Source organism: Tursiops truncatus, chromosome 3 (assembly GCF_011762595.2).
Source record: "Tursiops truncatus isolate mTurTru1 chromosome 3, mTurTru1.mat.Y, whole genome shotgun sequence".
NCBI classification, from domain to species: domain Eukaryota; kingdom Metazoa; phylum Chordata; class Mammalia; order Artiodactyla; family Delphinidae; genus Tursiops; species Tursiops truncatus.
The window spans coordinates 108,096,345-108,168,433 of NC_047036.1; positions in this window are offsets into that span (position 1 = coordinate 108,096,345).

Genomic DNA, 72,089 nt, shown 5'->3' on the forward strand with positions numbered 1-72,089 from the left:
TGCTACTCCAGCTTTCTTTTGATTTCCATTTGCATGGAATATCTTTTTCCTTCCCCTTACTTTCACTCTGTATGTGTCCCTAGGTCTGAAGTGGGTCTCTTGTAGACAGCACACATACAGGTCTTGTTTTTGTATCCATCCAGCCAGTCTGTCTTTTGGTTGGAGCATTTAAGCCATTTACTTTTAAGGTAATTATCAATATGTATGTTCCTATTACCATTTTCTTAATTGTTTTGGGTTTGTTATTGTAGGTCTTTTTCTTCTCTTGTCTTTCCTGCTAGAGAAGTTCCTTTAGCATTTGTTGTAAAGCTGGTTTGGTGGTGCTGAATTCTCTTAGCTTTTGCTTGTCTGTTAAGGTTTTAATTTCTCCATCGAATCTGAATGAGACCCTTTCTGGGTAGAGTAATCTTAGTTGTAGGTCTTTCCCTTTCATCACTTTAAATATGTCCTGCCACTCCCTTCTGGCTTGCAGAGTTTCTGCTGAAAAATCAGTTGTTAACCTTATGGAGATTCCCTTGTATGTTATTTGTTGCTTTTCCCTTTCTGCTTTTAATATTTCTTTTGTATTTAATTTTTGATAGTTTGATTAATATGTGTCTTGTCATGTTTCTCCTTGGATTTATCCTGTATGTGACTCTCTGCACTTCCTGGACTTGATTACCTATTTCCTTTCCCATATTAGGGAAGTTTTCAACTATAATCTCTTCAAATGTTTTCTCAGTCCCTTTCTTTTTCTCTTCTTCTTCTGCGACACCTATAATTCGAATGTTGGTGAATTTAATGTTTTCCCAGCGAGGTCTGAGACTGTCCTCAATTCTTTTCATTCTTTTTTCTTTATTCTGCTCTGCAGTAGTTATTTCCACTATTTTATCTTCCAGGTCACTTATCCATTCTTCTTCCTTAGTTATTCTGCTATTGCTTCCTTCTAGAGAATTTTTAATTTCATTTATTGTGTTGTTCAGCATTCTTTGTTTGCTCTTTAGTTCTAGGTCCTTGTGAAATGTTTCTTGTGTTTTCTCCATTCTATTTCCAAGATTTTGGATCATCTTTACTATCATTATTCTGAATTCTTTTTCTGGTAGACTGCCTATTTCCTCTTCATTTGTTTGGTCTGGTGGGTTTTTACCTTGCTCCTTCATCTGCAGTGTGTTTCTCTGTCTTCTCATCTTGCTTAACTTGCTGTGTTTGGGGTCTCCTTTTCACAGGCTGCAGGTTCGTAGTTCCCGTTGTTTTTTGTGTCTGCCCCCAGTGACTAAGGTTGGTTCAGTGGGTTGCGTAGACTTCCTGGTGGAGGGGACTAATGCCTGTGTTCTGGTGGATGAGGCTGGATTTTGTCTTTCTTATGGGGAGGTCCACATCTGGTGGTGTGTTTCAGTGTGTCTGTGACCTTATTATGATTTTAGGCAGCCTCTCTGCTAATGGGTGGGGTTGTGTTCCTGTCTTGCCAGTTGTTTGGCATAGGGTGTCCAGCACTGTAGCTTGCTGGTCGTTGAGTGGAGCTAGGTTTTGGCGTTGAGATGGAGATCTCTGGGAGATTTTTGCCGTTTGATATTATGTGGAGCCGGGAGGTCTCTGGTGGACCAATGTCCTGAACTCGGCTCTCCCACCTCAGAGGCACAGGCCTGACACCCGGCCGGAGCACAAAGACCCTGTTATCCACACAGCTCAGAATAAGAGGGAGAAAAAATGAAAGAAAAAATAAAGTAAAATAAAATAAAGTTATTAAAATAAAAAATAACAGATAATTATGAAAAATAGAGAAAAATTTAAAGTAATAAAAAAAGGAATGAAAGAAAGAAAGAGAGAAGAGAGCAACCAAACCAAAAAACAACTCCACCAACAATAACAAGCGCTAAAAACTACTAAAAAACAAAAATAATAATAACGGACAGATGGAACCCTAGCACAAATGGTAAAAGCAAAGCTATACAGACAAAAATCACACACATAAGCATACACCTGCACACTCACAAAAAGAGAAAAAGGAAAAAAATATATATATATCATTGCTCCCAAAGTTCACCACCTCAGTTTGGGATGATTCATTGTCTGTTCAGGTATTCCACAGATGCTGGGCACATCAAGGTGATTGTGGAGATTTAATCCGCTCCTCCTGAGGCTGCTGGGAGAAATTTCCCTTTCTCTTCTTTGTTCACACAGCTCCTGTGTGAAAAGCTTTCAATTTGGCCCCGCCTCTTCCTGTAGGTTGCCTGAGGGCGTCTGTTCCCACAGACAGGGCGGAGTTAAAGTAGCAGCTGATTAGGGGACTCTGGCTCACTCAGGTGGTGGGCAGGGGGAGGGAGGGGTATGGAATGCAGGGTAAGCCTGCAGTGGCAGAGGCTGGCGTGACATTGCACCAGCCTGAGGCACTCCGTGTGTTCTCCCGGGGAAGTTGTCCCTGGATCACAGCACCCTGGCCATGGTGGGCTGCACAGGCTTCTGGGAGGGGAGTTGTGGACAGTGACCTGTGCTTGCACACAGGCTTCTTGGTGGCTGCTGCAGCAGCCTTAGCATCTCATTCCCGTCTCTGTGGTCCACGCTGATAGCTGCAGCTCACTCCCATCTCTGGAGCTCATTTAGGTGGTGCTCTGAATCCCTTCTCCTCGCGCACCATGAAACAAAGAGGCAAGAAAAAGTTTCTTCCTCTTCGGCAGTTCCGGACTTTTTCCCAGACTCCCTTCTGGCTAGCTGTGGTGCACTAGCCCCCTTCAGGCTGTGTTCATGCAGCCAACACAAGTCCTCTCCCTGGGATCTGACCTCCAAAGCCAGAGCCTCAGCTCCCAGCCTCTGCCTGCCCCAGCGGGTAAGCAGATAAGCCTCTCGGGCTGGTGAGAGCTGGCTGGCACCGATTTTCTGTGCGGGAATCTCTCTGCTTTACTCTCTGCACCCCCATTGCTGCTCTCTCCTCCGTGGCTCCGAAGTTTCCCCCTCCGCCACCCGCAGTCTCCACCCGCGAAGGGGCTTCCAAGTGTGTGGAAACCTTTCCTCCTTCACAGCTCCCTCCCACTGGTGCAGGTCCCATCCCTCTTCTTTTGTTTCTGTTTTCTCTTTTTTCCTTTGCCCTACCCAGGTACGTGGGGAGTTTCTTGCCTTTTGGGAGGTCTGAGCTCTTCTTCCAGCGTTCAGTACGTGTTCTGTAGGGGTTGTTCCACATGTAGGTGTATTTCTGGGGAGGAAGCTGATCTCCACTTCTTACTCTTCTGCCATCTTGAAGCTCCTCCCATTTGTATTTTTTTAAAGAAATGCATTTTACTTTATTCTTAGATGGAATATAAATTCTTCTTTTATTCTTGGATGAGATATAAATGCATAATATATAAATTCAAAAGGTAAACAAAACGGTAAAGAGTGAAAATATTACTAGTTCTTCTTTTGATAAGCAACCAGTGTTACTAGCTCCTTAAATACAGAGATAATGTATGCAAATGCAAACATGTATGTATATTAGGAATTAGGAAATTCCTCTTATTTTGAAATATTTATATCTTCTTCTGCATTGTGTTTATGAGAGCCCAAAGGGTTTCGCTAAGACACTGGTTGAGAGAGAAGTACTCAGACTCTTATGTTACCATTCATGTTAGGAGCACAGTTCTGTATTGTTTCATCATTCAGTGTCTGATGTACATCATAATTATTGAAGATCCTAAAGATCTTCAAGATCGAAAAGATCAAAAGATCAAAAAGACACATGCACCCCAATGTTCACTTAAGCACTATTTAAAATAGCCAGATCATGAAAGCAACCTAAATGCACATCAACAGACGAATAGATAAAGAAGATGTGGTGCATATATACAATGGAATATTACTCAGCCATAAAAAGGAACAAAATTGGGTCATTTGCAGAGATGTGGATGGTTCTAGAGCCTGTCATACAGAGTGAAGTAAGTCAGAAAGAGGAAAACAAATATCGTATATTAATGCATATATGTGGAATCTAGAAAAATGGTACAGATGAATTGGTTTGCAAGGCGGGAATAGAGACACAGATGTAGAGAACAAACATATGGACACCAAAGGGGGAAAGTTGCGGGGGGGATTGGGGGATTGCAGTTGACATATATACACTAATATGTATAAAATAGATAACTAATAAGAGCCTGCTGTATAAAAAAATTCAATTCAATTCAAAAATAATAATAATAAAAGTTGTGTTTCTATTGATTTTCACTATATCTGTCTCTTCACTCTGGAGGAAAGGATGGCCATGGATATAGGGAGTTACACTGCTCTTGTCCACAAGTTTTTAAAACATTATCCAATCTAGACTGTTCTCTATGACAGAGACTGTATAATATCACAACATCTTCTTTTCCTTTCTTCAATAATAAGAGAATTCAAACTGGACACATGATTGCATAACTAGGAACTATACTTCGTTAGCTCTCTTCTGGTAGATGTGATCATGTGACTAGAAATAACATGTGAAATAACATGTGACATGTTATTTCTTATGGTCTAAGAGTGGAAGTGAGGTGTGTAAACTACAACTTTAATTGTTTACTCTGGATTTATACTCATCCTTTCTCCACAAGCTAGCACATAGATAAGTCCTCAAGCTTTGAATATGCAGAATAGTCCAACAATCTGGATGAGCAACAAAACAGAAGAAACTAGGTTCTCTGTATGATTGTGTGAAGCACAGATGTCCCATCAACCTTCATTGCTCAACTTGGGGTGTTACATGGGAGAGAAATAAATTACTGCCTTTTTAAAGCCACTGTCTTTTAGAGACCAGTTTATTACAGAGCTCATCCTGTACCTTAAATAATACAGATCCATGCTTGGATCTCAGAAGACAACCTAAGATTCCTTTGTCCTCTGCTGTGTCTCTCTTAATCTACTTCCTCATTTTGGTGGAGCACAAAATGACTTCATTGTTTTTATTTGTACATGTTTGAAAATATCTTTATTTGACCCTTCAAATAGGTGGATAGGTTGATTAAACCTGGAATTCTAGCTGGGAAATAATTTCCCTTCAGAGTTTTGAAGTTATTACTATTTTCTTTGTTATTCTAGAAAAAGTTCATTTGGTTTATTAATTTTTTTCTCGCTTTACCAAGGGTTTTAAGATCTTTATTACAGTAAGATTCTGAAATTTTTCAGTGTTGTATTTTAGTGTGGCTTTATTTTTATCCAGTGTGTTCAGTGTTCAATGGATCCTTTCAGTATGCCCTTTAATCCTAGGAAATTGCCTTGAATTACTTGATGGATAATTTTCTCCTGTTTTCTCAGTTCTTTCCTTCTGAACTGCTATTTTTTGGATGTTGAAACTCTTAGATTGCTCCTATTTTCTTAACCTTCCCTCCTGCCTTTCATTTCTTTGTCTTTTTGCTCTATCTTCTATGAGACTTCCTCAAATTAACCTTCCATCCCATCCATTGATGTTTTTCATTTCTGCCATCAGTTTTTTAATTTCCAAGGTCTACTTTTCTGTTCTTTGAATACTATTTCCTGACATGATCATGGGTGCCTTTCTTCTGTTTGGGAGGATATCAGTAATAGTTATTTGTTTTGTTTTCCCTTGCAGTTTTTGTCCTCCAAGTGGCTTTTATCCTTATTGATTGTTTGTTTTGATTGCTAACTTCCTGTTAGCTTTCCTTAGATGTTTGTAGATCCTTTCTTGTCTGCTTATAGAATGTGGGCTTAAATTGAATGCTCTGAGTCTGGGAATGGGGCTTGCAGATTTATAGTTTCACAGTAGGGTGGTCTTGGCAGATAACTAGCTGCCAAGCTCCAGATGTCAATGTCTTTATAAATTTCCTCCTGGTTGACCAGGTGTCCCAGAGAAGGGTCTCCCAGCTGTCAGCCTAGATGTTAGAGATTTGGCTGCCAGAGTTCTGGGAGGTGAGGAGAGGATGGGGGTGGGGCTGGTGGTTCCAATATTCAACAGTCACTATTTATCCTCCCCTTAGTGCCCCTGTTTGCTTTTTCTTCTTGAGCCCCAAATTTTATTTCACTTAATATCTTTTCATTTTACCACAAACTCTCTAGAGTGAGAGCATTGCAAGTTAATAGGTTATATTGGGATTAAAAGCTTATTGCCTTGGAAGAGTTTAGGAAATTTTAGAACGTTTCTTAAAAACTCAGTTTCTAGTTGGAATGAAGACTGTAATAATAAACAAAAGCCTCAATTACATAGAGTCCAGAGATGGGGGGTGGGTGAGGGGGGGAGGATGGGGGTCTCATGCCCTGGGAACAGAACAGAGACCAACAAGAAGAACAAAGACTACTTTCCTGAGTGCCTCTGTTTTTATTAAGTTTCCCAGGTCCACGACTGTACTAAATACGCCCAGCCCAGAGATTCTCCATTTAAAACTTTTCTGAAGAATTATCTTTCATATTTCTGTTGGGGTAGGGGAGGTACATTCACTCTATGGAGTAGAGTCTGGAAGGAAATCTAGGGTTTTAAAAGATTCTCAAACAACTTTTACCATATTTTTATCTTATTCTTTCACTCACTCAGTTTTCCTTCACTCCCATTCCAGAAACAGCAGAGGTCCCTGGTATTGCCAGCTTCTGAGCCTTTTGAGTGTAAGTCAAGTATGTTTCTAGCTATTCTCCACTGAAGACTTAGGAGTTTGGCTGTATTAGATCTACTTAATCAGTGGCCATTCATTTATCTGATTTTTATAGTTTCAAAAATTAGTGGCTTTCTTCCTGATATCTTTGAGAGAGTATTTTTTGTTTGTTTCTATATGGGGATTTTGTTTTTTTTAAAGATCCCATTTGGTTCTACTTCAGGAAGGAGTGAATTTAGATGTGTGTTGTCCATCTACCATTTTAACCTGGAACCCTGGTGATTGCTTTTATTAGTCATTTATTTTTCTCTTAGACTAGCAGAGAAAGTTTAAAATGATTTACATTGCTTTACATACATTCTTCTATGAAAAAGAAAGTGAAATTTTATTATGAAGGCTGATGGAGAGTATTAAGTAGTTTTATTCTCTTAATCAGGGAATTAATTTTGGACAAAAAGAATGCTATGAATGGGGAGGATAAAATTTAATGAATTTTCAATAACTTTCAGAATCCACTATTTAGTACTCCATTTATTTAAAAGGACAGAACCTGTGCCAAACATGTACTTGGGATAAAAAAATGACACTAAAAGGCTGATGGTAAACTGGCCAAGTATAGAAACTCAGTCACATAAAAATGATATAAAAGAAGTTAATCAAATGGATCAAAACTCAGAAAATGGATTTGTTTGTAGGCAGTAGTACCTCTATAGCTGACAAATTTGTAATGAAGTCTAAAGATATTGAGAACTCTTTCTCTATTCATTACTAATTGGCATTCTAGAAAGAGTCTGCCTGTATGTACCCAAGTGAAAGAGAACCAGATCTATTTCTTCTACTACTTTTATCTAAATTTTGTGTCTTTGTTAGTATTAGTCCCAAAGTGCTTCTCTTTTTTAGTTCCATGTTGCGTTCACTGAATCACACTGACCAGTGGAAATAAACTTTCCATATCCCCTTGCCGCTTTCAAATGAGAAGTTTCCATGGCATTCAGAATTATCTGACTTTCTGAAACCCATTAAAAAGCCTGTGAGGTAGAGAGGTTGTAATTGTAATCACTCAGGTCCAATATAATCAGCTGTCCAACTGCTCGTCAGCTCTAACAGCAGCTTTACCGCCTTCTTGCTTCTGAGATGCCTCTCTGAGGATCACTCACATCGGCCAGGGCAGAGAGGGAGAATGAATGAACTTAGATTCTTGTTTGCAAGCCAACTATCCCACACAGAATGAGATCATTTCTAACAGAGGAGCTGGTGGGGCTTCTGACATTTGCAGGGTGTTAGCTGTTGGCGTGTTTGAAGTGGGCTCTGGGAGCGTGTCTCTGCACAGAGAAACCTAACATGGAATCCACTTATAGTTTCTTTCCAGGCAGTTGAAGCATCAGTGAAATGTGGTTCATCATGATGAAACTCTTTTTTAAATTATATGAATGATTCACGTGGTCATTCAGTAGGACCCACTAGAATCTATATTGTGTCCTACCAATCCCCCTTTCCTGTGAGTGTTGTTACAGAAAATCTGGCTACTTGGCCAATGAAGGGAGATAAAGGATACTTCAGAAGGACCATTTGCCTTCAGGAAACCAATATATTTTGGTAGGATATTTAGAATATTTAGAGCACAGAGACATAGACTATGCCACTAGGAGACATTTTTAACCCAGATCTACCATAGTATTTTGTGCTTTTAAGTGCTTTACAGTTATTCATGCCAGGTAGAGTCTATTTCCAACAGTCTTAGAACAGGCTGGCACCATCTGGAATGAAAAAGAAAAACAGACCTATACCTTCCACCATAGTAGTCTGCTCTTCTAGGTTGTCCAGGGTTGAAGAACCTCTCTTTGTCTCTTGTGTCGATTGGCTTTTCCCTCAGGCATCTCTTATTGTTTTTATGCACACTGAAAGGGCCTTGAGACAGCATAGCTATGAGTGACTGGTTTGTCTACGTTGCCTCTCATTATGTCCTATCTGGGCTTTTTCTCCCTTTTCTCATTTATACCAGCATCCCCAAATGCCCTCAGACTCTTTCTTCCTCTTCAACCCTGAGTTTCTTAAGAAATGACCTGTTAAATTAATGTTTCTGATGAGTAAACCGATGAGGAGTCATACTATATACCCTCATAATGTTAGCATTCTAACAAAGAGTAAAGAAAGAAAAACAGTGAAGCCAAGGGAATGCTTTTGTTGTTGTGGCATTTCAGATGTCAGTAAAAATTTGGTGGAGTAATCTGAGGGTGGCTGGGTGAGGTGGGCGGAAGGGTATTCTTTGTCTTCTTGAAGTTATCTGAAAGTTTCTACCCTATCCTTCCATAGAAACGTACAGAGGTATTGGTTGGATTTCCAGATAGAACACCATGAAAAGAAATGGTGACTTCATGAAAGTGCCTAAATGTGAACTATTTTTCCTCCAACGTTTTCTGCCTTGAAGAACAACTGTAAGTTTTACAAAATAAATTAAATTGATAGTAGAATAAGTAGGCCAGACAGGTGCACTTCAGATTAATAAAAATTACAAGCCAATATATTCTGCTTTCACTCTGACACTCAAAACTTCTCTCCCTTTATATTAATCACTCAGCAATTCTTAGAAGCCAGCATTATATGGACAAAATGCTGCTCGTTAACCAACTCTTTACAGAGGGAGAATGCGTGTGAACTGATTTGCTGCGATATAAAAGAATGTTATTGGAACTTGAAGATCCTGTATTACAGTAAGACTTGGTTTGTATAATTCTTAAGAATACAACTTAGAAAACTCCCCATTATACAGGTAGGGCCATAGTCTCAGAGATGAGAAGTAATCTGTCTAAACTCATAAAATTTATTCAGCAGAGCTTGGATTAGATTCTCTTTCCCAGTCAGTGTTCTTTCCATTACACTGTGCTGCTACTTCCATTTAACAACAATATCCCATATACACTTTCAGTTAGTTTATTATGAATCAAGTAGTAAATTTCACAAAAAAGGAGACAAGGAACCTTAGAATCATTAATTAGGCAGGTTATAAAGATTCAAAATATTAAAGCATTGGAAAATTCTTTGTCCTCCAACATTTTATCTTGAATAATTTCAAACCTACATACCCTTCACTTAGATTTGCTGATTGTTAAAATTTTATCATATTTACTTTCTCTTTCTCTATTTACATACATACATTTACTGAACTATTTGAAAATAAATTGCAGACATCATGACACTTAACTCTTAAATGTTTTCTAAGAATAAGGCATTTTCTTACATAATCAAAATATATTAATGAAATTGAACATTGATACAACAATATCTATTAACAACATATACTTTAGATTAAAATTAATCTAGGTAGTTCCACTACTTTTGTATTGTTTTCATAACACTGACTATTATAAAGAGACAAGATTAGTGCTTTTTTTTTTTTTAACTTCCAATAATTTGGATTGCCTGATTGTTTCCTTATGATTAGAGTCAGTTTAAAAATTTTTGGCAAGATATCAAATACAGGATATTATGTTCTTCACGGTGCATCAGCGTTTTAAGTGTCACTTTCCTAATTTATAAATTCTGTGTTGTACAGTGATAATTTTTAATGCAAAATTTGTCAATTTTAAAAATTTATTTCATTTTTAGTTTTCATACAATTTTGAAAAGTTACTTCCGTTTATAGTTATTAAAAAATATTGGCTATATTTCTATGCTGTACAGTATATCCTTGATCCTATTTTACACCGAATAGTATACCTCCCATTCTCCTGCCCCGATATTGGCCCTCCCCAATCACTGGTAACCACTAGTTTGTTCATTATATCTGTGAGTCTGCTTTTTTTGTTGTTGTTGTTATACTCACTAGTTTGTTGTATTTTTTAGATTCCATGTGATATCATATAGTATCTGTCTTTCTCTGTCTGACTTATTTCACTTGGCATAATACCCTCCAAGTCTATCCATGTTGCTGCAAATGGCAAAATTTTGTTCTTTTTTATGGCTGAGTAGTATTCCATTGTGTATATATACCACATCTTCTTTATCCATTCCTTATCTGTTGATGGACACTTAGGTTATTTCCATATCTTGACATGTTCATAACAGCATGTATCGTTTTGAATTAGTGTTTTGTTTTTTCCATATATATACCTAGGAGTGGAATTGCTGGATCATATGGCAGTTCTCGTTTTAGTTTTTTGAAAACTTCCATACTGTTTTCCACAGTGGCTGTACCAATTTACATTCCTACCAACAGTGTACAAAGGTTCCCTTTGTTCCATATCCTCCCCAACACTTGTTATTTGTCTTCTTTCTGTGGTGGCCATTCTGACAGGTGTGAGGTGATATCTCATTGTGGTTTTGTTTTTGTGTTTGTTTTAATATTTATTTATTTGGCTGTGCCAGGTCTTAGTTGCAGCACGTGGGATCTTCATTGCCACAAGCAGGATCTTTAGTTGCAGCATGCAGAATCTAGTTCCCTGACCAGGGATTGAACCTGGGCCCCTGGCATTGGGAGCGCAGAGTCTTAACTGCTGGACCACCAGGGAAGTCCCTCATTGTGGTTTTGATTTGCACTTCCCTGATCATTAGCAATGTTGAGCATCTTTTCATATGCCTGTTGGCCCTCTGCAGTTCCTCTTTGGAAATATCTATTCAGTTCTTCTGCTCATTTTTCAACCAGGTAGTTTGTTTTATTGAAGCTGAGTTATATGGGCTGTTTATATATATGTTGGATATTAATCCCTTATTGGTCATGTCATTTGCAAATATTTTCTTCCATTCATTTGGTTGTCTTTTCATTTTGTTGATGGCTTCCTTTGCTGTGCAAAATATTTTAAGTTTAATTAGGTCCCATTTGTTTATTTTTGCCTTTTTTTGCATTACTGTAGAAGACAGATCCAAAAAATATTGCTGTGATTTATGTCAAAGAGTGTTCTGCCCATGTGTTCTGCAAGTTTTATAATATCCAGTCATATATTTAAGTCTTTAATCCATTTTGACTTTATTTTTGTATATGATGTTAGAGAATGTTCCAATTTCATTCTTTTACATGTAGCTGTCCATTTTTCCCAGTGCCACTTACTGAAGAGACACTCTTTTCTCCATTGTATATTCTTTCCTCCTTTGCCTTTGATTAGTTGACAGTGAGTGTATGGGTTTATTTCTGGGCCCTCTATCCTGTTCCATTGATCTATATTTCTGTTTTCATGTCTGTACCATACTGTTTTGATTACTGTAACTTTGTAGTATACTCTGAAATCAGGGAATGTTATTCCTCCAGCTCCATTCTTCTTTCTCAAGATTGTTTTGGCTATTTGGAGTCTTTGTATTCCATTCAAATTTTTAAATTATTTGTTCCAGTTCTGTGAAAAAATACCACTAGTTTTTGATAGGGATTGCACTGAATCTGTAAATTGCCTTCAGTAGTATGGTCATTTTAACAATATTGATTCTTCCAATCCAAGAACACAGAATATCTTTCCATCTGTTTGTTTCATCTTCAATTTCTTTCATTAGTGTCTTATAGTTTTCAGAATACAGATCTTTTGCCTCCTTAGGTAGGTTTATTCCTAGGTATTTTATTTTTTTTTTGATGCATGGTAAATGGGATTGTTTCTTTAATTTCTCTTTCTGATAGTTTGTTCTTAGTGTATAGAAATGCAACAGATATCTGTATATTAATTTTGTATCCTGCAAATTTACCAAATTCATTGATGAGCTCTAGTAGTTTTCTGGTTGCATCTTTAGGATTTTTTCATGTCATCTGCACACAGGGACAGTTTTACTTCTTCCTTTCCAACTTGAATTCCTTTTCTTTCTTTTTCTTCTGTAATTGCTATGGCTAGCTCTTCTAAAACTCTGATGAATAAAATTGGCAAGAGTGGGCACCCTGTCTTGTTCCTGATCTTAGAAGGAATGTTTTCCACTTTTCACCATTGAGTATGATGTTAGCTGTGATTTTGTCATACATGGCCTTTATTATGTTGATGTATGTTCCTTCTATGCCTGCTTTCTGAAGAGTTTTTATCATAAATCGGTGCTGAATTTTATCAAAAGCTTTTTCTGCTTATATTGAGATGATCATATGGTTTTTATTCTTCAGTTTTTGGGGTTATTTTTACATCTTTATTGGAGTATAATTGCTTTACAATGTTGTGTTAGTTTCTGCTATATAACAAAGTGAATATTCTTCAATTTGTTAATATGGTGCATCACATTGATTGATTTGCAGATATTGAAAAATCCTTCATCCCTGGGATAAATCCCATTTGATCATGGTGTATGATCCTTTTAGTGTATTGTTGGATTTGGTTTGCTAGTATTTTGTTGGGGATTTTTGCATCTATATTCATCAGTGAGATTGGTCTCTAATTTTCTTTTTTTGTGATCTCTTTATCTGGTTTTGGTATCAGGGTGATGGTGGCCTAATAGAATGAGTTCAGAAGTGTTCCTTCCTCTACAATTTTTTGGAATAGTTTCAGAAGGATAGCTGTTAACTCTTTTCTAAATTTTCTAAATTTTTGGTAGACTTCACTTGTGAAGTTGTTGGTCCTGGATTTTTGTTTGTTGGGAGTTTTTTAAATTACAGATTCAATTTCAGTACTGATAATTGGTCTGTCCCTATTTTCTGTTTCTTCCTGGTTTAGTCCTGGGAGGTTGTATCTTTCTAAGAATTTGTCCATTTCTTCTAGGTTGCCAATTTTATTGGCATATAGTTGCTCATAGTAATCTCTTGTGAGCTTTGTATTTCAATGATGTTGGTTGTAACTTTCATTTTTCCTTTTTTATTTTATTGATTTGGGCCCTCTCCCTTTTTCTCGTGATGAGTCTGGTTAAAGGTTTATCAATTTTGTTTATCTTTCCGAAGAACCAGCTTTTAGCTTCACTGATCTTTTCTATTGTTTTTTTAGTCTCTATTTCACTTATTTCTGCTCTGATCTTTATGATTTCTTGCCTTCTGTTAACTTTGGGTTTTGTTTGTTCTTCTTTCTTTAGTTCCTGTAGATGTAAGGTTAACTTTTTTATTTGAGATTTTTCTTGTTTCCTGAGGTAAGCTTGTATCACTGTAAACTTCCCTCTTAGAACTGTTTTTGATGCATCCAGTAGGTTTTGGATCATCGTGTTTTCATTTTCATTTCTCTCTAGACATTTTTTTTTTCTTTCTGACTTCTTCAGTTACCCCATGGTTGTTTAGTAGCGTATTGTTTAGCCTCTTCATGTTTGTGGTTTTTGCAGGTTTTTTTCTTGTAGTTGATTTCTAGTCTCATAACATTGTATCCAGAAAAGATGCTAGATATGATTTCAGTTTTCTTAAATTTACCAAGGCTTGTTTTGTGGACTAACATGTGATCTATCCTGGAGAATGTTCCATGTGAACTTGAAGAGAATGTGTATTCTGCTTTTTTCAGATGGAATGCTCTCTCTTGTCTCTATGTATATATCAATTAAGTCCATTTTGTCTAATGTGTTATTTAAGGCCTGTGTTTCCTTGTTGATTCTCTGTCTGGATGATCTGTTAAAAGTCCCCTACTATTGTTGTGTTACTGTCAATTTCTCCTTTTATGTACCTTAATATTTGCTTTATATATTAAGGTGCTCCTATGTTGGGTGCATATATATTTATAATTGTTGTATCTTCTTCCTGGATTGATCCCTTGATCATTATGTAGTGTCCTTCTTAGTCTCTTGTAACAGTCTTTATTTTAAAGTCTATTTTGTCTGATATGAGTATTGCTACTCCAGCTTTCTTTTGATTTCTACTTGCATGGAATACCTTTCCCCAGCCCCTCACTTTCAGTCTGTATGTGTCTCTAGATCTAAATTGAGTCTCTTGTAGGCAGCATATATACAGGTCTTGCTTTTGTATCCATTTAGCCACTGTGTCTTTTGGTTGGAGCATTTAGTCTGTTTACATTTAAGGTAATTATCAATATATATGTTCTTATTGCCATTTTGTTCATTGTTTTAGATTTGCTTTTGTAGGTTTTTTTTTCCCTTTCTTCTTTTGTTCTCTTCTCTTGTGATTTGATGACTATCTTTAGTGTTGTGCTTGGATTCCTTTTTCCTTTTTGTGTGTATATCTATTACAGATTTTTGGTTTGCAGTTACCATGAGGTTTTTAGATAGTAGTCTAATATCTATCTGTCTATCTAGATAGATAGATATGATTTTAAGTTGCTGATCTTTTAACTTCAAATGCATTTAAAAACCCTGTATTTTACTCTCTTCCCCTCATGATTACTGTTTTTTATATCATACTTTACATCTAATTGTTTTGTGTATCCCTAAACTGCTTATTGTGGGTAGAAATGATTTTACTACTTTTATCTTTTAACCTCCCTACTAGCTTTTTGTGTGGATGATTTCCAACCTTTACTGTATGTTTGCCTTTACCAGTGAGTTGTTTTCATTTTGTAATTTTCTTATTTCTAGTTGTGGCTTTTTTTTTTTCACCTAGAGAAGTTCCCTTAACCTTTGTTATAAAGCTTTTTTGGTGGTGCTGAACTCTGTTAGCTTTTGCTTGTCTGTAAAGCTTTTGATTTCTCTATCAGATCTGAATGAGAGACTTGCTGGGTGGAGTATTCATGGTTGTAGGTTTTTCCTTTTCATCACTTTAAATATATTGTGCTACTCCCTTCTGGCCTGCAGAGTTTCTGCTGAAAAATCATCTGATAGCCTTATGAGAGTTCCCTTGTATGTTATATGTTGCTTTTCCCTTGCTGCTTTTAATATTCTCTCTTTATCTTTATTTTTTGTCAGTTTTAATTGCAGTGTGTCTTGATGTATTCCTCTTTGAGTTAATTCTGTATGGGACTCTCTGTGCTTCCTGGACTTGGTTGACTGTTTCCTTTCCCAGGTTAGGTAAGTTTTCACCTTTTATGTCTTCAAATATTTTCTCAGGTCCTTTCTCTCTCTTTTTTCTGAGACATCTATAACATGAATATTAGTGTGCTTGATGTTGTCCCAGAGGTCTCTTAAACTGTCCTCATTTCTTTTCATTCTTTTTTCTGTTCAGCAGCAGTGATTTCCACTACTCTGTTCTCCAGCTCACTGATACATTCCTCTGTATCATTTAGGCTACTTTTAATTCCTTCTAGTGTACTTTTCATTGTGTTTTTCATCTCTGTTTGGTTGTTCTTTATGTTTTCTAACTCTTTATTTAAAACTTCTAACTTCTTATTCTGTGCATCCATTCTTCTCCTGAGTTCTTTGATTTTCTTTATGATCATTACTCTGAACTGTTTCTTGGGTAGATTGCCTGTTTCCACGTCACTTAGTCCTTCTTCTGGGGTTTATTTTGTTCTTTCATCTGGAACCTATTCCTCTGCTGCCTCATTTTGCCTACGTTGCTATTTATATTTTTATGTATGTAGTAGGTTAGTTATGTTTCTCAACTTTGGAGAAGTGGACTTCTCTAGGAAAGGTGCCCTCCCAGAAGTGCCCTCCCCTTCTGTCACCCCAGGTATATGCTCTAGGGGTTCCCCTTATGAGGGCTGTGTGGGTCCCTCTATTGTGGTGGGCTGACTATGTGGGTTTTCCAGTAGGTTTGGTTGGCCCTTAGGCTGGTTGGTTGCCAGGCTCTGCCTTGTGTGGATGCTGCTGGCTGCTGTTTAGCAGGGCCTAGTCATGAGGTGGCTGGGTGCAGAACAGTCAGATCCAGTCCCTGAAGTCTGGCCACAGGGCCCAGGGATCCCAGAGTTCATTTTAAATTGTTGGGGGGGTGGTGTGGGGGGGGGTTCCTGACACAGTTGGGCGTGAGGTCTGGGATGTCCCAAAGCTTGTGTTGGCCTGCTAGTGGACAGGACCAGGTCCCGGGTGAGCTGTGTCCACAGGCTATAGGATCATAGTTTTCCTGTGTCTAGTGTATACCCCCTGGTGTATGAGGCTGGTCTAGAGGATTCTGCAGGCTTCCTGGCAGGAAGGGCCAGTGCCTGCCCATTGATAGTTGGAGCTGGGTCTTGGTCCTCTAGTGGGCAGGGCTGTGTCTAGGGTCGTGTCTAGAGGTGGCTCTGGGGTCAGGAGGTCTTTAGCCAGCCTGTCTACCAATGGGTGGGGCTGTATCCCTACCCAATTAGTTGTTCAGCTTGAGGTGTTCCAACAATTGTGCCTACAGGCTGTTGGGTGGGGCAGGTCTTGGTGCTAATGAACCAGTATGGCAGCCACCAGCAACAATGTTCACATGATAGAATGTTCCTAAGTATGGCTGCCACCAGTGTCTGTGTCCCCAGAGAGGGCCACAACTGCCCCTTGCCTCTCTGGGAGACTCTCCAAAGACTAGAAGGTAAGTCTAGCCAAGGCTTCTATCCAATTACTGCTTTTGCCCTGGGTCCCAGTGCACATGAGATTTTATGTGTTCCCTTTAAGAGTGAAGTCTTTAATTCCCCTAGTCCGGTGAGGCTCTCAAAATTAAGCCCTATTGGCCTTCAAAGCAAAATGTTCTGGGAGGCTCATCTTCCCAGTGCAAGACCCCTGAGATGGGGAGCCCAACGTAGGGTTCAGAACTCTCACTCCTTTGGAAGAACCTCTGTAATATAATTATTCACCAATTTGTGGTTCACCCACCTGGGGGTATGGGATTCGATTATATAGAGAGTCTACCCCTCCTACCTGTCTCGTTGTGGTTCCTTCTTTATGTCTTTAGTTGTAGAAAATCTTTTTTGGTAGATTCCAGTCTTTTTCATCAATGGTTTTTCTGCAGAAAGTTGTGATTTTGGTGTGCTTGTGACAGGAGGTGAGCTCAGGGTCTTTCTACTCTACCATCCTGGCCACTCTCTGTACAGTGTTAATTTGAGGCTGTGTGAATACCTGTTCCTCAACAAATTTCCATTCAATGGTTTGAGCAATCATTAATGATGGTTTCCTGAGTCAGTTATCATATTGGTAGTTGCAAAACTGTGATTTTATCATTTCTTATACATTTATTAGTTTATATTCTTCTGTAAAGAAGAATATTCCCATCTTACTAAGACTCATGAATTTCTTTTATTCAGCATATCATAATCTATTATTAATCTTTGGTTTTTTAAAATATTCAAATTGTCAAGCAAGAGCTCTTACAGAAGAGTTCCTTTGTCCTTTTGACATCTCTTCATCAGTTTTTTGGCACTTCCTTAGTTTCTTTACAACACATTATTTCAGGCTTACTTTGAATATTTCCTATCTCATATCTGGTATTAGTTCCAAGGGATCCTGATTCCTTTTAGTGAAGAATTGTATTTAGAATCCTTTATATATATTTTTTCACATCTTTCTTACAGAAGAGGTAGAATAAAAAATCTGATCTTTTTACCTAACATGCTTTGCTTAAAAATATATCCCAGCAATTGCTTTGTATCTGTTCTTAGAGATCATCCTTATTCTTCTGTACAGCTGAATAATATTCCATGTACCATAGTTTTTCTCCTATGTTTGGGCTTCTAGGTTGTTTCCAATATTTTTCTATTGCAAAGAACACTAAAATTAGTAAATGTGTACATAAGTATTTTTATATTATTGAAGTTACATATCATGGTAGGGTCATAATAGTGGAATTTCTGGGTGAACAAATAAATACTTATATAGTTGGTTAGATATTTCCAAGTTCACCTTCATAGGGATTGCACAATTTGCACTCCCCCTAGCAATATAAGCAAGTGCTGATTCTTCACAATCTAACCAGCAAAGTGTGTAGTCAGGCTTTTGAATTTTTGCTAATTTGATAAGTGAGAAATGGTTTCAGTGTGGTTTAAATGTGCTTTTCTTTTATTATGGGTGAAGTGCAGCATTTTTTCATATATTTAAGGTCTATTTTTCTGTATTTATAATTAACTGTTAATCTTTTTCCAGTTTTCATCAAGTTTTTTTCTTTCCCTCTCTATTTTTAAGAGTTCTGCATGTATGGATATTAGTCTTTTACAGATGGTATATTTTAAATATTTCTTCTGGTTTGGCAATTGTCTTTTGACTTCCTTATAATTTTTTTCATGCAATGTATTATTTTAAAGTTTCATTCATCAATCTTTTAAAACTACATCTGGATTTCTCACATACATGTTATAAAAATGAAATCACATGTATCTCCTTCCAAGACTTATGTTTTCAGTTTTTTACTGTTAGATCTCTGATCCATTTGAAGTTTTTTCTGGTGTTTGATGCAAAGTATGCGTCCAGTTTTATCTTTTTCCAAGTGGCTATCCAGTACTTCTCATATCATTTATTAAAAAGTCTATTTTTTCTTTAGTGCTTTAAAATAATGTCTTTTTCATATGTTAAATTTCTACATGTTTTGGAGTTCATTTCTGGATTTTTCATTTGTCAGTCTATCCATGTATGAGTATTATACTGTTTTAATTACATATAATTTCTAGTTTGTTTTAATATCTTATAGAGTTAGTCCTAGAGTTTACCTTCCTTTTCTCATGTTTATTTTTACACATGAAATCACAATAAATCTGTCCAGATCTAGAAAAAAATGGTATTTTTATTTAGATCACATTAAATTCATATATAAGCTTAGAGAGTATTGCTGTTTTTATGACACTGAATTTTTCTGTCCAAGAACAAGGAATGTATTTTTTGTGTCTTTTAGAAGTGTTTCTTTCTTGGCTCCCTCATTAAGTGTTACATATTTCTTGTTAAGTATATTCCTAAAGATTTTCTGTTGATATTGTAAATGGGATTTTTTCTTCTATTGTAACTTCTGATTATTATTGTATAAGTGAAGGCTTTTAATTTTTGTATATTAATATTACACACTTCTAACTTAGTGAATTTATTGAGTAATATTTACCATTGATTCTTTGAGTTCTCCTGTTATAATGTCATATCATCTTCAAAGAGATCAGTTTACTTCTTCATTTCCAATCCTTTTTCCTCTAATTATTTTTTTCTTATTTGATTTCACTGGTCAGTGCCCCAAGTACAATGTTAAATAGTGATGGAAACAGTGGGTATGCTTACTTTGTTCCTTACTTTAGTCAGAATAACTGTTGTTTCTCCATTAAATAAGGAGCTGACATTAAATATAAGGTCTCTAGACCTAGCTCCATGTCAATCTCCACTTCCACCTCCACCTCTATTCCTATACCTATCTCTGTCCCTGTCAATATTGTTGTCATCATCTTCTTTCTAAATGGATAGATAACATCCAGAGTAGGACTGTAAAATCATGCTCTATACAAAGTGTAGAACCTACACAGTACTAAAATTATTAATAACTAAAACAATGTAGACAATAGCAAAATACAGGTTATTTTTTTGGAATGGTCTGAGACCATCAACACAATTCTCCAAATGTCCTTTCTCTCCCTTATAAGGATATCTTCTGGACTGGATTTAGCATACAAAGTTTTGGGGTTTTTTTGTTTTTTCCGGTACGTGGGCCTCTCACTGTTGTGGCCTCTCCCGTTGCGGAGCACAGGCTCTGGACGTGCAGGCTTAGCAGCCATGGCTCACAGGACCAGCCGCTCCGCGGCATGTGGGATCCTCCCGGACCGGGGCACAAACCCGTGTCCCCTGCATCTGCAGGCGGACTCTCAACCACTACGCCATAAAACAGCATACAAAGTTTTAATGAATGTGTATGCAACATTACTTGAACAGAGAGCCATTTCAGCAGAACATACCCATTGTGTGCCCCTTTAGGTAGCTTGTGTGACTTTTTACAATAAATCATGCCTTACAAATCCATATCTGATTTGATATATCAATAAAATGAGCAATTATTCTACTAAAATGTCTATCTTACTAAAAGTATTTTAGAGATAAGGACTCTTCTTGGTCTTTCTGCTAGTAAATAGCACTAAAGTGTTTGTAGGAGGTCAGCTTGTTTGCAAGGAGATTGACTGGGTCATTTTTTCTCCTTCCTCAGAAGTCTCCAGTAAAAAAAGAAGAATATGATACAAGATTGTTACATATTTTTTTTCTTTTTTTTTTTTTACAGGATAAGGAAGTATCAATTCCCTGTTGTGGAATGTTTCCATAAGGAATAGATGTTGAATTTTTTCAAAGGTTTTTAAGCATCTTTTGAGATAATTATCTCATTTTTCTCCTTAGATCTCTTAATTTATTATATTAGTGGATTTCTACTATTGAGCCATTGTGTTCATTATGCATTATTGTTGTTTACTGTGATGTGTGTGAGTGTATGTGTGTGTGTGTGTGAGAGAGAGATCTTACACAAGTTTAGGTATTAGTGTTACACTTGCTTCATAAAAGAAATTTGGGAGTTCTTCATTTTCTATCCTCTGGAACAATGTTTAAATATGTTTTTTAAAAACTAGGTGATATCTCCCTGTGAAATCATTTCTGGGCCTTGTGCTTTTTTTGTAGGGTAGAAATTTGATAACTTTATTCTGTCTATGGAAAATGGTTTGCTCAAGCTGTCTATCTTGATTGGAGTCAATTTTAGTAAATTGTGTTTTCCTAAATAATCATTGATTATTTTATATAGACATTAAATTTTTTGCATAAATTGTGTAGTCTGTTCTGATTGTTTTAATTTCTTCTGCTTCTTAAATTCTGTTTATATTATTATGTTATGTTTATATTATTATTACTCTTTAAGAAACAGAGGAATTTCAGATTGTATTTCCCCCTTTACTCAAGAATTATTTCACACAGTGCTTCCTTTAATAGATATTGAGGAATTTTCTGATTTTGTTATTAATTTTTGGTTTTACTGCATTGTCATCAAAGAATGTTTTTTCTGTTATTTTTATTTTATGGAACTTACTGAGCTTATCTTTACGACTTTATATTTGGTAAATAGTTGTACATGTTCCATTTGTGTTGAAGAAGAAGAAATATTCTCTATTTGGGCTTACAGAGGACAGTATCTATTCTAATACTTACCTTATTGGTACTGTTGTATAGGTCTTGTATATCCTTACCTATTTACTGTCTACTTGATTTGTTTTGGACTGAGAGTTATGACAGTGTCTCCTCTTTTTAGTGGGTTTCTCTCTGTTTACCCTTTACTTCCTTTTAATTTTTGCTTTATGAATGTGATTTCTGTGTTTCTGGTACATAGATTTTCATGAATATTGTATCTTCTTTGTGAATTGTGGCTTTTAGTTTGTCAAGAGAAAATTCAGAGAGGTTTACTTGATGTGGATATTTTATTGAGCAAGAAACAAACTGCTCATGAATAGGGAGACTTCAAACCAGAAAGTGGTATGAACCTCAGAGGCTTGTTATTACAGGATGGCTTATAAAGTGAGAATGAACAAGTTGTTTAACCTCACAGTGATTGGTTGTTAGAATGGAGGTTTCCAGACAACAAGGGATTGGTTACAAGTGATTTTCTTCTATCATTTTAGGAAGATAACTTAAGTTTCCTTTGTGATTATCAGATGTCTTTACAAGAAATAATCTAAGTTTCACTTCCATTCACTTACAAGAACCTATGTAAGTTTCACATGCATAAACTAGATTGAGTTTTGCATATGTGGCTAAACTAGTTTTGTCTGCTTGGGAGACCTTCAAGCCTAATTTCCATTTTATTTTAACAAGTATTACATACTGTATGTTTTTTTTAACATCCAACGCCTTTTGGTCTGAATTCTAGTCTGTTTGATATCAGGAAATAGCTCCTGTTTTCTTATTGTTTTCATTTGTCTTTTATACCTTTGTTCATCCATTTATTTTTAGGCTTTCTGAATTACTTTATTAGAGGTAATATCTCTTGCGTACAACATAAAGTTGGCTTTTGCTTTGCAAAAATTCCATGTTTTATTAAATAGACATCTAAGCAATTGTTATTTTATCTTAAGGCAACGGGGTGTAAGGAATTACAGGAGTCGGGGGATTATCAGTTACATGCAGTAGGAAGAACACTTTATGTTACCACATTGCACTGTTTCTTTCCCTTGATATATGTTATGTAGTTGGTTTTAATTGAGTCACTTTAAGGGCAGAGTGAATTTTTTTAAGTTTGCATTTTGCAGGAAAATAAGCACCAAAAAAGAATGAAAAAAGGATTTGGAACATGTTGCTCTAAGGGCGAATCTCAAAGAATATAAAGTATTTAAAATTTGGGAGATCAGGTTCTACTTCTACAGTATATTTCCTATTTACTATCAGTAAATCTTTGGATTACCACGTTAAACTCTCTAAACCTCAGTTTCACTATAGAGAAACTAAGGATAAAATTAGCCCTGCTACCTTCCTTTCAAAAATTCTGTACCCATCAAAATGTCCATCTCCATTATCCATTTTTCATAAGGTCTCATTCCATTACCAAACTCAGGTCTGGCTGCTCGCCACTCAAAAATCAATACCTGAGAGGCAGTTATTGGTCAAAAGGAAAGTTGCTGTTAATCAGAATGCCGGCAATCTGGGGAGAAAGGCAGACTCATGTCCTCCCAAAACCCAACTCTGAAGATTCTGCTCAGCCATGAAAGTTCTTAAAGGGAAAAGGAGAAGTAATCTCAATTAATCATTGAGATAGAGGATCAAATTTGTAGCCATCTCCCACTGCGTGGAGGCTTGTCAACTCCTTGTGATCTTTCTTTAGATGCTATCTTGTTCACACAGTTTGTTCATGAGATTACTAAAGGGGAAGCTAGGGAAGAAATCTGATCATCTGATAATTACTTATTCTTCATTTCTTCTTCTTTGATCTAAGGAAAGAATCAGCAGGTTAGGCAAGGTATTGTGTGATCAAAAGATTTGAAAAGTGTGCTTGGGCCAGACATGAGTGGAGCATGGGGGTGCATGGTTTAAGGTTAGTTACAATATAGCTTTCCTAAAGTGACAAGGGAAAAGGGATTTTCTGCTGAGAGTGGTTTCCTGCAAAGAGCTGCTTACAGATTCCCCCAGTCAGATATCATTCCATTTCTATGGGATTGGGGACGAAGCTGTATCTTCTGTAATTGCTTTATGCTGAAAAATGGCATTGAAGTCTTAGAGTGAAAGATATCGATATGGGTTTGAGGCATCTCTTTGCCGACAGTTTTAGTTGCCCCCTTACATATACGGGCAGAACAAAGTACAATTATTTTGCTGCCCACAAAGGTATAGATTATTATGAGTGATAGTGTTAATCCCATTCTCTTCAGGCCAGTTTTTAGAATTGTGCTAGCCATAGATGCAGTACTGCTCAGGATGGAGCAGTTTATGTCACGGCTCCAATCTGACCATTATGAAGTTAGCTTTTTCCCTCTGGTGGCAGTTATAGTATCTGTAAAATAACTCAGGAATGCATATCAGACCCTGAGTCTGCGACTCTGTTGTCCTAATCATTAACTGCTTGAGCCTGCTCTTCTGTAATTCAGGGAGGCCTGGGAGATTTCAGCTTTTCTACAAAGAGGCAGGGGACATAGAGGGCCTTTGTACCAGTGTTGGGGGTGGGGTGACAGGGTGTGCTGCAGGGTTCTGCTTGGTTCCAACTCCCTAACAAAAATTTGGTCATGCTACTTATCTTATATATCTCCTATAATGACTTTCCTTTCTCTTTATGTATTTAAATAATTGAAATATTTTTATAAAATAATAACTCTAAACACCTTATACTTGGTAGTATTCTGCTCTACCCTTCTTCTGAGCTCTAGTCCTCTGGAGGTAAACACTCAGAATTTTCTGGGTTTTGTTTGTGTATGTGGCAGGGGGCAGGGGGTGGTACTTATTTACCTTCATTCCTCTAAGTAATATGAACACACTACTATTTCTTGGTTTATCAATTTGAGACAGTTGCTTCCTATTGCTTCTCCACTATGAAAAATGAGGATTAACTCAAATGGAACATCATCTTTTCTTCCCTTCCCAATATTTAATAGTTGTAACATTATTTTTGATTTTTCCTACTTCTAGCTTTAAATAATGTGCTTATATCTCTCCTTACTGCTCCATCAGTTTTAGGCAAAACCAAACTTATTCCTTGCACCCTACCATTCCCTCTCAGCACTCCTTCCTAATTGCATCTTGAACTCTTTCAGCTCCACCTGTCATATATATGGTTATGGTTGATACAGTTCACATTCTCCTCTGTTAACATAATTACCTGTTTATGGAAAAGTCATAGGAAGAGATTGATTTTAAAGGATGAGCTCAAATGAACAGTATTTATATTATTGTCTTATTTTTATATTGGTAATATATTCCAGTTACATCCCCTTTTCTGGGTTTTAATACTTGTGCTCCTCAAAGGAGTATGTTCCTAGGATCAAGGTTAAATAGATTACTTTCATTTAAAATCTACCTTTGTAGCTTGTTTCATTTTTGGACTGTAAGTTTCTTACATTTCTGTTTTCTTGTTGAGAGAGTTTATCATTTCCCAAATATCTTCCACCTGTTTTCAGGGGTTACCAACTGTTTGATTCCATTTCATTCTTCTTCTTGGAGATACTCTTTTAGGAGCTTCACTTTCTCTTCTAACGTGGACCCATTCAAGGCTGCTATTCAACTAGTGCCTACCAGTACAACTGTACCTGTTTGAAAACAATGAAATATTTGTATGTCAGAAGCAAAATATTTTAATAGTATCTATAACAAATAGTAAAATTAATTAGATACATAAGTTTACATACAAATGCATTAATTCAAGTATTGTCACAGGATGCTGTGATGACCACTGTAAATGGGCCTCCCTTCTATCACAGCAACTTCTGAGAAGCTACCTGCCACTTAGATCCAGGTAGGCAATATAGCATTCTTTACAAAGTACTCTGTGGTTTAGGCTAGTTGTTCATTTTTATACTCTAAATAATTTTATACTTTGTGTGTTAACACCCTAATCCTTGCACAAAGTTGTTAGTGAATTGTTTTAATATTCATAAAATCAAGAATTAATAATGAAATATTAAAACTATCTTTTCCATTAAAAAAAAAAACACTGCCTTTTCCCTTTTTTATTTTTTTTGCCTCCTGGGCAGTGCTGTCATTTCATTTAAATGTCTGATTTTCCTTTTATTTTCAGAGAGTACACCTGAGGTCTTTTCTTCATAAAAAAATGCAGAGATGATAAAATCTGAGTCCTTGCATTTCTGCAAATAAATTTATGAAACAGTCAAACTTAATTGATAGTTGGGCTGAGCACAGAATCATAAATAACATATCTATTTTTTCACACTCTGAAGATATCACTTCCTGTTTTCGCATCCATTGTTGCTGATCCTCTTAGCAGATCCAGTTTTTTTACCCACTGTATTTTAGGTGCTAATGCTAATCTGAGACTGATTGTTTTGTTGATGACATTGCTCAAAGGACCCTTTCAATATAAATATTATGACTCTGAGGTATTTTCTTATATTACTTGTTTGATAATTTCCTCCCTCTTTTTTCTCACTTCTTTCTTTTAGACTTCCTAATAGCTGAATGATGAAGTGATGTTCTCTCTCTCATGATGCTGTATTTCTCAACATTTTCGCTTTGTTTCCGTTCTTCCTTCACATGCTAAGAAATGTGTTCCATGTAATTATCCTGTTTTCTATTAAATTTTTCATTTTGGAAATCATTACTTCTAATTAATTGTTCACTTTGTCATTGTTCCCTTTCCACTGCACAATATACAGATAAGCAGTAGTCAGTCCACTTATATGATAACTGAATTTGAAACCAGGCGACAAGTATCCTAGTAAGAATGTTTCACAACTGCTTTTCTTATGCAGATTGTCTACTTTTCTCTTCCTTTTCATGCAATTCCTTCATTTACTTTCCTATTCCTTTTTAATTTTTTTTCAGTCTTCATCTAAGATCTTTAGTTTTCTTTCCGTTCTATATAGAATTCTCTTATCCATTTTTTTGTTTGTTTCTTTAATGTTTCCACATGGCAGAATATCATGAAATCTAGAGTAGTGGCTATCTTAAAATGATCATGTATTTCACATTTTATTTTCTAGCATAACTTGATGCACCCTCTTCCTTTTTCTTCTTCCTGCTTTCAGTTTGAGTGTGAGAGAATCTTTTTGTGGAATTTTAGGCTTCCAGTGTCTCCATGCTGGTTTGCAAAACAGTAAAACATGTATAAAAGATGACTAAGATAAGGACGGTTATATTTATTCTATACATAATTTAGGTAACCCAAGGAAACTTGGAAGCATTAAAAATGAGTACTGCTGGGCTTCCCTGGTGGCGCAGTGGTTGAGAGTCTGCCTGCCGATGCAGGGGACATGGGTTCGTGCCCCGGTCTGGGAAGATCCCACATGCTGCGGAGCGGCTGGGCCCGTGAGCCATGGCTGCTAAGCCTGCGCATCCGGAGCCTGTGCTCCGCAACGAGAGAGGTCAGAACAGTGAGAGGCCCGCATAATGCAAAAAAAAAAAAAAAAAAAAAAAAAAATGAGTACTGCTGACTGTAGGTTAATTGTAGATCAGGAAGGGCATTTTCTATTGAAACAACGCATTTAAGAAGTTTGAGACATTTTTAACTCTATTATCATAGATTTGAAAAATCTGAAGAAAGATGCAGGAAGTGACTTTAATAAATTAAATTTAATAATTCTACACATAACTTTTTCTTAAAGATTTATTACTTATTTATTTAATTTATTTATTTTTGGCTGCATCGGGACTTAGTTGGGGCAAACAGGATCTTCGTTGAGGCATGCAGGAATCTTTCATTGCATTTTGTGGGTTCTTCCTTGTGGTGCACGGCCTTCTCTCTAGTTTTGGCATGCAGGTTTTCTCTTTAGCTGTGGCATGCAGGCTCCAGAGCATGTGGGCTCTGTAGTTGCAGCAGGTGGGCTCTAGTTGAGGCGCTGGAGCTCAGTAGTTGTGGCACCCTGGGTTAGTTGCCCCGTGCATGTGGGATCTTAGTTCCCTGACCAGGGATCGAACCTGTGTTCCCTGCGTGTAAGACATGTCTTACACACAGTCATATAAGTGGACTGTCATATAAGTGGACTGACTACTGCTTATCTGTATATTGTGCAGTGGAAAGGGAACAATTGGACCATAAGGGAAGTTCCTATAACTTTTTTATTATTCTGGAAAAGTCATAATTGTCTACTGAATATTATGATCCTCAATTAAGAATAGTTTAACTTTAAGTTTTTTTCTAGTTCTGTTTACATTAATCAGCATCACTGTTTTGCAATAAAGTAAGATCAGAGAACCACTTGGGGAGAATAATCTTTTCTAATATATGTTAGTTGAAGTTGCTTTAATTAAGTCCAAATTGCATGCTAAATACAAAATGACAGGTCCCATAGCAGGCCTAGCTGAAGGCCAAATGCAGTCCACATCTTATTATTATTATTAAATTTTGGCATTCAAACGTCTCCCTCCTTTCTTTCCCCGCAAAAGTCATTGTTCCTTTGCAAAAGGTGAAATAAGTGCACCAAAAAAATCTATTAGATGAGAAACCAACTTCTTGACTCCTCTGATTTACAGAGTGTTAGCAAGAAAATTCACAAGAAAGCAATACAATTAATCGTGGCCTCAAATGCCTCAGGACCCACCGTAGCCTGTCAAAGGTCATTGTAAAGAACATACATCACAGTGCCATCTGATATCTCTTTATAGCCAGTTAAATAGAAGCGGTTACCTATTTCAGTTGAGCCACAAATTCAATTCCCTGCAGTAATTTGAGATAAATTTCTTTAGTGTGCTCTTGTATTTTCCCCAGTCTATATGTCATTTAGGACTGAGCAAAGAGGAATAGTTTGTGTAGCTGAATGCCTGGACAAATGTAAAACGAGGCAACGTATGTGATTATTCCTCCACCAGTTGTGATATTGTCTTGCCCACAAAGGTAATAATGCTGTGCTACTTGGAACCGTGAATTCTGCTGCCAGATGGAAGCTGCACTAACCATCTAATGGACCCATCATCCAAACCTTGGAAGAGACAGAAACACCTTTCACCCCCACGGTCCTTGAAGTGTAATAGAAATACTTGCTGGAGGCATAGGTTCCTTTGCATTGTTTCAGGAAGAAAGGTGTCTTTCTTGAGGACAAAGAGGAGGGGAGTTTGTGGAACTGTGATCTTTCACACAGCAACTGAAAAACTTATTCTGGGATACAGGGACGAGAGTAAGAGAAAACCTGACAAGAATCAGTGTCTGTGTTTCGTGACTCAAAAAACAAAATGCAGTATCTTTCATTAGATGATAAAGTGAGAGGTTAAACTGCCACTGCTCCTTTCTCTTCTTTTCATCTGGGTTCAAATTAATTACGGTTTTAGTTCAGATCTATGGTACAATGAACTAGAATTCTCTTATCTACAGAGTCACGCATTCAGGCCTATGCTCTAGTGAGGAATGCTTATCATGCTATATATTTCTTTTTAAAATCATCTGTATTGGACTTCCCTGGTGGCGCAGTGGTTAAGAATCTGCCTGCCAATGCGGGGGACACGGGCTCGAGCCCTGGTCCGGGAAGATCCCACATGCCTTGGAGCAACTAAGCCCATGCGCCGCAATTACTGAGCTTGCTCTCTAGAGCCCGCGTGCTACAACTACTGAAGCCCACGCGCCTAAAGCCCATGCTCAGCAACAAAAGAAGCCACCGCAATGAGGAGCCCGCGCACCACAACCAGAGAAAGCCCGGGTGCAGCAAAGAAGACCCAGTGAAGCGAAAATAAATTAATTAATTAAAAAAAGAAATCATCTGTATTCATTTCAAATTTACAGATTTCCCCACCTCCCAAGATTTTGCTGGTCAGGATTCTCAGGTAAAACTTCAGTCAACACCTATTTGAGCACCCAATAATGATATGAAAACCTGGACACAGGAATTTTCAAACTGATGATCTGGATACATTATCGGTACAGACACATTGACCACATTGAATATTTCTACCTCATCCACACTGACCAGTCTAGGTGCCCCAATAGGCCTGACCCAATAGTTCATACCAAGCATCTAGTGTGAGTATACCCTTCATTCCCTTTACCATCTCAGCTAGATCTGACGCATTGATGTTGGGGAAGAAGTTGAGTTTGAGATGCTTAAAATTTCCAGCAGGCCAACTTCTCTCTACTTGTATTTATAAAAAAATGTGGTCCTCAGTTAATTACTCTAGGCTCTGAATGCAAAAGCTTCCAGGAATCACATAAAAACAATGCCTGTTGTTCTTTCTTTTCTCTTATAAAGGTTGCTGCTTACTGGACGCTGGCAAGTAGTGTTTGGCTTGAGACAGGAGTACAATTCAGAGTATTTATTTACTCAATCTTTTAGAAATCAATCTTGGAAGTTCTACAAAGATGACTCCTATTTTAAACTTAACAATGCCTATGTATAAGAATTGGGCATTTTGATAGAGTCTCCTTCTGTAACTTGTTTTTAGTAATGGAAAAATATATGAGCCTATGTCAAAATTTTAATCATTGGACTCAAGTGTGATGTCTTAGAGGAATTACGTTGCCAATAGTGTTTTTAATGAAATATATTCATGTACTCATTTGATTAATAATTATAAAGATCTCTAGTATGGTATAATTTACATTTAGTACAGGTGGCTCAGGTGAACAAATTTGAGTAACAATTCCTTTCTGTTTGCTGCAGCATCTTTTCATTTCTTTGTTACAGAAGGAGTTATAGGATACCTGGCATACCTTCATCAGCCTCACCTATGGAACATTGACTGCTTTGCCTGTAACGTGTTTGGTATTACGTTTAACATGTTTGATCAGTTTTAGCTATGACAGTTATGGTTTTGTGCTCCTGTAAAACTGAAGATCATTTTAAAAAGAAAGATGATTTGCTTTATCTGAGGAAGAATAGACAGAATACTTTCACGAGGCCTTCTTTTTTTTTCTTCTTTTTCTCAGTGGGAATGAAAAAGAAGCTGCCTTAGTGGGCGCTATTCATATTACTCTGCCACCATTACTCGGCTTGCTCTCAAATTAGGTGTGGGCATGCATGTATTCTTGGAATAAAAGAGCCAGTATCACCTGAGTACTGCTTTTCACAAAATACAGAGATAAAATGACTTGTCTCCTTTGCTGATTTCCTAGGCAGAAGCATAAACACATGTCATAAATACTCATTCAGAATTGACCTTCACGAAAACTTCTGTGAATTAATGCCTCACACAGATGCTCTGAATTTAAAGATTAGGTGATTTAAAGTAACACAAAAATACTAGACTCTGGTTAAACTTTATAAAGTTATTCATCAATTCTGTTATTCTTTCCCATCCTAAGAACAAATAATTTAGTATCATGTTCTTATTCCAACTTCTTCTCTATAGCAGGATCTCTAGGGTATCTAGTTTTATTTCCACACATAACAAGACCTCTCTCACAAGGAATGAGACTTAAGCACGTCAAAAAGTATTTTCTATGAAGTTTTGTGACACTGTAATGGAAATTCTGTTACTATAATGAAGATAACAGATACCTTCTAGCTGACAACTCAAATATTAATGGGAAAATGAATTGTGATTTGGAGTTAAATCAGCTGTAGATTTAACTTCTGCTTGCTTTGTCACTGCATATTATTTTCAAACAGTGTAAATTACTAGGAACAACTAAAAATTTAAAAGGATTTAATATCATACAGTGACAGGAAAAATAGAGAACATGCTTAGTGGCACATTAATTAACGCTAAATTCAAATTGAATTCTATATAACAGTCTACAAATGTATTGGGGAGTTGGTTTTTAATCTTTGCAAACATAGTGAATAATATAAATTAATGATAGGGCACTGAGAATGCTGTTAGATGTGTTAGAATATCCAAAGGAAAGCAACTGCTTATTAAAAAATTTCTCTGCAGGCAAAGTAAAACTCATAATTGACAGCAAAAAGGTAGAAAGAAAGGCAGTGTCATAAGCCTTATGAAGCTTTTGCTCAGAACTCTAAATTAGGAAAGCTTTCCTTCCACACTTCCACCCCGTGGAACTTTTTGAAACCCTATTTTTGTGTCTGAAGTTCACTAATGGAAAGGTGCTGAAAAAAGACGGAAATTTAGACAGTAAGTCCTTTCTTTAGGAGAGAATATAAACATGCGTGCACAGGCAAAAAGAAAACCTCATGGAAGTACATATACCTTTAACTGCACACATGGCTTTATTTGAGGGCCATTGTGAGAGATTCTGGCTATCAGGACCCACTCTAAGGTCAGGCCCTTCCAAGGAGCAAACTCATCTCATTGACCCCAGAAGTCCTGACTTCTTTCATCCGATCCCATCAACTCTTAAAATTTGGTTAAAACTGGAAAGCCGTCTCTCCTTTCTCTGCTCAGATTCCTAGATTTTAATTTGTCATCCTGTTCTCTTTTCTCCCCTTTCTTTGTTTTCTCTTGAAAATCTTCCCTGCCCCTGACCTGACACAAGCTCATGCCCTCAGATTCTCCTTACCAAGGAACCTGTGCCTTTGGCCAGGTGTCTCTACGCAACTACATGTGTGGTTATATCCGTTGGGGGCTTCCTGTTCTCCTCTGGTGTCTCCACCTCTCTTGAACAAATTCTTCAGGCATAGTTTGATATTAACCCTAATTACACAAGGGTATGTCTGGGAATGAGAAGCAACTAATATGAAAATAAATGCTTGTGGAAAGATGTGCAAATTCACTTGGAAATGTTAAGCAAATGTCAGTTTATTATTCTAAGCTGAAATGCAAATATATCCCATCTTGATTTCACCTTGACCACTTACTAAAACTTAGTGAAATTATTGGCATGTTAATGGATTTTCTGTCAGGTATTTCTATGAAACAACCTAGGCTGTTAAACCTTTCAATAAATAATTTTGAGTCACACAGGTTTAAATATGAATAATTAAGCCTTTTTTATACTATACGAATTGCATGGAGATATAGATATAATTGTAAATATTCCCTGAATTGTTCCTTTATGAATTAGGATAGTGATAACATTTGAACTTTGAAATGGAAAGAAGCAAACCTCACATTCAGCCATTGTCTTTCACTAGTTTGAGTTTGTGGATTCATATGTGTTGTATTTTGTAAAAAATAAAAACAGTATGAGAAAAGAGCTTAACAGGGAGGAAAACTGAAGAAATATTTCCCTCAAGTTAGTTCTTTTCTGTAACAAATATATAAATATACATATATATATATTTTTTAGGAAGCTTTCTCAACTTAAACTCACCACATAAAAATTGGAGAATATCATGGAAACTGATTATTTCTGGAATATCCCAGGATATTACTTATTAAATTTTTCCTAGGAAAATCCATTTTGATTTAAGCCTGAACTCTAGATCAGATACTTCTATAGGCTATGAATATATGGATTATTTACCAGGGTAGGACTTTTTAGAAGTTGTTCGTACATAAAATGTCCCATCCTTGATACATAAACCTGAACTGGAACTAAACCTGCAGGGTATTCATGACAATTCATGCAAAGTCAGAATTATGCAAAGAAGTGCACCCTTGCCTACTAAAAATGGAAAACACTGTCCCTACCAATGTCCCTGCTCACTATTAAGACAGGCAGCCTTCAGCAATAAAAAGGTTTTCTTCAAGAAACTCAATATGCTTATTAAGCATCTGCGCTTCGTGTCCCTGAGGGAAAGTTTACCTTCCTAGCCTACTCCTCCCTCTTCCTTCAGATTCTTGACTCCCCTTGATTACTTTCCCTCATTTTCCTGGGAATGTGCTGATTTTTTCTGCCTCTACGTTTTTCTCAAACCGTATGAGTGTTTCGTCATTAAAAGACCTGCTTACATTTTTCCCTCTACCTTGAAGCTTTGGCAGATCGCCTCAGAGCTTGTTCCCTCAGCTGCACGTATGAGCTCTTGTGGTCTACACCGATCATTTATTGGGCCTTTATCATTAATGCCTAAGTATAAGTAGGTTTTTTTGGCATTAGTTTTTCTCTCCATTCAGGTGGCAAACTTCCTAAAGTGGGCAAGGATCCTGATTTTTAAAATCACCCCCACCTTCTACTATGTGCCTTATTTGTTGTGTATACAGAATAGAAACTAGTTTTTTGATTGATTGCAAGAAGGGATTAAAAATACCCTGAACATTTCACACAAATGTTCATGTTCTCTGAGTCCAGCTTGAACTCTGCTTAAACTGAAGTGTTAGGTGTTTATTCATACCCCATATGTACAGTGCTACTCAAAGAGTAGCCTGCAGACGCCTGGTGGGGCATGAACTGTTGGCTAGCAGTCCCTGCCCCGATAAGGAGTTGCATCACAATGTAAATAGACTATGTCACTAAGCACACTGTAGAGTTCAGCTGACTTTTTTTGTTTTTTATTTTTTGTTTTTAGATTTATAAGAATAATCTTTTATTTCATCATTGAGAAATATTTTCTATTTTGCAAGGTAATTTATAAAGAGGCCAAGTTTCTAGATCCGAAGAGGTTATTTTCCTAAGGATGTATTTCAGGAAATACCAGAGGATTGCTTGCTTTCATTTTACTGTAGTTGAAAACATATTTTTAATAAAATGGAGTAAAAAACAACCCACAAACTTTGTGTTGTAGAATTTCCTTTTGTATTACACTCTTTTTACAATCTGTTCCCAATAAATGTTTATTTCAGTTGGAAATTTTTAAGATCAAAAGGAAATAACAAATACTTGGTCCAGATTTACCTGTCTCTCAGAATGTTAGTTACTTTAACATCTCAGTGTGTAGAGTGTCGATCTTCTGTTTGAGTTTAGTTTGTATTTATATGACCTGTTTAGCTTATGGTGATCAAATATTTTGTTTTGTCATCACCTAGAATTAATATTATTATTTCTTCAGAATCATCTCCTATGACACTTGAAGGAGTTCAGGTCGACAGGGAGTTCATGAATTGTCTGCTTTTGAACAACTTGTTGTGGAATTGGTATGGCATGACGACAGCTGGCCTTTTTTGAAACTCATTTCTAAAATCCAGGTAATATTACTAGACTTTATGAAATGTGTTCATGTATATTATCTGATTTAGTCTGCATGGCAACTTTTTTTTTTTTTTTAAAGCAGGACTTTCTCAGTGAAGAAAGCAATGACAAACTGAGATAAAAATTCTGTTTTTATAATAAGGATAACAGACGCCCTCTAGTTGACAGTTCTGATATATTAATGGGAAAATGAATTGTGATTTATTTGATTAACATTCCAGAACAAGCTTATCTCATGTCAGACCGTAACAAATGGTTCACAACTGCAGCTTGGGCAGCCCTGGTCTTACTTGATGAGTTCGTTAGAGTGTAAGCACATCACATATCATTTGTATAATGCTATGCATAAATTGTACTTTCTTGAATGTATAATTTTCTTAAGCCTGTTTCTTCATCTACAAAATAAGGATAATCATATTGTCTTTATAGAATTTTCATAAGGATTAAAAATTTTTAATGTGTGAATAGCTTTTAGCCTAGGATCTGATATGTATTATCACTAACTGAATGGTGCCTATGATTATTAATTAAGCTATATCTTATGTGCTACGTGCCATTCTAGCAGAATATATGAGTTAATTATGAAATGTTAACATATTTATTATATTTAATTATTAGTATAATTAAAAGAAAACATTTAAGTCTACTAAATATACTTTTAAGAAAGCAGTGAACAGTTTCTCATGGCAAGACACAGACTGGAAGATATGAACAGGTTCTATCAAGACAAAATAGCTTTTATAAAAAGGAAATCCTGTCATATGCAACAATAAGAATGAACCTGGAGGACATTATGCTAAGTGAAATAAGCCAGCCACAGAAGGACAAATATTGCACGATTCCGCTTATATGAGGTGTCTTAAGGAGCCAAACTCATAGAAGTAGCAAGTAGAATTGTGGCTGCCATGGGCCAGGGGGAGGGAAAGTGGGAAGCTGCTATTCAACAAGTATAAAATGTCAGTTATACAAGATGATTTAGTTCTAGAGATCTTCTGTACAACATTGTACATATAGTTTAAAAGGCCGTATTGTACACTTAAAATTTTGTTAAGAGGGTATATTTCATGTTAAGTGTTCTTACCACAATTTTTTTAAAAGGTGCATACTGCATTGTAGGCACTTTTATGCAGTACCTCAGGTTCAAAATAGGGGAAACTATGTTATGCATTGTAGAAATTCTAAAGTTAATTTCTTTTTTATTTAACTTTTATTTTTAATGAGGTTTACTTGACATATATTAGTTTCAGGTATACAGCATAATAATTCCATATTTGTAGATATCATGAAATGATCACCACAGTAAGTCTAGTTAACATCCATTGCCGTACACAGTTATAGAATTTTTTTCTTGTGATGAGAACTTTCAAGTGATTATTAGCAACTTTCAAATATGCAGTACAGTATTGTTTTTTTAAAGAAACTCTTAATGCATGTATCCATTTATTTGAAAGGCTTTGTTGAGATACAATACACATACTGTACAATGGACCACTTTTTTTTTTTTTTTTTTTTGGCTGCGCTGGGTCTTAGTCGCAACACGCAGGACCTTCGTGTGGCATGTGGGATCTGTAATTGCAGCATGCAGGATCTTTTCTTAGTTGCGGCATGCAGGGTCTTTTTTTATTTGCAGCATGCAGGGTCTTCAGTTGCGGCCTGAAGGATCTAGTTCCCTGACCAGGGATCAAACCGGGGCCCCCTTCATTGCAAGCACAGAGTCAACCACTGGACCATCAGAGAAGTCCCTACAATACAGTATTATTAACTGTAGTCGCCATGCTGAGCATTACATCCCCATGATTTATTTACTGTATAACTGGGATTTTGCACCTTTTGACTCCCATTTGCTCCACCCCCCACCCCACCTCTAACAACCATCAGTCTGTTCTCTGTATCTATGAGCTTGATGGTTCATTTGTTTGTTTTAGACTCCACATATAAATGAAAGCATACAGTATTTGTCTTTCTCTGTCTGACTTATTTCATTTAGCACAGTGCCCTCATAGTTCCATCCATGTTGTCACAAATGGCAAGATTTTGTTCTTTTTTTATGCCTGAATAATATTCCACTGTGTGTGTGTGTGTGTGTGTGTGTGTGTGTGTGTGTGTGCATACATACCACATCTTCTTTATCCATTCATCCATTAATGGACACTTAGGTTGTTTCCAGATCTTGGCTATTGTAAATAATGCTACAGTGAACATGGGGGTGCATATATCTTTTTGAATTTAGTGTTTTCCAGAAGTGGAATTGCTAGATTGTATGGCAGTTCTATTTCTAATTTTTTGAGGAACCTCCATACTGTTCTCCACAGTGGCTGCACCAATTTACATTCCCACCAACAGTGCAGGAGGGTTCCCTTTTCTCCACACCCTCTGCAGCTTTTGTTATATCTTGTCTTTTTGATGATAGCAATTATAACAGATGTGAGGTGATATCTCATTGTGGTTTTGATTTGCATTTCCCTGATGATTAGTGATGTTGAGCATCTTTTCATATTCCTGTTTGCCACATGTATACTTTCTTTGAAAAAACTGTGTGTTCAAATCCTCTCCCCATTTTTAAATCAGATTGTTCAGGTTTTTTTCTGAGTTGTTTGTGTTCTTTATATATTTTAGATATTAGTGCCTTATCAGATATGTGATTTTAAAATATTTTTCCCATTGGGTAATATTTTTCCCATTGGTTGCCTTTTCATTTTGTTGATGGTTTCCTTTGCTGTGCAGGAGCTTTTTAGTTTGATATAGTCCCAACTTCTTTATTTTTGCTCTTTGCTTTTGGTGTCAAATCCAAAAAGTGTATCACCAAGACCAATGTCAAGGAGCTTACTGCCTATGTTTTCTTTTAGAAGTTTTATGGATTTTAATCCATTATGAGTTAATTTTTATGTATGGTGTAAGTTAGTGGTCCAGTTTCATTCTTTTGCATGTGGCTGTCCAGTTTTCCCAACAGGATTTATTGAAGGGACTGTCCTTTTCCCACTGTATTAAGGTTAATTAAAGAAACACATGTCCAGCATGTCTGTGTGTCTGAAATTTCTGGGTAATCATCATGTCTCAGATGTTTAGTGTATACAGACCAAACACACTGTTTATAAAGCAGACGTTGTAGAATGCCTATCAGTGTGGCCAGACTGGTTATCATGTAGAAAGTAGAGATTCATTCATCAAATATTTATGAAACACCTATTCTGTGCCAGGCACTATTCTTGGACCTGGGAATTCAACAGTGAATTAAAAAGTCCTAAGTCCCTTCCCTCATGCCGCCACACTCTCATCATTTCTGTGTCTGCAGTGGTTTACTGTGGCCACCAACAGCACTTGTGGTTAGACTCATTAAGGTCTGGAAGATTTAGCTTGGGTTCGTGAGGTTTGGGCCACGCCTTTCGATTTCTGCCTGTTCTGCTACTAGGTCTGGGCGAAGGGTACTTCTCTTCGGCTGGAAGGGCTGTGGACCACCGACAGCCATTGCTGGGGTGGAGGTGGGTGTGCAAGGCTTCAGGCTCCCACAGGGACTCGGTTCCATGCCCTCCCTGGCTCAGCCCAACCCAAAACAGCCCCTTATTCCCAAGGCAAAGTCCTTTTATTCCTTTCCTTTTTTCCCTAATGAAGTTTTAAAAAAATTTTCCTGTGACCATTTGTAGACTATATCGTCCCTCCTAAATGTATACACTATACTTGATGGTATAACTTAGATGCTTTAGGTACCATTTAATTTCATGCAGTAGTAATCAGCTATTTATGATTATGATTATGTGTACTAGCTCCTGAAATTTTTAAGGATCCTGCTTGGTCCCACAGAGCAGTGATTTGATGGTGTGTTAAGCCCATCAGTGAGATCAGACTAGTTATTATGTAAAAGTAAAGAGTGCTTTCTTTGCTAAGAACAGTATTTATTTTCTAAGCCAATGGAATCTCTTGGATTTTTAAATCTATTCACATGAAGTCACTAGAAATAATATCTAGGGATATATGTTTGTATCTCCATTTTATATTTTAGAAAATTGATACACATATATATATATATACATACAGAAGTTCTCCCTCCATGCATATTACATCTTGTCCAGAACTATTGAAAAGTTTATTTTACAAGTCAACTATGAACAAATGGTAGGAGGCAAGAACCTTTTAAGTTGCTTCTGTGGTTTCTCTTTATTTTTAATATTTAATACACTTTTTAAGATGTAAATCAATTACTCCGATGATTTCCTGTGTTTTTCCTTTGTAATTGAAAGGTTTTGACTTGGCTAGATGTCATCCTTGCTAGTTTCCTTTTCTATTCTCATTGGAACATATGTCATACATTCAGAGTGAGAATCTCCTCAAAGAAGATGCATGAGTATCTGTGGCTTACTTCAAAACTTGTGGCAAAATTTGTGTTAATGGACATCTCTGGTGACAGTTCAGGGAAACAAAATAAGAAGAATATTGTCAGATAGTGCATTACAGTAATAATGACTGCTGTACTAATGATACTTTCAGAATTAGGTGATACCAGATTAAATGTCATAAGGCAGCGGGGAAATAACAAAGAATGAAGTATCTACTTTTTCATTTGTAAATAAATAAAATCAAATTCATTGAGGTCTTAGGTGGGGAATTGTAGGCCAGAGCCACTTGTGACTAGGTTGAAGGAACAGGATGATTAGAATTTTAAAATATCTACTTACCGGTCCTTCTCTTACACTATACACTGCTAACAACTCACATCCACTAAGTTTTAATGTTTCTTTACTACAAAGCAAAAATGTAAAAGAAATAGGAGGTTATTTACAATCTCTGTTAAGGAATCTGATGCCTAGAGATGGACTCTAAGCTCAAATGCCAGGCCCTTGACTAGGGATGTAGGTAACTACACACATTTGAGAAGTTCTGCCCGAGTGCAGGTGTGTGTTCCTGCATCATTCTAGAAACATATGTCACTCAAGGAAATCATGACATGTATGAAGATAGCTGCTGTCTGATGTGTTCAAGTATAAACAGGGGCAGAGTGAGTCACCCCTGGATGATGAGTTACTGAGGGGCCATTTGGAGGAAGGAATAAGCGCATGAATCATCTGTGGGTGTCTTGGAAAAGGAACAACACATCATATGAGGTCCTAATTTTGAGGCCTGGAATTTGACCACTGCAGATGTTGGTATCTTCTAGCATTCACAGTGCACCACTGCAGTCTGCCATAAATCGAGATTGCTTTTAGTCATCAATTTTCAATCCTGAGACTCACACTCCAGCACACAGGATTTAAACCCAGTCTTCCACTGGGTCCTAGGTCCCTTATTTTTTCCACTTATGAAAAGTGCAGGGGAAAACCTGGGAATTCTTGGAATACTGCCAGAAGGGTAGCAGCAAATTTGGGAGATCAGTAATTCCTCTTTTTTTTTTAACATTTTTATTTATTTATTTGGACTGCACTGGGTCTTAGTTGCGGCGTGTGGACTTCTTAGTTGCAGCATGCGAACTCTTAGTTGCGGCATGCATGCGGGATCTAGTTCCCCGACCAGGGATCGAGCCCAGGCCCCCTGCACTGGGAGTGTGGAGTCCTACCCGCTGGACCACCAGGGAATTCCCAAGATCAGTGATCCTTAAATATAATGTTAAAAATACTAGCCTCGCCAGATCAGTTGCAGAGTATATAACAAAATAAATTACGACTAACATACTTAAGTGTCTCAGTAATCCCATGTATGGGTGCAAATGGCACATTATTATCCATATTTCACTGGTTTGTGCCCTATTTCCCCATCCCACATCGAAGCCCAACTGCAGAATATTTGTAACTCAGCCACAATATCTCCTCTCCTGTTCCTGGGATCTCTGGAGTACCTCACATTCCTCTCAGTGACCACCCCTCTACCTGCCTAAGGAACTTTCTCCCACTCCCCAGGTGCTGAATAATGTACTACCCTATTGCCTTCCCTCTGTGCCTGGAGATTTCTTGCATTTGATTTAGAAATGGGACAGTACCTGCCCCCAGGTATTGCTATTAAGTTGCTATTAAGCTTGATCCCCAGAGTTCTAGAGCAGCAGATGTTGGGCCCTGAGTCTGTTGTGAAAAACCCCCTTCATCTGCTTACTGCTATCTCTGTGAGAATCAGACCTAGTACTTGGGACCAAGGACACCTCAGTGCTCTTCTGCATGTGCCTGGCTTCCTTATCTGTTACCTGGCATCCACACTAATAACAGATTTTACCCAGAGGCCCTTTTACTCCATGCTTACCAACTGAAACCAAGTTGGGCCTAGGTGATACCCTACTATCAGCTCAACATTGTGAGCTGATGACACTGAGCTTACACCAAGATGTAAAAATCTACGGATCCATGTGGACCAGTAAACTTTTGTTGTGGCTGAGGTTAGGCAAGTGTGGAATGAGTGAGGAAAAAGAAATGATAAAATTAATTAGTTTGGGGGCAACACTGTGAAGGCCCTTGAACACCTTGCTGTGCTTGAATATTATTTGGTAGATAAATGGAAATCATTAAAATGTTTCATACAGGTAAGTATTATGGTTAATTCTGGATTTTTTTAAAGATGATCCTTGGCAGCAGTGAGAGAACAATTAACCTGGGGACATGCAAGGAGACTAATGCAAAGACTGATGCAATAGTACAAGTAAGAAATGATGAAACTTGATAAAAGTCGTGTACTTATATTAATAAGAATGCTGATATTTATTGTTTACTGCATGGTAGATATCAAACTGAAAGCCAAAAGTAAAAAATGAAATGGTAAAAAGCATGAACTCTTCAGTCAGACTAGTTTTGAATCCTGGCTGAACATTTACTGTTTATGTGAACTTTGTTGAGTTCTTTAACCTCTGTTTTTCAGTTTTCTCATCTATAAAATGAGATCAGTAATAGCACCTATCTCATAAGTTGTAATCATTGAGTTGATATGTGTATTTAGAATAGTGCCTGGCACATAGCCTTTTTCTTATTTCTATTCTTATTTTAATTTTTACCATTATTTCACAAGATCACATAGCTAATAAACAGTGGAGCTGGGATTTAAATTGTGGTTGTCTGACTTCAAATCTCCACTCTTAAATGCTATGCTCTATAGAAAGACAAATCAGAGAGAGGATTAAAAGAGTAGTAACATAACCAAATATAAAACATAAGGGAGGGCTTTCCTGGTGGCACAGTGGTTGAGAGTCCGCCTGCCGATGCAGGGGACACGGGTTCGTGCCCCGGTCCGGGAAGGTCCCACATGCCGCAGAGCGGCTGGGCCCGTGAGCCATGGCCACTGAGCCTGTGCGTCCGGAGCCTGTGCTCTGAAACGGGAGAGGCCACAACAGTGAGAGGCCCGTGTACCGCAAAAAACAAAACAAACAAACAAACGAAAAACATAAGGGAGAGGGAGGTGTCCAGAATGACTAAAGTTTCTTATTTGGGCAGCTTTCCAGGAGAGAAGGGAAAATAGAAAACCAAGGGGAAAAAAACTTTTTTGAAGAAGGGATTGATTAACCATGTCATATGCAGTGGTATAAGGAAAGCTCAATTAGTGCTAACAAGTGACTAGATTTCCAAAAGGATAGATGGAAAGAAAAGTAGATACCTTTTTAAAAAAAAAATAAATTTATTTATCTATTTATTTATTTTTGGCTGTCTTTGGCTGTCCTTGTTGCTATCTGTGAGCTTTCTCTAGTTGTGGAGAGTGGGGCCTACTCTTTGTTGTGGTGTGTGGGCTTCTCATTGTGGTGGCTTCTCTTGTTGTGGAGCACGGGCTCTAGGCACACGGGCTCAGTAGTTGTGGCTCGCAGGCTCTACCGTGCAGGCTCAGTAGTTGTGGTGCATGAGCTTAGTTGCTCCACGGCATGTGGGATCTTTGCGGACCAGGGCTCGAACCCGTGACCCCTGCATTGGCAGGCGGATTCTTAACCACTGCGCCACCAGGGAAGCCCCAAGAAGTAGGTATCCTTGATCAAAGAATTTTACTCCTCTAACTCAGAAGTTAAAACTTCTTGGCACAGCATTGCTTTGGTCAGGGAAGAAGAAAGTTCTTACCTAGCAATGGAATGAAACATGATTCCAGTGATAATTGGAGAGATTATTATCTGCTTTCTTCTTTGTTTTTGGAGGGAAATATCTATCTTCAACTCTGTGAATTCCAATTTTGTGATTCTCTTCTTTTATATAGAACCCCAACATTTTAATATGTTTGGGATATCCCTGGATGAATAAATGGACCTAAGAAAATTTTTTACCAACACAGACTCAATGGATTTATTTATATCATTTTTATAAATGAGCTTTAGTATCAATAGTATACTGATGCAGAACTAGAGTTTGACTTTCGCTCTTTTAAAAATGGCAAAACGTCCTTGGATTATTTGTCTACTCTTAATAAGAGGTTGTAAAAGATTTTTCTTTACCTTTTGAGTAATCCACTTACAAGGCACAACGGAATATGTGTCTTAGAATTATGTTCCCTGTGGGGCTTCCCTGGTAACACAGTGGTTAAAAATCCACCTGCCAATGCAGGGGATATGGGTTCGATCCCTGGTCCGGAAAGATCCCACATACAACAGAGCAACTAAGCCCGTGCATCACAACTACTGAGCCTGCGCTCTAGAGCCTGCGTGCCACAACTGCCGAACCCGCGTGCCACAACTACTGAAGCCCATGCACCTAGAGCCCATGCTCTGCAACAAGAGAAGCCACCGCAATGAGAAGCCCACGCACTGCAACGAGCCGCAACTAGAGAAAGCACACACACAGCAACAAAGACCCAACGCAGCCAAAAATAAAATTAAATATTTTTAAAAAAATAGAATTATGTTTCCTGTACACTATGTTGACATTATCATATCATTGATTATGTAAGAGAGCCAAGTCTTGTCATATTTGAAAGAGTTAAAGGTTTTTTTACAATCACATTACCTCTTATATTTACTTTTTAAATATTTTATTGTCACCTGGATTAAATAAGTAGCTATTTTTCTCAGTGACTCATGATCCTATTTAACCAAGTGTTCAAACTTGACTTCTGATATTTTTTTTCACAAAATAAAATACTAAAGGAACTTTTCTTTCTTTCTTTTTTTAAACCCATTTTATTGAGGTATGATTGACATACAAAACAGCTGTACATATTTAATATATACAACTTGATGAGTTTGGAGATAAGTATGCATCTGTGAAATCGTCACCACAATCTATGCCATAAACATATCCATCACCCCCAAAAGTTTCCCCCCATTCTCTTTATTTATTTTTCTTGTTATTATTATCACTATTATGATGATGATTATTAGAATACAACTTAAATCTACCCTCTTAGCAAATTGTTTTTAATAAATTTATTTATCTGTTTATTTATTTTTGGCGGTGTTGGGTCTTTGTTGCTGTGTGTGGGCTTTCTCTAGTTGCGGCGAGCAGGGGCTACTCTCTCTTGCAGTACATGGGCTGCTCATTGCGGTAGCTTCTCTTGTTGCAAAGCACGGGCTCTAGGCACGCAGGCTTCAATAGTTGTGGCACATGGGCTCAGTAGTTGTGGCTCGTGGGCTCTAGAGCTCAGGTTCAGTAGTTGTGGTGCACAGGCTTAGTTGCTTCACAGCATGTGGGATCTTCCCTGACCAGGGATGGAACCTGTGTCCGCTGCATCGGCAGACGGATTCTTAACCACTGCGCCACCAGGGAAGCCCTACCCTCTTAGCAAATTTTTAAATATATAATACAGTATTATTAACTATAGACACTATGTTGTATTATAGATCTCTGGGATTTATTCATTTCATATAACTGTAACTTTATACCCCCTCCCCTTAACCCCTGGAAACCACCATTCTATTCTCTGATTCTGTGAGTTTGACTATTTTAGATTCCTTTTATAAGTAGTATCATGTGGTATTTGTCCTTTTGTGTCTGGCTTATCTCACTTAACATAATGTCCTTTACTTTGTTTATGTATTTGCAAGTGGCAGCATTTCCTGTTTTTAATGGCTGAGTAATATTCCATTACATGTATAGACCCCATTTTCTTTATCTATTTATCTGTTGATGGACATTCAGGTTGCTTCCATGTTTAGGCTATAGTGAATAATGCCACAGTGAACATGAAAGTGTAGATATCTCTCAGAGATCCTGATATTAATTCCTTTGGATCTATACCCAGAAGAAGGGCATGCTGGATCATATGGTAGTTCTATTTTTAATTTTTTGAGGAACCTTCATACTGTTTTCTATAGTGGCTGCACCAATTTATAGTCCCACCAAACAAATTACCTTGCCAATTGCATTATTTTTGTAATGAACTCTCATTAGATCTTTAACCACATCCATTTTAAGTCATATGTCATCCACATTTTTTTTTTTTTACTTTGATGTTTCCCTGAAACATCAGTTAGCTCTAGGTCAGAATGCACTGTCTTCAGAAAACACTATGCCAGGTACTCTAAGACACAAGCTTCTGATGACATTGCTTAAATGACTTTGAGACCATACCACCGGACTGAGTCAGAATTTCTATAACTGTAGTGGAGATGCTGATGGGTTCATGAGACTGCTAACCTATGATCAAGCAGGAAAAGAATTAATTACATAGTACTGAATGAACTGATGAAGGATGATTATGGGTTTTGTTTGGAATGGAGTATGGGCTCTAGGCATGCAGGCTTCAGTTATTGCGACACGTGGGCTCAGTAGTTGTGGCTCATGGGCTCTAGAGTGCAGGCTCAGTAGTTGTGGCGCATGGGCTTAGTTGATCCACGGCATGTGGGATCTTCCTGGACTAAGGATCGAACCCGTGTCCCCTGCATTAGCAGGCAGATTCTTAACCACTGCTCCACCAAGGAAGTCCCAGACTTATTTTGTGATTGAGGATAATCTTACTTTGCTTATCTTTGAGTGAAAGAGCCTAGACTGTAGAGAGAAATTTTATGTTGCAGTAGAAAACTGTAGCTCGCCCTTGTGAGTTATTAGACTCTAGTCCTATTCATCGTCTTCCATCTATTATTCACCTCTCTGTAGGTAAAATAGTTCTGTTACCTACCTGTACATTACACTCAATCCTGTCATTTTGCACAAATTGTCATTTCTTATCAAATTAAAAAATTTTGCAGTTTCCTTCAATATCAGACTCCAGGTCTACAAACTAATGTTTCCAGTTTTTCTCCCACTCTCCTGACTTGGCATCACTGAGAACTCAAATCTGCCCAGATCTTTATTAGGATTCTGTATTGCTTCATAGCTGGCCTGTGCCCCCAGGATTAGAAGTAGTCCTGCTAACTAAAGCTGGATGACTTGAGGTTTATACCAGAGCAGATCATGTATGGGCAGACTTTGTGCCTGAAGCTGCTGCTGTGGGCCACTCAAGAAGTTCATAGGAACTATCGCGTCTTCCATTCTCTGCTGCAGAAAATAACCACAGTCATGGATGATCCTACTAAAACCTCTCTGATGTCTATGTCATCACCAAAAACATTCAGAGTGCAAATCAGGAAATGCATTGAATTACCACTGCTGTCCTCACTCTATAATCTAAATATGCTTCAAGCCCAGTGTCTTGGGATCTTTTGAACTACGTGAGCTCTGGTCTCCAAAACTGGGTTTAAAGTCTGCTCCAACTACTATTCTGTGTCTTTCTTTGCATTTCTATAGGAATCCACCCCCCACACACACATTAAATGCCTCATTGCTTGTACCATCCAGCAAATATTCTCTACTGCCAAGGCTCAGCAGATGGTTCCAGTAGGCCTTCAACAGCAGAAATATGGTGAAATGAACTCCGTGGACTAGCTTTCCTCAGTTGTTCAGTGGAAAACTCGGATTCCCTTGAGCAAAAGAGGGCACTGCCCAAATGATCTTAACCTTCCCCTCAGCTTGGCCAGTCTTTAGACAGGGTTCTTTCTGTCTCCAGGTCTCTGACCTCTCTTTCCTTAGAGCATTCACTTCAGAAAACTTTAAATATATTTAAAGTTATAAAATAGAATTATATTTAAATAATTTTAAATTATTTTCTGTTTCTTTAAGTTGTAAATAGTTTCTAAAAGCCTCCTGTCAGTTTTACAATCCAGAACTATCTTTCTCAAGGACCTGGAAGCCATCCCTTTGAAATATAATTGTCAGTGAAGATAGTGACCCTATCTTCCAGTTTCTTTGGGAGGGTAGGAGGCTACCTTTGGTGATGGCTTTGATACAAGTTATAAAACTACTTTCTGTCACAAAGATGTGAGAAAGTTTATTTTTCCTTTGAGTAAAGTCAGTTAGCAAACACAGCTGGCCTGTGTTCTTCTGCTCATCCCAGCATTTAAAAACCCTCCTGCCTTGATTTCAGTAGAGTTGAGTTCAGACAGCTTTTGGTCTCCTTTCCATATTGGTAATAACTTCTTAAATTTTCCTTTGCCTGCTTAACTTTGTCAGCTTTTGCTTTGACAATATGAAACCCACAAGACCTTTTGGTTGTCCTCAGTTGTGCTTAGATGTTATATCACACATAAAAATTATTTGGGGACTTCCCTGGTGGCACAGTGGTTAAGAATCCACCTGCCAATGCAGGGGACATGGGTTTGAGGCTTGGTCTGAGAAGATACCACATGCCATGGAGCAACTAAGCCTGTGTGCCACAACTACTGAGCCCACGCGCCTAGAGCCCGTGCTCCGCAACAAGAGAAGCCACCGCAGTGAGGAGCCCGCACACCACTACGAAGAGTAGCCCCCACTCGCCGCAGCTAGAGAAAGCCCACGAGCAGCAACGAAGACCCAACACAACCATAAATTAATTAATTAATTAGTTAATTAATTAATTAATTTTTTAAAAAAAAGAAGTCGAGGGAGACAGGAGATAAAGGAATCCTGGCTTCGTTTTAAAAACAAAAATTTATTTTGGACCCACAAGTCTAGAATTTAAAATTTAGCAAACTACAGGCAATAAATGTTTTTAATTCAAATACAGGATATGACTCACAACGCAGGTAAAATTTTTTTCATTTACCTGTGGTTCCATATTACCAGATGGGTTGCTGTTTTTTAATCCAAGCAGGATTCTTTGTGATTTGGTCAAAAATATTTGTACTTCCTTTTTTCCTGAGATGATGGAGTTGGGATTTATGAAACCCCGAATGCTGCTCCCTCATAAGCATCAGCACCCACCTGGGTCCCTGAAAGTCCTGTTAAAGCTAGGGATTTGATCACATACCTGGACTCCTACCTTGGCTAGTTGTAATGGCATATATATGTATAAGCCCTGATTTTTTCCTTTCACTCTTGAGTTTAAAGCTTAACCTGGAGGCAGACTCAGGAAATCCGCTTCATGGTTTAACACCAGCAATATATAAAGGATAAGGGAGAGGGCAGGTGGAATGATGCAAGAGAGAGCAGCAGGGGAACATATACCGCACAGTGGAGTATCTTTGCTTCAGCTCAGTTCAATTTATAATTCATTTCTACTCTCCAGTAAAAGTTGTATGCCCCCCTTCATTTGACACCCAGGCATAAGTTCTTTTCCGTAGGAGTAAAGGTTTGATTGTGTAGAATGCATCATGAATAATATTTGAACAATTTTCCATGAGGAACTACTTCTAAAACTTTTGTAATAATAATATTCATTACCTATTTTTAGTGTTTTATGTTGTTCTTTAATGCTTAATTTTCTGCCCTAGCTTATACCCTCTTAAATTTTTTACTTGCTTTACCCCATCTTCTGAATGTAAGATTTTTTTACTTTTATTTAGTTACATTAATTGAATCCTAAAATTTTAAATGCATTTTTCTTAAATGTTATCTAGTATAAATGTAGATTTTGTTTTCCTACAGGTTTTCAAATGAAAGACCACATGATCAATGCTTTATGAAAAAATTTCAGCATAATCAGACCATAAATGTCATTCTGATAAGCAGAAAGGTAGCTGCAATGATTCATTCCCCTGAGGCTGGAAATCTTCGCAGAATTTCAACACTTGCAGAGAGAGAATCCTGAGAAGTATGGTTTTGTTTTCCTTGTGGCTTTATTTCTTAAACTACACAAACTACTTAAGCAATTGTTCATTGCGTCTTTGCAGCCATTTCCTTCTTCATGAACAATTGACTTGTCTGATAATTTCATTAGTCAATACATTTTAATGACTTTTCATGGCTTATATACTAAAAAAGTAAAATTACATGTTTTAATCTTGAAATAATGGATGTGCTTTGAGAAATATTTAAAGGAAAAAGCAAAACCAAATGATTTTTCATTGATTAGCACATTGCTTTTTCCTAAACTTGTTTGATCTCCATCTCTCCTTACCACCTCTCCTATATTCTTGTAATACCTATTTATACCCTGCAGTTATAGTACTCTAAAAAACACACTTCTGGAAACACTGAATTAGATATAGTCTAATCTAGTCTATAGTCTAGTCTAAAAATGGAATGACTTCAGGCACATTTTTTCATTAAAACTCTTTTGTTGAAAATATACAATTTAAGTTCAAAATTATATGCCACCTGACAGCATTATAGCACAGGTAGTCAAGAGAGAGAAACGCATTGCATTTGTTCTGCAACTGTGATTGAATTTTCAGGGTGTCTGTACTTTACTGGGAAACTAAAGATTCAAAATTGGATCTTCAGCTTTGCATGTTCAGCTGTTCAGTTATATCAGTTGTATTCTTGTATTCAGTCTCTGTGAAAATGAGTCACATGACCAAGCTCTTGAGACCTCAATTTAGAAAATGGTTTGTTAATCATAATTAATGATATATTTTTCTAAAAATGTTCTATGTAATACATATTTTTCAAAATGTTTCTTTTATCTGTAATAACAGTATTTCTTTGTCAAGTAACCTGTTAGAGATTTGATTTCATTTACTGCACTGTGATTTTCCAGGAGGAAGATAAAATATGCAACTATAGGAGTTTTTGTGGAATAGACTAGAAAATGTCGCTGACAACATTTGGGATTTCAAGAAAGCACCAATGTAACAGCAGACCTTTCTTCTCATTTTTGTCAATGAAATTAAACCTGAAATCTGAGACCTAATTAGACAACAGAAATTATAATGGGAAATAGTGCTGTTACAACTGGCATGACATTTTGAAAGGCCTTGAGAATAAAACAAGACAGGCCCCAAATAAACTTATGGCCTTCCAGATCAAAAAGGTAGGTGACCCACTTCCTAACAGACCACCTATTAACAAGGACAATTGTAGATATTGTAAATAAAAAGAACACTAGATAAAAAACATTGATCCATCTTACAAAAGAAAACCAAGACAGAAAAATCCCTCAATTAAGATCAATGAGAACGCTCCAGGAAAGGAAAAAGCTCCCAATATACTGCCTTCACCTTAAACATTTAAGGTGAATTAACTATAAATATAAATGGTCAACTACATCAGTACCTGGTAGATACCAGCACTTCTCTTTCTACATCAAATCCTGCCACATTTGCTCAATCTCTTCCTTGGAGTAAACATACCACACAGGTGGTGGATATTTTAAATACCCACAGACCTTCCCTTTTTCTCAGTCCTTGCGCAACGACTGAAAAGTATTTCTTTCTGCTTTGTGACACCAGTCCTCCAACAGGGAGAGGCTTGCTTTGCAAATGGAATTGTCACATTAAATGCACACCAAAGGGACGATTTCTAGAGGCTCCAAAGGACTCTTCTTTTCATAGTCAAGTGTGTCTGCTCTGGATATACCTTTGCCTTCTCAATTACATTTGACCCCTGTTGTTGTCCATCCATAATTACCCTATTTCTCTTTTCTTTCCTCTTTCTGATAACTGTTAGGTCAGAACAAACTTATTCTAATGCCATTCTTAGATTATCCCAAACAGTAGCCACTGCTTTTAATCTTACCGACTGCTGGATATACCATCCGTCACCAGACAAAAAAAACCTCTGCACAATTCTAGTCTCATCAAATGATAACAAAGGGAATGATAGCTAGTAGCATTTCCACTTGCACCTACATAAACAAATGACCTTAAAAACCTACCTATGACTTTGATGGTTACCCCCTCTCAGAAAAAGGACAAATTATTACAACTGATCAGTTAGAGGTAATTTTAAATCTGAATTCAGCAACCTTCATTGAATGATGGGCCAAGAAATTGTCACTTAGAACAGACTAATAGAGATTCAAATATGTAACCAAGCTAAGGTAAGGCCCTAATTCTCATCTCATGTTTTGAACAACTCCTTTTTTCCTCTGCTCCTACTGGCTACTACTTCCTTTACAGCCAGAACGTCTGGTCCAGTTTGCCTCAGACTAGACCTCATGTGTTTTAGGAATAATACTCGGAAATCTAATTCTATAAATCACCAAGGGTGAAAATTCCAGCTTAGACATGAGCTACAAAATGTGGCTACCCCTGATTATTCTGGCACTCTACCTGGAAGAATTACTGACTCAGTGTTGACGCAGTCAGAGCAGTGTTCCCAGTGGTGAGCATCTTACAAATAGAAAAGACCGAAAGAAACTTTTCACTAACTCTGGCAGAAGTTATTAATGATACCACCTCTTCTTTAGACGGACAACAAATCATTCTCAACCTATTGGCAGGAGTAACTCTAGATTTCTTATTGACTAATCATGATGGCATCTATGCCATTGCTAAAATTTCTGTGAGGGTTGGTCTGTTAGGAGCTTACTCTGACATGCCAAAGAAGACACTCCTGGAATAGATATGGTATGGATTGGAGAGATCTAGGTTTATTATTTTTTCATTTGCTTGTCAATTATATATCTGAAGTTTGGGGAAAATACATTCTTTTCTCACTGCATTGGAGTGACACAACATGTAGAATAACTCTATATGTGTTTATATCTCAGTTTTTTATTCAGCTCCTTACTCTGTTCCATTGATCTATTTATCAATCCTTAATTAATATCACACTGTCGTATTTACAGTGAATGTCAGATTCATTGTATCTTTGCAATAAGTCTTGATATCTAGAAGTATAATATCTCAAGTTTTATTCTCCTTCTTCAGGGTTATCTTTGTTATTTTTGGCCCTTTGCATTTCCATATACATTTTAGGCTGAACTCACTAATTTCTACCCAAAAAAAATCCTACCTGGATTTTGACTGAGATTATGCTGAATCTATAGATTTTTCATTATTGAATCTCTCAATTCATGCACCTGGTATATTCATCTAAGTCTTTGGTAGGTTGTTTTTTTGTTTGTTTGTTTGTTTGTTTTAACTACATAGCATCTGTCTCCAACAAACTACCTTTATTTTCCTTTTTATTGACTTATTTTTATATGTCCTTCCACTGAAAGCTTAAAAAGCTGATTAAAAGCCTGTAACAAATGAGTTAACTTGTTGAATTTAACCTTCTTTGGTAGAGTGATCAGGTAGGTTGTTTGTTGAGAAACTCTGGTATACAGTATTTTTAGATATTTTCTCTTGGCCTAATCAGTTTTCCTAAATATAAGCCTTTTATCTTCTCTTTGGAGGGTAAAGTACTATCTATTAGAGTTCTAGGGAGTGAAGGAAATTGGGATCTCAGTAAACAATCTGCATAAGATCACTTAACCTATCTATTTTTGTTACTGCACCAATGCCCTTAACTTTGCCTTATGTTCCCTAGGCTAGATGCCCTGTGTTTACTCTCTCCAGTCCTGAATTACCATGGGTAGAGTGGAATCAGTTGCCCAGAAACATATAATGGTGAGTAGGTTCAGAAATACCTTTCTCATTCAATTTTCATTAAATCAGTATTATTTAGCATTCCCTTTGAACTCCATTTCAGAGGTATTTTGTACTGCCGGTTTCCAAGTCTTTGAATATTCTGCAGTGAAAATCAGATTGTTTCTCGGTTTTTGCTCTTATTGGCTTCATATTCAGCTCTGTACTCTGCTAAGTTGCTTATTGTGTATCTCTTTTCAGCTTCCAAAATTTTGTGTATGTTTTCTCTTTTTTTGTTCTCACTGTCTTTCTGAGTTTATTTTTTTAATCCCTTTTTAAAATTCCTTGCAGTTTAAAAACGTAATAAAAAATTTTTTAAGCCCTTACTGTATTTTTAGTTGCATTTGAGGAATAAAATTTGATACCTTTGTTCAGTTAGCCACCTTAATTTGGAATGTGACATCTCCATTTTCAGAATATTCCTAAAATTCCTTACTGAGATGTATTTAGCACCCTAGTTATACCAGCATCGTGCTTACAAATACATGTTTAAATTAGCTATGCTTTTTTAAAAGGGAGTTAAATATCATCCATATTTTAATGATCGTTATGCTATTTTAAAGGGAGAGTTTCTGACCTTTTTCTAAAATTTCAGATATATGATAAAGTTAGCTCTTATATTTCCCTCAGCACTGCCTACACACACACACACACACACACAAACACACACACCACAGATTGTCATTTTAGCCTAACATTTACTTTTTAGTTTTTATTTATGTTATTAGCATTTTTTGGGATTACATAATAAATCATTTTAGGGGTCACGTAAGTTTCAGCAGTATTAAAAACAGATATTATTTTTGAAGTAAATAAGCAATTGATCAAATTCTGATTATTTATATTATGTACACCTAACAAGAGTACATTTATCATATTGAAGATGTTAAGCTGTAATTGTCCATTAGTGATGTTGTCTTATTTAACAAGACAGCTATTATAGATGTCTGGATAAAAGATGATATAGGATGGATTACGAGGGTAGTTTGGACAGAGAAAGAAGTGGACAAATTCAAGAGGTATTTTGGAGGTAGACCCCAAAGGATTTGCTGATGGATGTAAAGGGTGATAAATGGAGAGGATACAAGGATGGCTCCTAGCTTTTGGTCCTTGCAATTGAGTGGGCTGTGCTGCCATTTATTAGGATGGAACAGACTGTGAAAAGGTAACCTGGGAAGGGAATAAGTTAACAATCTGTTGTACACATAATTACATTTAAGATGCTTTTTAGGCACTAAGCTGTATGAATAAGGATGTTAGGGGAAAGGAGCTGGAGTTTAGAGAAAATCTCCCTCTCTCTCTTTCTCTCTCTCTCTCTCCACCTATATATATAATGTATACATATATAATATATATAATATAATTTGCTAATTTTATAAGTATATTAACAGAAACAGATTTTTCATATCCTGGCACCCAAACTACATCTCCTACCTTCCCCTACACCAAAGAGACAGCTTCACAGGTGTGGTAAATCAGATGGAATGCTACCCGGGAGAGCAAAATTATATGAGCACATAAGCACAAGGAGGTTGGCGATAATATATAACAAGGCATAGTTAAAAAAAGAAAACTGGTCCAGCACACATTCACTATTTGCCTAAAACCAGTTTTCTATATCCTTTAGTACAGAATCAATACAATGTTTATGTGAAAACTCTAGCGGCAAATATCAGGCTGAGTTTCAAGCAAATCCTGCATCATGAGATCTGGACTGATAATGTAAAGCTCATTATTTTTCCAGGAGAGAAAAAATGAGAAATCCCCCAAATCTGCGTCCATTAGATTAATTTAGAATTGATCTTTGCCTTCTCTCTTGTTCCCCCATTTATTCCTTTTAGGAATATGTGAATCATAAAATTTGTGTTAATAACTTCAAGTTGAAAGCAATTAACTTGTGATTAAGACATTACAACCGCTGGAGCTTAAAACATTAAAATAAATCCCAATCTACATGATGAAAGTGCTTTTATTCGTTCCTTTTACAGCTAAAGAATGGAAATGAGTATGATGACTATCCCTACACTTTTAGATTTTACTGCCTAGTATTTTCCTCTCTCAGTACATCCAGATTTTTATGGTCACTCACTCCAGATAATTGCATAGACTAAGAGCTCAGCACAGTTCCCTGAAAAATAGTTATAACCCAAGCCCTTCCTCCAGCCTGATTCCAACACATTAATGGGCTAGGATACTTCTGTGGAGGATTGCTGATCTAGATGATAGAGACAAGCATATAAATAATTCCAATGAAGTGTTAAAAGTTCAAGGATATTGCAACCAAAATCAGTAGACTCTCTCAGCCCAGCCCACTAAGGAACTTCTGGCATGTGCCTTCCCTCCCTGCCACCCCAACCCTGTTAGGCAGAAGCAGGTAATAAGTAAGGGCAGAGGACTAAGGAATCTGACAGGAAACTAATCCATGGAAGCATCCGTAGAGCTGTGAGGGAGATAGAGAGTGAGAAGACTGGGAAAGTGGCTAGTTTGAAAAGTAGTCCTGTGGATTATTTTTTAATACATTTATTTATGTATGTATTTATTTGGCTGCATTTGGTATTCGTTGCTGCGCATGGGCTTTTTCTAGTTGTGGCAAGTGGGGGCTACTGTTCATTGCGGTGCATGGGCTTCTCATGGCGGTGGCTTCTCCTGTTGCCGAGCACAGGCTCTAGGCGCGCAGGCTCAGTAGTTGTGACACACGGGCTCAGTAGTTGTGGCTCGCGGGCTCTAGAGCACAGGCTCAGTAGTTGTGGCGCGCAGGCTCAGTAGTTGTGGCTCGTGGGCTCTAGAGCTCAGGCTCAGTAGTTGTGGCGCACAGGCTTAGTTGCTCCGTGACATGTGGGATCTTCCCGGACCAGGGCTCGAACCCATGTCCACTGCATTGGCAGGTGGATTCTTAACCACTGCGCAACCAGGGAAGTCGCAGTCCTGTGAATTTTGAATTGAGTCTCCTCTAATATTCTTCAAGAGACATAAGTGAATATTCGAATTAATTTTAATTACTTCTGGTTGATCAATTATTTGAATGTGACAGTGCTGAGGTTGGCAACATGGAGCCTTTGGATTCACTCAGGTTATAAGGGAAGTACATACGGAAGGTCTAGGATATGATGAAGAGAAAGGGTTGAGAAGAAAAGTTAAGAGGGGCAAATCAGGTTTGCAAGCATGAGCAGTAGCAGAGACGAAGAATGGTAAGATATGACTCAGCTTCATGGTTCATGGCTCAAGCCAGACGCAGAGAAAGAGATGGGAGAGTAGCAAGTAAACAAGCCTAGCAACAGTCAGATGCTGACTGTTTTTCCCACCTTCTCTTTAGAAAACCACGTATTTGAGTGTACATGTCGCAGGGACACTCTAGACTTAGCAAGAAGCTAAGCCACTTAGAAGAACAGAGAGTGGAGACAGCATAGGTGAGATTAACCTATGCATATTTGATTGCCCTAATGTGTCTTAACTAGAGTATTTGTAAGTCTGACAGGATAAACTCAGATTTTGCTCTTCCTTTGAAGAAATAACTCTCTGTAATATACCAAAAACTCATTAGAGAATTAAGAAGCAAAATTTCTGTCTCTAAAGGAGGCTAAAACTGCTAAAATAGAATCCTGGGCATCCATCCCAGTTGCTTTTAATGGCACCAGGAAACTAAGATAATCCTCTTCCTCCTTGCTTTGGCTCATTTTACCAGCCCTGAGCCTTTCTGAAAGCCAGCCCTTTCCACTTTTGTCCAATAACATTTCTTTGTGCTCAACTGACCAGTTTAGGTTATTTTCTGCCTCTTTGGGACTTTTTGCTCCAGGTCCCCTGTAGTTTTAAAATTACATTCTTCTAACCATTATTTATCTTTCACTTTCATAAGTCAACTTTTATTCACACTTTAATCTACAGCTAGTTACACAAATTAGAAATGAAAGGGTCATCCTTGCCCTTGCCTCTCTCTTTTACTGGCCTTATTCAGTCATGGGAATTTAACCTCCTAAGTATCTCAGGTTTATCCGCCTGCCCACGCTGCCTTGGTTTAGGCAGTCATCACCCCTGGTCTGAACAGCTGCTACACCATTACTGAGTGCTCCTTCCTACAGCCGCAATCATGTCACTGCCCAGATTTAAATCCTTTAATGCCCTCCCCCGCCCTACAGGGTAAAACCCCAGCTCTTAAGCATGGTGGACAAAGTCTTTTAGGCCTGGTCCCTGTTGGCTGTCCCTGTATCTTCTTCTCCCTCTCCTAGACACACTCCCTCTGTGAGTCAGTAATACTGAGCCTCTGGAAATTCTCCAGATGCACCCAGCTCCTTCCTAAGCTCTGTGCTCTTGCACATGCTCTTCCCACACCCAAGATGCCCAACCTCAATTGTCTGCCTTCAAGTCATGACTTAAAACCGCCCTAATTACTCAGGTGGACTTGGGAATTTCCTCCTGAACTCCTCTCACTCCTTGTCTACTCTTCTGCTACAGCACTTGTCACCCAGTAGTATCATTATCTGATTGTGAACTCAAGTTCTTCTTGCACTGTGACCTTCTTAAGGGCAGAGACAGCATGGTGCCTGGCATAATTGTAAAATGAGTAAATAAACAAAGCAGAAAAGGGATCACTTAGAACACAGAAGGGCAGTTTTGTCACGGTCCCAAAGCCTCAGTTCAGAGTCCCCAGAGATCAGTGACACATCAGGGTAATGGCTTAGGGTTGTCTTTATGTCTTTAAGGAACAAAATCTAGACAGACGGTCTCTGACATGAAGTTCTATATGGTTCTTGTTCAAGTCTATTAGATCATTTTTATGGTCTCTTGTTCCGTGCTCATATTTTCAAGTCACCCTTTTTTTTGAGGGAAAACTTATAATAAAAACATACCTTGTCTCTTCTACTTGCTGTAGCAATCAAACTAAAAGTTCTCAGTCACTAAGGTTGAATAGATTCCTTCAGGCTAAACCACTCCCCAGGATTCCTTCTTTCACTTTATTTTTTGACTTCTGTAGATTCTTTCATTTCTTGCCATCTCAGCAACTCATTTAACATAGTGATTGTTATGTATTATGTAGCTTTTGCAGTCATTTCATTGGGAAAGTCCTTATGATAGCTAATCAACAAGCTTGCCTTCCTTTTGTCCATGTAAACAGACCCAGAATATCCTGATCATGGATGGACACATAGCAGAGGCTGAGACTTAGTCTCCAGTCTCTCTGGGCCCTTGGTTGGTCCAGGCTGAGCATGTGCCCCAAGCGAAGACAGAGAACTTCTGCAGGAATTTTCTAATCCCAGACAAGGGCAAAGGGATTTTTTTTTTCCTCTCTTTGGTTTTGAGCTGTGAGAATGTGATACCAAGCATCTTTGGTACTCATTTTTTCCCCTGCCATGAGATGAAAGCTTGTTTGCTATGGAAGTGGTTAAAGCCAAGCAAAGACCAGCAAAGATGAGAGATGAGTTGAGAAAGAGTGATAGAGGGGAGAGAAAGAGCGCTTTGGAGGTATTAGGTTTTCAGTTCCAATTCCTGAGATCCTTGGAGCTTCATGAGTTCCTACAGCCTTTCCTTGGATACTATGACAAAACCAAATATCCTTCCTATAAACTCCTTTTTTATGCTTAATTTAGTATCAGTTGGATTTCTAACACTTTTAGCCAACTCATTCTAATATAGGTCCTCCTTTTTTAATTTTTGCTCTGAATATATGATATTGCAAACACTCAAAGTTTTCACTAATACCAAGAGTCCCTGCTTTTTTTTTTTTTTTTTTTTTTCGGAAGACCATTGTCTCTTTCAAATGGAGTTCTGACTGACCACACTACCGTAGCATTATGGCATGGGAATGTGACAACCTTTTGGGGTAGCAGAGGATGTGGGAATCACTGGTTTATCCTGGTCTGTACTGGCACCCTGCTTTTTGAAACTAAAATAATAGAGTGGCAGAGTTCTTATAAAACCAAATGATGATAGAATTTGTATCAGTCAGGGCCTAGTCAGTAAACAGAGTAATTTAGTAATTAGATAGGAAAGATTTAATTGGAAGAATTATCAACTTGTAACAGGAGATTGGAGTAACAGGAGATTTACCCCTTGGTAAAGAGGACTTAAAAATAAAGCAATAGCAGCTATAAGGAACAGCTACTACCCCTTGGTCTGAGGCAGAGTACCCAAGGAAGGAACACATTTGGGATATTCTGCTTCTCCCCATCTAATGCTGATATTCAGACCTCTTTGGGGAAGGTGCAGCTATAACCCTCTGGGTGGCAAAGGAGTTCACTAAGAAGCTGTGAGCCAAGATTGGAAAGCAGGAAATAGGTTACTGGGATGCTGAAGAAACTCACTGGCAAGCTTCCCGTGGAGAGGGGCTGCTGTTGAATTTTCTGGGAAGTTAACTGGTCATCATTGGGACTCATTGGGAAGTCACTCACCCAGGGGGAACAGGGTGCTTGCTGGGAATCTGGCTGGAGTATCTACAGAACTCATGGGAAAGTGTGTGTGTGCAGAATGCTGCTGAGCTTGCAGAGATGTCATCTGGTGCACCCATGGAACTTGCTGGAAAGATACCTGCCTGGGTACCCCCTGACATCTGCTGGAGGTTAGCTCTGCTGGTTGTCCTGCATGCTAGCTGAGTCACTTCAGTGCCCTCCATTGGCATAGCTTAACATCATGCCAGCTGTCGAAGGAGGAATACACATAAGATTTGGCTCTAATACAAGGTTTGTACAAATTAGGTTTCTGTATAGGGCAAGGAGCAGCTGAAATGCCACATTTCAGAGTCTATTTTTTTTTAACTGATGTGTAGTTGATTTACAATGTTGTGTTAGTTTCTGCTGTACAGCAAAGTTATTCAGTTATACATATGTATACATTCTTTTTTCATATTCTTTTCCATTATCGTTTGTCACAGGATATTGAATATAGTTCCCTGTGCCATACAGTAGGACCTTGTTGTTTATCCATTCTATACATAATAGTTTGCATCTGCTAATCCCAAACTCCCAATCCATCCTTCCCTACCCACCCCACCTTGTCAACCACAAGCCTGTTCTCTGTCAGCAAGTCTGTTTCTGTTTTGCACATAGGTTCATTTGTGTCATACTTTAGATTCCACATATCAGTGACATCATATGGTATTTGTCTTTCTCTTTCTGACTTACTTCACTTAGTATAATAATCTCTAAGTCCATCCATATTGCTGTAACAAGCATTATTTCATTCCTTTTTATGGCTGCATAGTATTCCATTGCATATATGTACCACATCTTCAGAGTCTACTTTAGAGTCTACAAGTAAAGACAGTGTGTGGTCTTGGAGCTGGGTGTGGAAGCATCTGGGAGAGCTGGGCCAGAGGTCACGGGACCAGTTCTGGGAGCTCAGACATTATCACATGAGCTATGAACACACCTTGTCCTGCCCTTCATTTGTAGATAGGTGAGACCTGGTTAAAGTGATCCTGAATGGGAACAATGAAGGTAAAATGAGGAGAAGAAAGCCCACCAAAAGGCAGTAGACAGAGTGGCATGTGTAAAAGCAGAGAGGCTTACCATCCAGGTCTCTAGCCTTTAGGCAATGCTGGGTATACAGCATATTTCTGAGCCTCAGTTCTTCTGTAGCGCCAGCTGGCTCATTTCCTGCTTCCTTTTTCTCTTCTCTGTGGTGTTTCAGCTGCTTGTCTCCACAGTCCAGTGCAAGCACTGAATCCAGGTCCTTAATAATGTGCTGATTGCTACAGGTGATTCTGACTAGATGTAATAATGCAGAATTAAATTCACCATTCTAATGAAAGAGGGAAAACAGAAATCCATTATATAGGAATTCAAATTTAGTGCTAGTATAAATTGCAAGTATTTTAAAAGAAAAAAAAAGAAAGAAGACATTACAATTGATACCACAGAAATACAAAGAATCGTAAGAAACTACTATGAACAATTACAGGCCAAAAAATCAGACAACCTAGGAGAAATGATAAATTTCTAGAAACATACCAAGACTGAATCATGAAGAAATAGAAAATAGAAAATTTGAATAGACCAGGTAATAGTAAAGATGAATCAGTAATCGAAACTCTCAACAAATAAAATCCAGGACCAGATGGCTTCACTGGTGAATTCTACCAAACATTCAAAGAAGAGTTAATACCAATCCTTTTCAAACTCTTCCAAAAAATAGAAGAGGAGGGAACACTTCCGAATTCTTTTATGAGGCCAGCATTACCCTGATACCAAAACCAGACAAGAAGCCCAGAAGAAAAAAAAAATTACAGGCCAATATCCCTGATGAACATAGATGCAAAAATCCTCAACAAAATGGTAGCAAACTGAATTCAACAATACATTAAAAGGATCATACACCATGATCAAGTGGGATTTATTTCAAGAATACAAGGATGGTTCTATATCTGCAAATCAATCAACGTGATACACCACATCAATAAAATGAAGGATAAAAATCATATAATTATCTCAATAGATGCAGGAAAAACTTTTGACAGAATTCAACATCCACTTATGATAAAAATTCTCAACAAAGTAGGTATAGCAGGAAAGTACGTCAACATAATAAAGACCATATATGACAAGCCCACAGCTAACATCATACTCAACAGTAAAAACCTGACAGCTTTTCCTCTAAGGTCAGGAACAAGACAAGGATGTCCACTCTTGCCACTTTTATTCAACATAGCGTTGGAAATCCTAAATCGAAATAATTAGGGAACAAAAGGAAATAAAAGACATCCAAATGAAAAGGAAGAACATAAACTGTCTCTACTTGTAAATGACATGATATTATTTATAGAAAACCCTAAAGACTCCACCAAAAACTGTTAGAATAAATGAATTCAGTAAAGTTGCAGAATAAAATATTAACCTACAAAAATCAGTTGTATTTCTATACACTAATAACAAACTCTCAGAAATAAAAGTCAAGAAAACAATCCTATTTAAAACTGCATCAAAAAGAATAAAATACCTATGAATAAATTTAACCAAGAAAGTGAAAGACTTGTACACTGAAAACTGTATATTGATGAAAGAAATTAAAGAAGACACAAATAAATGGCAAGATATTATATTCTTGTAGATTGGAAGAATTAATATTCTTTAAATGTCCATGCTACCCAAAGTACTGATTCAATGCAATTCCTATCAAAATTCAATGGCATTTGTCACAAAAATAGAACAAACAATCCTAAAATTTGTGTGGAACTGCAGAAGAGCCCAAATAGCCAAAGCAACCTTGAGAAAGAAGAACAAAGCTGGAGGCATAACACTTCCTGATTTCAAACTACACTACAAAGCTATAGTAGTCAAAACAGTGTAGTATTGGCATAAAAACAAACACATAGATCAGTGGAATAGAATAGAGGGCCCCAAAACAAACCTGTGCATACAAGATCAGTTAATTTGTGACAAAAGAGACAAGAATTTACAGTGGGGAAAGGTTAGTCTCCTCGATAAATGGTGCTGGGAAAATTGGAGAGCCACATGTTAAAGAATGAAGCTGGACCACTTTCTTATACCATACACAAAAATCAACTCAGATTCAATTAAACACTTGAACATAAGACCTAAAGCCATAAAACTAAAAGAAAACATGGAGTAAGCTCCTTGACTTTGGTCTTGGCAATGATTCTTTGGATTTGACACCAATTCTGAACAGCAGAGGAAACAATCATAAAACAAAAAGTTAACCTACAGAATGGGAGGAAATTATTTGCAAATCATATATCTGATAAGGGGCTAATATCTAAAACGAATAAAGAAGTTATACAACCCAAAGCAAAAAATAAATAATCCAATGGGCAAAATTAACAATGAACAGAGGAACTGAATAGACATTTTTACCAAGAAGATATACAAATGGCCCAAAGGTACATGAAAAGGTGCTCAACTTTACTAGTCATCAAGGAGATGCAAATCAAATCCACATTAAGGTATTACCTCATTCCTGTTAGAATGGCTGTCATCAACAAGAGATAACAATGTGGAAAAAAGGGAACCCTTGTGCAGTATTGGTGGGAATGTAAATTGGTGCAGCCACTATGGAAAGCAGTATGGAGGTTCCTCAAAAAGTTAGAAATAGAATTACCATATGATCCAGCCTTTCTACTTCTGGATATGTATATGAAGGAAATGAAATAACTATCTCAAAGAGATATCTGCACCCCCATGCTCATTGCAGCATTATTTACAATAGCCAATACATGGAAATAACCTAAGTGTCCATCAACAGATGAATGGATAAAGAAAATGTGAGACACACACACACACACACACACACACACACACACACACACAAAATATTGTCATTCAGCCATAAAAAAAGAAGGAAATCCTGTCATTTGCAACAACATGGATGGACCTTGAGGGCATTATGCTAAGTGAAATAAGTCAGAGAAAGATAAATACCATATGGTCTCACATATATGTGGAATTTTTTTAAAAACACCAAACTCAGAAAAAAACAATCAGATTTGTGGTTACCAGAAGCAGGGAGGTGGGGGAGAGAAGGAATTAGATGAAGGTGGTGAAAAGGTACAAACTTCCAGTTACAACATAAATAAGTACTAGGGATATAATGTACAACATGATAACTATAGTTAACACTACTGTATGGTATATATGAAAGTTGTTGAGCGATCCTATCATAAGGAATTTTTTTTTCTTTCTTTTCCTTCCCTTTATATGTATAGGAGATAATGGATGTCAACTAAACTTGTTGTGATAATCTTTTTTTTTTTAAGTTGCTAAGAGAGTAGATCTTAAAAGTTCTCATCACAAGAAAAAAAAATTATGTGAGGTGATGGATGTTAACTAAACCTATTTTGGTAATCATTTAGCAATAAATACATATAGCAAATCCTTAGGTTGTATATACCTTAAATGAATACACTGTTATATATCAATTATATCTCAATAAAACTGGGGGGAGGTAGGACTTCCCTGGTGGTGCAGTGGTTAAGAATCCACCTGCCAATGCAGGCAACAGGGTTCAAGCCCTGGTCCAGGAAGATCCCAAATGCCATGGAGCAATTAAGCCCGTGAACCACAGCTACTGAGCCTGTGCTCTAGAGCCCACAAGCCACAACTACTGAGCCTGCGTGCCACAACTACTGAACCTCATGCACCTAGAGCCCGTGCTCTGCAACAAGACAAGCCACTGCAATGAGAAGCCCACGCACTTCAATGAAGAGTAGCCCCCACTCGCTGCAACTAGAGAAAGTCTGCGCAGCAATGAAGACACAATGCAGCCAAAAATAAACAAAAAAAAAACTTGGGGGGGTGATGAAGAACAGGATAATTTAAAAGTTTTTTTACAAGATTAGGTCAAGATGGCAGAGTAGGAGGACATGCTCTCACTCCCTCTTGTGAGAACACTGGAATCACAGCTAACTGCTGAACAAACATCAACAGGAAGACACTGGAACGCACCAAAAAAAATACCCCACATCCAAAGACAAAGGAGAAGCCACAATGAGATGGTAGGAGGGGCGCAATCACAATAAAATCAAATCCCATAACTGCTGGGTTGGAGACCCACAAACTGGAGAACACTTATACCACAGAAGTCCACCCACTGGAGTGAAGGTTCTGAGCCCCACGTCAGGCTTCCAAAGCTGGGGGTCTGGCAATGGGAGGAGGAATTCCTAGAGAATCAGCCTTTGAAGGCTTGTGGGATTTGACTGCAGGACTTCGACAGAACTGAGGTAAACAGAGACTCCACTCTTGGAGGGCCCAGACAAAGTAGTGTGCGCATTGGGACCCAGGGGAAGGAGCAGTAACCCCCATAGGAGACTGAACCAGACCTACCTGCTAGTGTTGGAGGGTCTCCTGCAGAGGCGGGGGGTGGCTCTGTCTCACTGTGAGGACAAGGACACTGGCAGCAAAAGTTCTGGGAAGTACTCCTTGGCGGGAGCCCTCCCAGAGTCCGCCATTAGCCCCAACAAAGAGCCTGGGTAGGCTCCAGTGTTGAGTCCCCTCAGGCCAAACAACCAACAGGGAGGGAACCCAGCCCCACCGATCAGCAGACAAGCGGATTAAAGTTTTACTGAGCGCTGCCCACCAGAGCAACAGCCAGCTCTACCCACCACCAGTCCCTCCCATCAGAAAACTTGGACAAGCCTCTTAGATAGCCTCATCCACCAGAGGGCAGACAGCAGAAGCAAGAAGAACTACAGTCCTGCAGCCTGTGGAACAGAAACCACATTCACAGAAAGGTAGACAAGATGAAAAGGCAGAGGGTTATGTACCAGATGAAGAACAAGATAAAACCCCAGAAAAACAACTAAATGAAGTAGAGATAGGCAACCTTCCAGAAAAAGAATTCAGAATAATGATAGTGAAGATGATCCAGAACCTCGGAAAAAGAATGGAAGCAAAGAACCAGAAGGTGCAAGAAATGTTTAACAAAGACCTAGAAGAATTAAAGAACAAACAAACAGAGATGAACAATACAATAACTGAAATGAAAAATACTCTACAAGGAATCAATAGCAGAATAACTGAGGCAGAAGAACGGAGAAGTGACCTGGAAGACAGAATGGTGGAATTCACTGCTGCAGAACAGAATAAAGAAAAAAGAATGAAAAGAAATGAAGACAGCATAAGAGACCTCGGGGACAACATTAAACACAACAACATTCGCATTATAGGGGTCCCAGAAGGAGAAGAGAGAGAGGAAGGACCTGAGAAAATATTTGAAGAGATTATAGTTGAAAACTTCCCTAACATGGGAAAGGAAATAGCCACCCAAGTCCAGGAAGTGCAGAGAGTCCCATACAGGATAAACCCAAGGAGAAACATGCCAAGACACATAGTAATCAAATTGGTAAAAATTAAAGACAATATTATTGAAAGCAGCAAGGGAAAAACGACAAATAACATACAAGGGAAATCCCATAGGGTTAACAGCTGATTTCTCAGCAGAAACTCTACAAGCCAGAAGGGACAGGCATGATATACTTAAAGTGATGAAAAGGAAAAACCTACAACCAAGATTACTCTACCCAGCAAGGATCTCATTCAGATTCAATGGAGAAATCAAAAGCTTTACAGACAAGCAAAAGCTAAGAGAATTCAGCACCACCAGAACAGCTCTACAACAAATGCTAAAGGAACTTCTTTAAGTGGGCAACACAACAGAAGAAAAGGACCTACAAAAACAAACCCAAAACGATTAAGGAAATGGTAATAGGAACATGCATATCAATAATTACCTTAAATGTGAATAGATTAAATATTCCAACCAAAAGACACAGGCTTGCTGAATGGATACAAAAACAAAACCCATATATATGCTGTCTACAAGAGACCCACTTCAGACCTAGAGACACATACAGACCAAAAGTGAGGGGTTGGAAAAAGATATTAAATGGAAATCAAAAGAAAGCTGGAGTAGCAATACTTATATCAGATAAAATAGACTTTAAAATAAAAAATGTTACAAGAGACAAGGAAGGACACTACATAGTAATCAAGGGAACAATCCAAGAAGAAGATATAACAATTATAAATATACATGCACCCAACATGGGAGCATCTCAATACATAAGGCAACTGCTAACAGCTATAAAAGAGGAAATTGACAGTGACATAATAATAGTGGGAGACTTTAACACCTCACTTACACCAATGGACAGATCATCCAAACAGAAAATTAATAAGGAAAGACAAGCTTTAAATGACACAATAGACCAGGTAGATTTAATTGATATTTATAGGACCTTCCATCCAAAAACAGCAGATTACACTTTCTTCTCAAGTGTGCATGGAACATTCTCCAGGATAGATTACATTTTGGGTCACAAATCAAGCCTCAGTAAATTTAAGAAAATTGAAATCATATCAAGCATCTTTTCTGACCATAAGACTATGAGATTAGAAATCAGTTACAGGGAAAAAAATGTAAAAACCACAAACACACAGAGGCTAAACAATATGTTACTAAATAACCAAGCGGTCACTGAAGAAATCAAAGAGGAAATCAAAAAATACATAGAGACAAATGACAATGAAAACACGATGATCAAAAACCTATGGGATGCAGCAAAAGCAGTTCTAAGAGGGAATTTTATAGCTATACAAGCCTACCTCAAGAAACAATAAAAATCTCAAATAAACAATCTAACGTTACACCTAAAGGAACTAGAGAAAGAAGAACAAACAAAACCCAAAGTTAGCAGAAGGAAAGAAATCATAAAGATCAGAGCAAAAATAAATGAAATAGAAATAAAGAAAACAATAGCAAAGATCAATAAAACTAAAAGCTGGTTCTTTGAGAAGGTAAACAAAATTGATAAACCATTAGCCAGACTCATCAAGAAAAAGAGGGAGAGGACTCAAATCAATAAAATTGGAAATGAAAAAGGAGAAGTTACAACAGGCACTGCAGAAATACAAAGCATCCTAAGAGACTACTACAAGCAACTCTATACCAATAAAATGGACAACCTGGAAGAAACGGACAAATTCTTAGAAAGGTATAACCTCCCAAGACAGAACAAGGAAGAAATAGAAAATATGAACAGACCAATCACAAGTAATGAAATTGAAACTGTGATTTAAAATCTTCCAGCAAACAAAAGTCCAAGACCAGATGGCTTCACAGGTGAATTCTATCAAACATTTAGAGAAGAGCTAACACCCATCCTTCTCAAACTCTTCCAAAAAATTGCAGAGGAAGGAACACTCCCAAAATCATTCTGTGAGGCCACCATCACCCTGATACCAAAACCAGACAAAGGTACTACAAAAAAAGAAAATTATAGACCAATATCACTGATGAATATAGATGCAAAAATCCAGAACAAAATACTAGCAAACAGAATCTAACAACACATTAAAAGGATCATACACCATAATCAAGTGGGATTTATCCCAGGGATGCAAGAATTCTTCAATATACGCAAATCAATCAATGTGATACACCGTATTAACAAACTGAAGAATAAAAACTATATGATCATCTCAATAGATGCAGAAAAAACTTCTGACAAATTCAACACCCATTTGTGATAAAAACTCTCCAGAAAGTGGGCATAGAGGGAACCTACCTCAACATAATAAAGGCCATAAATGACAAACCCACAGCAAACATCATTCTCAATGGTGAAAAACTGAAATCTTTCCTCTCAGATTAGGAACAAGACAAGGATGTCCACTCTCACCACTATTATTCAACATAGTTTTGGAAGTCCTAGCCACAGCAATCAGAGAAGAAAAAGAAATAAAAGGAATACAAATCAGAAAAGAAGAAGTAAAACTGTCACTGTTTGCAGATGACATGATACTATACATAGAGAATCCTAAAGATGCCACCAGAAAACTACTAGAGCTAATCAATGAATTTGATAAAGTTGCAGGATACAAAATTAATGCACAGAAATCTCTTGCATTCCTATACACTAATGATGAAAAATCTGAAAGAGAAAGTAAGGACACATTCCCATTTACCATTGAAAGAAAAGGAATAAAATACCTAGGAATAAACCTACTACCTAGGGAAACAAAAGACCTGTATGCAGAAAACTATAAGACACTGATGAAAGTAATTAAAGGTGATACCAACAGATGGAGAGATATACCATGTTCTTGGATTGGAAGATTCAATACTGTGAAAATGACTATATTACACAAAGCAATCTACAGATTCAATGCAATCCCTATCAATTTACCAGTGGCATTTTTTTACAGAACTAGAACAAAAAATCTTAAAATTTGTATGGATACACAAAAGACCCCGAATAACCAATGCAGTCTGAGGGAAGAAAACGGAGCTGGAGGAATCAGACTCCCTGATTTCAGACTCTACTACAAAGTTACAGTAATCAAGACAATATGGTACTGGCACAAAAACAGAAACATAGATCAGTGGAACAAGACAGAAAGCCCAGAGATAAACCCACACACCTATGGTCAACTAATCTAGGACAAAGGAGGCAAGGATGTACAATGGAGAAAAGACAGTCTCTTCAATAAGTGGTGCTGGGAAAACTGGACAGCTACATGTAAAAGAATGAAATTAGAACACTCCCTAATACCATACACAAAAATAAACTCAAAATGGATTATAAACCTAAATGTAAGACTGGACACTATAAAACTCTTGGAGGAAAACATAGGAAGAACACTCTTTGACATAAATCACAGCAAGATCTTTTTTGATCCACCTCCTAGAGTAATTAATGGAAATAAAAACAAAAATAAACAAATGGGACCTAATGAAACTTCAAAGCTTTTGCACATCAAAGGAAATCATAAGCAAGACAAAAAGACAACCCTCAGAATGGGAGAAAATATTTGCAAATGAATCAACCTACAAAGGATTAATCGCCAAAATATATAAACAGCTCATGCAGCTCAATATTAAAGAAACAAAAAACCCAATCCAAAAATGGGCAGAAGACCTAAATAGACATTTCTCCGAAGAAGACACACAGATGGCCAAGAAGCACATGAAAAGCTACTCAACATCACTAATTATTAGAGAAATGCAAATCAAAACTACAATGAGGTATCACCCCACACGAGTTAGAATGGGCATCATCAGAAAATCTACAAGCAACAAATACTGGAGAGGGTGTGGAGAAAAGCAACCGTTTGCACTGTTGGTGGGAATGTAAATTGATACAGCCACTATGGAGAACAGTATGGAAGTTCCTTAAAAAACTAAAAATAGAATTACCATATGATCCAGCAATCCCACTACTGGGCATATACCCAGAGAAAACCATAATTCAAAAAGACACATGCACCCCAATATTCCTTGCAGCACAATTTACAATAGCCGGGTCATGGAAGCAACCTAAATGCCCATCAACAGACGAATGGATAAAGAAGAAGTGGTACATATATACGATGGAATATTACTCAGCCATAAAAAGGAACGAAATTGGGTCATTTGTAGAAATGTGGATGTATCTAGAGACTGTCATACAGAGTGAAGTAAGTCAGAAAGAAAAACAAATATCGTATATTAACGCATGTATGTGGAACCTAGAAAAATGGTACAGATGAACAGGTTTGCAGGACAGAAACTGAGACACAGATGTAGAGAACAAACGTATGGACACCAAGTGGGGAAAGCCACGGCGGGGTGGGGATGGTGGTGTGCTGAATTGGGCGATGGAGTTGACATGTATACACTGATGTGTATAAAATGGATGACTAATAAGAACCTGCTGTATAAAAAAATAAATAGGGCTTCCCTGGTGGCACTGTGGTTGAGAGTCCGCCTGCCGATGCAGGGGACACGGGTTTGTGCCCCGGTCCGGGAAGATCCCACATGCCATGGAGCGGCTAGGCCCGTGAGCCATGGCCGCTGAGCTTGCGCGTCCGGAGCCTGTGCTCTGTTGTGGGAGAGGCCACAACAGTGAGAGGCCCGCATACCGCAAAAAATAAATTAATTAATTAAATTTAAAAAATATATACTTTTTAAAGTTTCAGGAGACTTGAGACTTAAAACTTCTTTTTGTAATCTCAGGGTATATATATATATGTGATTGGGATGAAAAAGACAGAATTTTTTTACAAGTCCCCAGGCAACCAAAATAAAACTCTAAACTGAATCATGGTATATGTCTAAGAAGCCTTTTACTGAAAAAGTATCTACCAAGAAAATGTGAATAATGCTGAATTGAGAGTGACTGGAAGCCCCACACGGCAAGGCAAGCAAGACAGTGTTGGCCCAGGAAGTAGTAGGAGGTGTGATTTGCAAGGGGTGCCCAGGATTCTCAGTGGCACCAACAGGGAGAAAGGCTTCTTTGATCATCAGGATGTAAAAGGTGGAAAAAAGAAAAGAGCCCTGAACATTTTGTGAGTGAAGCAATTTGACCATCAATCTACGAGGTGTTTGTCCCATGAAATTGCCGTTGTCTGAGGAATAAGTCTTTGATAAGTCTAGGAATTCATTTTGCATAAATGTCCATATTTTATTTAAACTACTTTGCAAGAGATTATTCTTCCCATTCATAGAGAAAGGAAGAGTAGAGTTAATGATCCTAAACAAGAGCCCAAAATTTCAATTACTCTAGATTGGCACCCAACTACTTAAGCTTGGGAAAGAAATGAATTATATATTTCATGCTGTCCAAATCTGTGGGAGAACAAGGTATCCCATAGGAGGATTTTGCTCCATTAAGCTTTGTTGCAATCCATAAGACTAACCAATCGGGGTGTGTGTGTGTGTGTGTGTGTGTGATGTTTGGGGGAAAATAGTTCAAAAATACTGCATGCAGAAGCAGTTTGAGGTTTCACAATTTGTTGTGGATAAGTCATGGCTTGGATGATAAACCTACTGATAATTTTGGTTTGGTTGTCTTAGCATTTCCTAGGGCCCATGAGAGATTGGTATAAAATTACTGTGGAAGGTTGACATTAATAAAATGTATTATTTCAATTGCAGGGGCTTTGGGTTTTGTTTTTCTTCTTTTTATTCCAAGTATGGAAATGGGATATAATTTTTTTCTGGTGCAGTGCTTAACTCCACTTCTTTGACGGGTAATTTTCACCTCAAAAACATCAAAGTGTTTTCCCACCCCATCTAAAACTGGAAAATTTGTAACCTATGTTTTCAGAGACTTTGAAATATAAACTACATCCAGCTGTAGGAGCAATGTGGAAATGGATTGATCACAGTTTGAAAATAATCAAGCTAGACCAACAAAATCTCTAGCCAAAAAGTCTGTTTGATTTAACTATCCCATTGGTATTATGAGTTATTAAAAAATGAAGAGTCTCCCTGGCTGCAGAATAAGTATACCAATTCCCCACTTCCTTCCATTTTTGGAAACTTCTCAGAAATGTAAATGCACAGAGGGAGAAAATATAATAAATATGCTCCCTTGGTGAGAATGAAGGGAAAGTTAGGCAGTAAATAACTCAGTGAGTTCATTGTGAATTCTTAAAACCTCTCTTTCACGATCATACTCTTTTATTTTTTTATTTTTTTTAACATCTTTATTGGAGTATAATTGCTTTACAATGGTGTGTTAGTTTCTGCTTTATAACAAAGTGAATCAGTTATATATATACATATGTTCCCATATCTCTTAGGATCATACTCTTTTAAATGCAAACTCAAAGCAAAAAAAAGGAAGTTCATCTCAGATTTGTCATTTATGACAGCAGTGTGGAAGGATTAATAAATGTTATGAGACTTCCTGAAGAATAAAGACACTTTTCAGAGTGAATAAAAAGTACTTTTAATAGATACAAATCCCATTTTCATCAATATAAGTTTTGAATTTCCCCCAAGGTGAATAGAGAGATAAAGGAGCCAGCCAGGATAACTAGTTGGTTGTTTTATTGTAGTATATACTCCAACACGAATGGCAGTTCAAGGGTTCAGTTTTCAGTATTAACTGACATTGTACCTTCTTCGTCTCCACACTCCCTGTTTCTAACTCCTTCTCCCTTCTAACCAAGTTGATGCTTGAGAAGTGAAGCTGGGAATGCTTGCTGCAAACATCCGCATATATTCTATACATAGGTTTTTGAGGTATGTAGCATAGAGAAGTTTTGCAAACCTCTGGTCCACATATCTCTGTGGCCTGGGATCCTTGCATCAACATTCTCATCTCTACTGAGGCTCTGTTGTCAGAATGAGGCTTGCTAGTTGATTGTCTGTGATTTAAGCCTGTGGTCTCAGATGGAGGACCCCTAGAGCTCTCTTCTTCTTTTATATTCTTCATGATTTAGTGTCATTGAAACCCAACTGAGATTCTCCCTGGCTGCATGGGACTTTTACTTGCTTACTTTGGGATGCATCTGCAGCTGATTCATAATTGTCTCTATTCACTTCAGAATATTTACTAGCATGTACCATTCAAACTTCTGCATAAATCCTCCTAGGACATTTTCATGTGCATATTTCAATTACTTGGGGATTATTCCAAATTATGTAGAGCCCAATAAGAAGATCTGCTAGAGTATGACTGAGGTTGGTCTGGGGCTGAAAGGCTCAGTTATCTAAAATACGTTCTTGAAGTGCCAGTACACCCTGTTTTATAGCATATCTGTCTCCTCTGTAATCTTTCTTGAAATTGATATGTCTGGATTCATTAACCCTGTTCCCACTCAGGAGAAAACTGAATTGGGTTAAGTTGGTAAAGGAGTGACTGTGAGTGATATTTCCTGTTTATATATAAGTAAAGCAACAGATAAAACAGCTTAGTAGATAGAATCCATATAGTCAACTTAGACATTTTTGTATACATATTTTTTATCATGATATAATCTATATGGTGTAAAATGCACAATTTTAAAGTGTACAATTCAGTAGTTTTCTAGCATATTCACAAAGT